This window comes from Triturus cristatus, chromosome 5_2, assembly GCF_964204655.1.
Source record: "Triturus cristatus chromosome 5_2, aTriCri1.1, whole genome shotgun sequence".
NCBI lineage: Eukaryota > Metazoa > Chordata > Amphibia > Caudata > Salamandridae > Triturus > Triturus cristatus.
Window position 1 is genome coordinate 146108447 of NC_140588.1, and position 72089 is coordinate 146180535.

The window sequence follows — 72089 nt, forward strand, 5'->3', positions numbered from 1 at the left end:
TGCAAAATGGAGGTGTGACCACGTTGCATTTTGCGCCGTTTCCTGTCGCGGGCACTAGGCGGACCTGCACAAGTGAGGTATCATTTTTCTCGTAGGACTTTGGGGAACGCGGGGTGGGTGGAAATTTGTGGATCCACGCAGATTCCAGAACTTTCCATCCCAGAAATGTGGGGAAAATGTGTTTTTTTGTCATTTTTTTACGTTTGCAAGGGATTCTGGGTAACAGACCATGGTGGGAGGCAGTCAAGTCACCCCATCCTGGATTCCCCTGGGTGCCTAGTTTTCAAAAATGTATAGGTTTGCTAGGTTTCCCTAGGTGCCGGCAGGGCTAGGGTTCAAAAACTACAGCTAGTCACTTTGCCAAAAAAGGGTCATTTTTCACTGCAAAATGGAGGTGTGACCACGTTGCGTTTTGCGCCGTTTCCTGTCGCGGGCACTAGGCCGACCCGCACAAGTGAGGTACCATTTTTCTCGTAGGACTTTGGGGAACGCGGGGTGTGTGGAAATTTGTGGATCCACGCAGATTCCAGAACTTTCCATCCCAGAAATGTGGGGAAAATGTGGTTTTTTTGTCATTTTTTTACGTTTGCAAGGGATTCTGGGTAACAGACCATGGTGGGAGGCAGTCAAGTCACCCCATCCTGGATTCCCCTGGGTGTCTAGTTTTCAAAAATGTATAGGTTTGCTAGGTTTCCCTAGGTGCCGGCAGGGCTAGGGTTCAAAAACTACAGCTAGTCACTTTGCCAAAAAGGGGTCATTTTTCACTGCAAAATTGAGGTGTGACCACGTTGCGTTTTGCACCGTTTCTTGTCGCGGGCACTAGGCCGACCCGCACAAGTGAGGTACCATTTTTCTCGTAGGACTTTGGGGAACGCGGGGTGGGTGGAAATTTGTGGATCTACGCAGATTCCAGAACTTTCCATCCCAGAAATGTGGGGAAAATTTGTTTTTTTTGTCATTTTTTTACGTTTGCAAGGGATTCTGGGTAACAGACCATGGTGGGAGGCAGTCAAGTCACCCCATCCTGGATTCCCCTGGGTGTCTAGTTTTCAAAAATGTATAGGTTTGCTAGGTTTCCCTAGGTTCTGGCAGGGCTAGGGTTCAAAAACTACAGCTAGTCACTTTGCCAAAAAGGGGTCATTTTTCATTGCAAAATTGAGGTGTGACCACCTTGCGTTTTGCACCGTTTCCTGTCGCGGGCACTAGGCCCACCCACACAAGTGAGGTACCATTTTTCTCGTAAGACTTTGGGGAACGCGGGGTGGGTGGAAATTTGTGGATCCACGCAGATTCCGGAACTTTCCACGACAGAAATGTGTGGAAAATGTGTTTTTTTTGACAATTTTTTAGGTTTGCAAGGGATTCTGGGTAACAGACCCTGGTGGGAGGCAGTCAAGTCACCCCATCCTGGATTCCCCTGGGTGTCTAGTTTTCAAAAATGTATAGGTTTGCTAGGTTTCCCAAGGTGCCCGCAGAGCTAGGGTTCAAAAACTAGAGCTAGGCACTTTGCAAAAAAAGGATAATTTTGCATTGTGAAAATGTGGTGTGACCACGTTGCGTTTTGCGCCGTTTCCTGTCGTGGGCACTATGCCTACCCACACAAGTGAGGTACCATTTTTATCGGGAGACTTAGGGTAATTCAGATTTGTAAAGGAACTGTTATTATCTATTGACTTTCCATGCATTTCTGCTTTCCAAATGAAAGATATTGTGTAAAAAATAAGTCATTCTAAAAAATGACTGATAATTCTCATGCTAGTATGAGTATTCCCAATTTCAGAAATGTGCAAATATCTACTGTTTCTAAACTCTATATTTTGTTCCCATTTCAGAAATACTTAGGTGTCTTTCATACCGATTTTTCCATGTACACTTTTTTACAGAATAATTACTATATACCCGGTACATAATAAAAAACCATTGCAAGTTACTACTCAGTTTTTGGCTTTGACATAAATGCACTCTCACCTGCAAGCACACACACAACATACACTAAAAGCAATTACTACTTACCTCAGCTGCCATGGATGGGCATATTCCAACTTATTGTTCTCCATTTTTATTACACTATTAGAGAATAATATATTTTATTTATTCACTATAAGGGTCCGATTCCGATTCCGGCTGCAAAACGTACCGACCGAGACGAACCCGGAACGGAGACTGGCCGACACGGACCGGCGCCGTATGACCCGCGCAGTACAATGCAACGTGTGTGAATTACAACCGACACGTACGGAATACAAGCCGTATGACCGAGCCGTAGGGAAAACAGTGATTCGCCCAGGAACTGGACGCGATTCGCACCGACCGACACGCACCAGGATTGAACCCGGCCGACACGTACCCGCGATGTCCGATCCGTGCAATACGATGCAATGCGTGTCCAACCAGACCAACTCGCACGGAGCCCAAGCCGCATGACCGACACGCACAGAAAACAGGGACCTGAAGCAATAGAGATCTCTGCGGACGACACGCATGAAACACAGAAGAAAGTCAGCGTGAAAGACCTGGAGAGGCACGCACGAGCCAACATCAGTGTCCGTCTTGGTCAGAAGAACGTCTCCTTCATGCATAGAAAACCCAAAGGAAAAAATACAAAAAAAGGACCAAACAAGCAATGACAAAGTCAATAAATATTCAAAAGAAAAACTTGGAACAAAGACACACCCACAACTCCACTTATATAAAGGACACCAATCCTACCATGATCCTTTGCAAATTCAAGACAACAGCCAGCAGAGAACACCATCAGACAGCAACCACAGACACACTCACAACTCACCCATCACACAACTTTCACACTATTAGCACCTCACCAAAAGCACTCACACATACACCTAGCAAAACTGACACTCACCCACCCTCACTTGCACCCTCACATACACATCACTCACCACCACCATCCATCACCATGCTCCCAAAGAAGAATCCAAAGTTCACAGATAGTGAGTTAGAAGTGCTGGTAGACGAGATCATCAGAGTAGAGCCACAATTGTTTGGTACATTGGTCCAAAGGACCCCCATGTCACAGAAAACAAAGATGTGGGCTAGAATCATGGACAAGGTGAATGCACAAGCACCAATCTTGCGCACAAAGGATGATATCCAGAACAGGTGGTATGACGTGCGCAGGAGGGTCAAGAAACTCATTGAGAAAGATCACGCACTGGTGGTGGCCCTTCTGCCAAACCAGTATACTTCAGGTCCTGGAAGGAGAAGGTGCAGGACATCCTACCACCAGAGAGCGTCCGTGGTTTATCAGACATACCAGAGCCTGGTGAGCACACAACCAATATACTCAATATTGTGTGGCAAGGGGACAGTGAAACCATGCACCGTTAGCAAAGCCACAGTAACCAATAGATAATAATTGTTAGACCTGGCACCTTGGCGTGAGTCTCCCTTCCCCTTTTTGTCACTGTGCCTCATGTGTTTTTAGGGTGTTGGCCGCTCAGCACGCTGTGCCACTGCCAACCAGTGTCGCGGTGCGAGTGCTCCCTATGTAAATTGTATATGTTGGTTGGATTCCATGATTGGATCGTTTGATTTACTGTCAGACCCCAGTAAAGTGCGCCAGGAGCGCCAGGGCATGTAAATGCAAACACTGCTGGTGGGCTTGCAGCACGGGTTGTGCCACCCACAGAAGCGGCCGGTAAAATATGTCTAAGGTCTGCCATCGCAGAACCTGCGTGCAGTCTGGTACTGACATGCTGACTGGCAAGTGCCCACACTTGCCGGTCCCTAAAACCTTCCCTTAACTTCATGTTAGTCACCCCTCTGGTAGGCCCACGGGAAGGGTGCGTTGCAAGCATAAGGTAGGACAAGCCTGGATGCGTGGCATGTCCTGGTAGTGAATGACCGCCATTTTGTTGTTCACTACTGTAAGGCTACCCTGTTCTCATAGGCCAGTATTGGCGGCTTGGATTGTTACACCCTATGATCCTAACCGACCCAGGGAACATGGTAGAAGATCGAGTTTAGTATGCCTGAACTCGGAATAATAAGGTACATCTTTTCGCAAGGTTTATTTTAATATTCCGGGTTTGCAAATGCCGCTTTTAGAAAGTTGGCCTTTGATTGCCTAAACATTTCAGCCCGCCTCTGCGTGATGTGTATCTGATGTCTGGCTGGTATGAGTGACAGGGCTGGGGGAACCCAGATGGGCAGGGCTAGGTAGCCTGGTGGTGAATAGGACGATCGACAGGTAGATGGGTGGGAGGAGTGCTCCTAGGCTCTGAATAGGACAGTGCTCTGCCACCTCAATGCCGGCTCCGCCCCCTGTGGAGCGACTGATGACTCTGCCCTGTACTCTGAAAGAAGAAACCTGCATCGCGTAAACAAAGTGCTCAGAAACCGGACTGGACTAGGCAAGGGCCTCCCTGGCCTGGGAGAACAAAAGATTTGCCGTATAAATGTAGGAGCCCAGCTCCTAAGAAACTAGATCCGCTTTTGACCAAGAAGAATCTCTGCCTGAGGAGGAGGCACCGGGAAAGCTGTAGGAGGAAGACTGTCCCTATCCTGGGGGATTGGCCTGCAGTGGTGACCTTGCTGCCCAAGGGGAGAAGTGAAACTGTTGCTGAAGACTTTGCTTTATTTTTACTTTCAAGACTTGTGCTTTTCCAAAACGATCTCCAAGGGCTTGGAACTGAGCTTGCCCCCTGAACTGAGCCCCAGGACCATTGGGCTCTACCTGATCTTCACTCGCCTGCCGCTGGACTGTGGTGTCCTTTCCCTCGCCGGAGCTGTGACCCTTGTGCCCCAGTCCCTCCTTGAGCCGTGACCAGGACTGCTTAGCCGCCCCCGCCTTGGGAAGAGCCTCGCTCGATCGGAGCCGCTCCCCCTACGCTGTGCTGGGCTGCCCCTGTCACCTCGCTCGCTGGAGGCTCGCTGTGCACCTTCACCCTCCCGCCGGAATCGGCGTTGTGAGCATCTCCAAGCCTCGGACGGCCCGGACATAATCTGCGTGCCCGGCTGCCCCGCTTTGTTCACCCGCCACCTGCCACACCCCGCTCTTGTCGTGAGCCTGAAGATCAGACACCCATCGTGAAGTGTGGGAGCCTCGGACGCCGCCTCGCCCTTCTATCGAAGAGCCGCTGAAATCCCGCACCCGCCTTCGCGTCAAGAAACAAGGTACTGTACTTACGAACTCGACCGCGAGCTCGCATCGGATCCAGGGTCCGCAACGTTCTGATTTCCCTGTCATCTGCCGCGTGCTTCCCGGACGCCGCCTCAGCACGAAGTACGCTGAGGCCCACAGTTACCTTGTGCCCGCCTAAAGAACTGTCTGTAACAAAGAGAACTTTACCGTATTCCTAAGAATTGTGGCCCCATCAGTTCATCGTTACTGGGCCTTGTATTTGAATCTGCTGAATCTACATAAAAGCTTATTTTTATATACTACCTGATTGGTGTCCGTTTGTGGTGCATGCAAGGGGTTTACTGTATGTGTAATTGCATTTGCTTAACCGTGTACGCCTGAGACTTAGCCTAGACTGCTCGCGCCACGCACCTAGAGGGTGAGCAGGGGTTATTCTGGGGAGTCATCCTTCGCCCTGACAAGAAGTAAAGGGTCCCTGCTTGTTGTGGGTTCACACCTGCGTCAACCAGAGCCCCCTCATTTCTAACATTGGTGGCAGCGGTGAGGATTTACGGATTTGCATTGGTGGTTTGCGTATAGTGAACCACTGATCACCACGTAGTGAGAGCAGACCAGTAACACAGCCACAAGACTAGAATTTGTTTTTGTTTTGCCAGGAATCTCCGTTGTTTTAGCCATGCCTGGTTCACTCCCCGCCGGAAGGGCAGCTTCTATAATCTCGGGATTTGAGGACATAGATTGGGAAGAAAGCGCACTTCAGGATCATACCAATGAAGAGTTGAGAGGTTTTTGCTCCAAGTTCAGAATTGCCCAAACTGGATTGAAAAAGAAGGACCAACTCGTGAAGGCGCTGAGGGCCTGGTATGAGTCAAAGGCACCAGAGAATCAGGTGGAAATGGTTCCACCAGAAAGTGTCCATGAGTTTGGCAGAGGCCTGTCGCCAGAAGAGTTGGCAGACAGGGCAGCAACCCGGGCACACGAGGTGGAGATGTCAAAACTTCATGGGCAAATGGATATGGAAAAACAAAGACTAGCCATGGAAGAAAAGAAACTACAATTAGAGCATGACATGAAGCTGAGGGAGCTGGAGCTGAAAGCAAAAAGTTTGGAGCTTAATCCCTCTGGTGGCAGCACACCGCCAGTAACGGCGGAACCAAGAGTTTATATTCCCAAGGATGTAGTGAAGGAGTTCTTCAAGAATGACGACATCGGGCAGTGGTTCAGAGCCTACGAGGTATCCATGTCTTCCCACCGGGTCCCTGAGAGAGATTGGGGAGCGGGGTTGTGGGGACGGTTCCTGAGTGAAGGGCGGGACACACTGTTAGATTTACCTGCTGATGTTCATAATTCTTACGCCCATATGAAGGAAGCATTGATGACTAGGTATGGGTTGACCCCTGAGTTATATAGACAGAGGTTCAGGGGTTGCACTAAGATTCCCAATAGTACGTATGTGGAGTATGTGACTTTCTTTTGCAGAGCGCTGGATGGTTGGGTAAAGGGTAGTAAGGTAAATGATTATCAAGGGCTTCTTGATTTAATGGCATGGGAGCACTTGTCCAGTAATTGTTTTCCTGAGCTACGCCAGCACCTGATAGATAGTAGGCTGACTAACCCTAGGAAGCTTGCTGAGGAGGCAGACCGCTGGGTCAGTACCAGGGTCCACAAGGGTACCGTGGGAGATTCCGCCAAAGGTGGGCAGGGTCCCCAGCAGAAGAGTGGGGGGGACAGGGGTAAACAGAAGCAGTTCCAAAAAGGGCCCCAAAATAGTCCCCAAGGGAACCAAGGGAAGGGTTCTCAGCCTCCCCCACCCCAGAAACCGACCGGGGCCCCAACAGGTCCTCCTGTTCAGAAGGGGCCCGTCAGATGTTACAGGTGTAACAATTTGGGGCATTTTGCCTCTGATGTAAAGTGTCCATTGTTTGGTAAACCAGCACCCACTGGTGCTCCACCACGGCAGGTGACTAGTGTAGCCTTGGGGGAGGAGAGGGATGTCCAAGGTGGGTGGGGTCCCGCAGAGATGCCCCTGGTCTCGCTAGGAGACCGTGAAGTGGTCCCTCCAACCCAGCTGCCTGAGAACACTAAGAAGTACAGGCAGTGGGTGACCATAAATGGCCATAGGGTGGAAGCTCTTAGAGATACAGGAGCCAGTGTGACAGCTGTCAGGTGTCACCTGGTGTCTCAGAAGCAGGTGGTCCCCAATGCATTCTATCCCGTTGTTGCCGCTGACAACACAGAGAGGCACTGCAAGGTGGCTCAGGTTCCCTTTGAGTGGGGGGGGTCTCTGGTACTCTTCAGGTAGCTGTGAGGCCCGCCATGCCTGTAAACTGTTTGTTAGGGAACGATTTGGAGAGCTCACCTTGGGCTAAGGTGGCGCGGAGTGCTCACCTGGAGATGTTGGGTATGCCGGATTGGGCGTGTGTCACCACACGGTCCATGGCAGCCAGTAGAGGTACTCAAGAGGTCCTGGAGCCTGAGAGGGAGGCCCAGGAACCGGCCTCAGAGAGAAGGAGCAAGGGGCGCGGGAAGCCGGCCCCTGAAGTTCCCACGGTCCAGGAGGAAGCAGACCTTGAGGGGGATGCCCTGGAGCCTACAGGGGAACAGATAGCTGAACTGGGAGACCTTCCGGAGCTGACCCATTGGCAGCAGGAAGGGGGTCCCACCAGGGAGGACTTTTGCAAGGCACAGAAGGAGTGCCCTTCTCTCGTGGGTATGCGGCAGCAGGCTGCAGACCAGGCCGCAGGTGATCAGTCAGGATCACATTTCGTTTACTGGGAGAACGACCTCCTATATACAGAGCCTAAGGTTGCTGAGCCTGGGTCAGCCCGTGCGCTGGTGGTACCCCAGGACTTCAGAGCCTTCCTACTGGGGCTTGCTCACGATGTGCCATTGGCAGGGCATTTGGGGCAGGACAAGACCTTTGAAAGGCTTGTCACCCACTTTTATTGGCCTCAAATGCGCAGGAGTTCAGATACTCACTGCAGGACATGCCAGACTTGCCAGGCAAGTGGAAAGAGTGGAAGGAAGCAGAAGGCTCCACTCCAGCCACTCCCTGTGGTCGGTACCCCATTCCAGCGAGTGGGTATTGACATTGTAGGGCCACTGGACCCCAGGACAGCGATGGGCAATAGGTTCATCCTGGTCCTGGTGGACCATGCCACCCGGTACCCGGAAGCCATTCCTCTGAGGACAGTGACGGCCCCCGTGGTGGGACGTGCACTGATGGGAATTTTCTCCCGAGTGGGATTCCCTCTAGAGGTAGTGTCTGACCGAGGTACCAATTTCATGTCCAAGTACATGAAATCTCTTTGGCAAGAGTGTGGTGTAACCTACAAGTTCACCACACCTTACCACCCCCAAGGAAACGGGTTGGTTGAGAGATTCAACCGAACCCTCAAAGGCATGATAATGGGCCTAGAAGGACCCATGAGGCGTAAGTGGGACGTCCTCTTACCATGCCTTCTCTTCGCTTACCGTGAGGTGCCACAGAAGTCTCTGGGGTTCAGTCCCTTTGAGCTTCTGTATGGTCACCCAGTCAGAGGACCTCTAAGTCTGGTCAAGGAAGGCTGGGAGCAATCTCCCAGGAAACCTCCCCAGAATGTATATAGTTACATGCTGGCCTTCCGGAATCAGACTAGGCGATTCAGGCAACTTGCTGAGGCAAATCTGGAAGCCAGCCAGGAGGAGATGAAGTGGTGGTACGACCAGAATGCCACTCTGGTAGAGCTTCAGCCTGGACAGAAGGTATGGGTCTTGGCCCCCGTGGAGCCGTGTGCGCTCCAGGATAAGTGGACCGGTCCCTTTGAGGTGGTGGAGCGCAAGAGTCCTGTTACCTACGTGGTGGACCTGAAGTCTCCTAGGAACCCCTTAAGGGTCCTACATGTCAACCGCCTCAAGCCCCACTTGGAGAGGTCCCAAGTGGGCATGCTCTTGGCAACAGATGCTGGGATGGAAGAGGAGACAGAACCTCTTCCTGACCTCCTGTCAGCCAAGGAGCAAGATGGGTCAGTGGATGGTGTCATCCTCTCTTCCACCCTGACCCCTGAGCAACAGAATGATTGTCGCCAGCTGCTGGGACATAGTTTCTGACCTGTTTTCCCTGGTCCCTGGTGTCACGGATTGGTGCGTCCATGATGTGGACACTGGGGATAGTCCGCCTGTGCGGCACAAGGCCTACAGGGTGACTGAGAGGGTGAGGACATGCATCAAGGAGGAGGTCTCCAAGATGTTTGCACTCGGGGTAATTGAGTCTTCTAGCAGTCCTTGGGCCAGCCCCGTGGTCTTGGTCCCAAAGGCTGCAGCGCCGGGAGCCACACCCGAACTCCGGTTCTGTGTGGACTACAGAGGACTCAATTCAGTCACTAGGACTGACGCACACCCCATCCCCAGAGCTGATGAGCTCATCGATCGGCTAGGGGCTGCCAACTACCTCTGCACGTTTGATTTAACGTCTGGGTATTGGCAGATCGCCTTGACCGAGGGGGCCAAAGAGAGGTCAGCATTTTCCACCCCAGATGGGCACTACCAGTTCCGGGTTATGCCATTTGGGATGAAGAATGCCCCTGCCACCTTCCAGAGATTGGTCAACCAGGTGTTGGCTGGGCTGGATTCGTTCAGTGCAGCCTACCTGGATGACATCGCGGTGTTCAGCTCCACTTGGGAAGAACACCTGCGACACCTCTGGGAAGTGTTGATGGCGCTGCGCAAGGCAGGCCTCACGATCAAGGCGAGTAAGTGCCAGATCGGGCAGGGTTCCGTGGTGTACTTGGGACACCAAGTTGGGAGTGGCCAGGTGGCACCCCTTCAGCCCAAGATAGAAACCATCCTGAATTGGGAGGCGCCCAAAACCCAGACAGAGGTGAGAGCCTTCCTAGGTCTCACCGGGTACTACAGGAGGTTTGTCAAGGGGTATGGCAACATGGTTGCCCCCTTGACAGCGCTGACTTCGAAGAAGCAGCCCAGGAAAGTGATCTGGACTGACACCTGTCAGAAAGCTTTTGAGGCCTTGAAAACTGCTATGTGCACGGCGCCCGTGCTCTTGGCTCCCAACTTCTCCAAAGAGTTTATCGTTCAGACAGACGCTTCAGAGCATGGTGTGGGGGCTGTTCTTTCACAGATTAATGAGGAGGGCCTAGATCAACCCGTAGCCTTTCTTAGCAGGAGGTTACTTCCACGGGAACAGAGGTGGAGTGCTATTGAGCGTGAGGCATTTGCTGTGGTCTGGGCACTGAAGAAGCTAAGACCCTACCTGTTTGGGTCTCACTTCCGGGTTCAGACGGACCACAGGCCCCTTAGATGGTTGATGCATATGAGGGGTGAGAATCCAAAGCTGTTGAGGTGGTCCATTTCCCTACAGGGTATGGATTTCACGGTGGAACATCGCCCTGGTACAGATCACGCCAATGCTGACGGTCTGTCCAGATTTTTCCGCCTTAGTGATGAGGAACTCCCTGGGGTAGGGTAGTTCTCCCCACTTTTCAGCTGGAGGGGACACGTGTTAGACCTGGCACCTTGGCGTGAGTATCCCTTCCCCTTTTTGTCGCTGTGCCTCATGTGTTTTTAGGGTGTTGGCCGCTCAGCGCGCTGTGCCACTGCCAACCAGTGTCGCGGTGCGAGTGCTCCCTATGTAAATTGTATATGTTGGTTGGATTCCATGATTGGATCGTTTGATTTACTGTCAGACCCCAGTAAAGTGCGCCAGGAGCGCCAGGGCATGTAAATGCAAACACCGCTGGTGGGCTTGCAGCACGGGTTGTGCCACCCATAGAAGCGGCCGGTAAAATATGTCTAAGGTCTGCCATCGCAGAACCTGCGTGCAGTCTGGTACTGACATGCTGACTGGCAAGTGCCCACACTTGCCGGTCCCTAAAACCTTCCCTTAACTTCATGTTAGTCACCCCTCTGGTAGGCCCACGGGCAGGGTGCGTTGCAAGCATAAGGTAGGACAAGCCTGGATGCGTGGCATGTCCTGGTAGTGAATGACCGCCATTTTGTTGTTCACTACTGTAAGGCTACCCTGTTCTCATAGGCCAGTATGGGCGGCTTGGATTGTTACACCCTATGATCCTAACCGACCCAGGGAACATGGTAGAAGATCAAGTTTAGTATGCCTGAACTCGGAATAATAAGGTACATCTTTTCGCAAGGTTTATTTTAATATTCCGGGTTTGCAAATGCCGCTTTTAGAAAGTTGGCCTTTGCTTGGCTAAACATTTCAGCCCGCCTCTGCGTGATGTGTATCTGATGTCTGGCTGGTATGAGTGTCAGGGCTTGGGGAACCCAGATGGGCAGGGCTAGGTAGCCTGGTGGTGAATAGGACGATCGACAGGTAGATGGGTGGGAGGAGTGCTCCTAGGCTCTGAATAGGACAGTGCTCTGCCACCTCAATGCCGGCTCCGCCCCCTGTGGAGCGTCTGATGACTCTGCCCTGTACTCTGAAAGAAGAAACCTGCATCGCGTAAACAAAGTGCTCAGAAACCGGACTGGACTAGGCAAGGGCCCCCCTGGCCTGGGAGAACAAAAGATTTGCCGTATAAATGTAGGAGCCCAGCTCCTAAGAAACTAGATCCGCTTTTGACCAAGAAGAATCTCTGCCTGAGGAGGAGGCACCGGGAAAGCTGTAGGAGGAAGACTGTCCCTATCCTGGGGGATTGGCTTGCAGTGGTGACCTTGCTGCCAAAGGGGAGAAGAGAAACTGTTGCTGAAGACTTTGCTTTATTTTTAATTTCAAGACTTGTGCTTTTCCAAAACGATCTCCAAGGGCTTGGAACTGAGCTTGCCCCCTGAACTGAGCCCCAGGACCATTGGGCTCTACCTGATCTTCACTCGCCTGCCGCTGGACTGTGGTGTCCTTTCCCTCGCCGGAGCTGTGACCCTTGTGCCCCAGTCCCTCCTTGAGCCGTGACCAGGACTGCTTAGCCGCAACCGCCTTGGGAAGAGCCTCGCTCGATCGGAGCCGCTCCCCCTACGCTGTGCTGGGCTGCCCCTGTCACCTCGCTCGCTGGAGGCTCGCTGTGCACCTTCACCCTCCCGCCGGAATCGGCGTTGTGAGCATCTCCAAGCCTCGGACGGCCCGGACGTAATCTGCGTGCCCGGCTGCCCCGCTTTGTTCACCCGCCACCTGCAACACCCCGCTCTTGTCGTGAGCCTGAAGATCAGACACCCATCGTGAAGTGTGGGAGCCTCGGACGCCGCCTCGCCCTTCTATCGAAGAGCCGCTGAAATCCCGCACCCGCCTTCGCGTCAAGAAACAAGGTACTGTACTTACGAACTCGACCGCGAGCTCGCATCGGATCCAGGGTCCGCAACGTTCTGATTTCCCTGTCATCTGCCGCGTGCTTCCCGGACGCCGCCTCAGCACGAAGTACGCTGAGGCCCACAGTTACCTTGTGCCCGCCTAAAGAACTGTCCGTAACAAAGAGAACTTTACCGTATTCCTAAGAATTGTGGCCCCATCAGTTCATCGTTACTGGGCCTTGTATTTGAATCTGCTGAATCTACATAAAAGCTTATTTTTATATACTACCTGATTGGTGTCCGTTTGTGGTGCATGCAAGGGGTTTACTGTATGTGTAATTGCATTTGCTTAACCGTGTACGCCTGAGACTTAGCCTAGACTGCTCGCGCCACGCACCTAGAGGGTGAGCAGGGGTTATTCTGGGGAGTCATCCTTCGCCCTGACAAGAAGTAAAGGGTCCCTGCTTGTTGTGGGTTCACACCTGCGTCAACCAGAGCCCCCTCATTTCTAACAATAATCACAAGATGTGTATGCTAGTCAGACAAACACAATACCTGCCATCTCATAGTGACTTGTAACTGTGTCATGACATGTACAAACCTACCAACAAATAGAGCAAGGCAGTGACACAAAGCTAAATAAACACTGTCAGACAGTTTGCCACCGCAAACACACTACCTCACAGTGAAGCTGACTGACAGGAAGGAATAGTGGGTATGCAGGTGAAGTGAGTGTATCAAAAAGCAGGATGGGGTTTGTAGTCACAGATAATGCTCCCCCTCCCAATTGGCCCATCAAGACCTCTTTGAACAATGCCCACATCACAGGGAGTGGAAAATGACTGACAAGATGGCTGACACTGGGTTCTGCTGTGGGGAGCACAAGGCCCTGACATCATTACTTGTATGAGATGGGAACTAGGACCACTGTTAAAAAACACTTTCTCCCAAGAGATCACAGGCATACCGGACTGTGACCATGTCGTACCAATACACCAATGTGACACACAAAGACTAGCAAGATCTGCTACCACACATGCCCCAATCTTACAACATATCCTCAGTGGAATTGCACGTATGTCCTTGTTAAAGGTCAAATGTGTACAGGGATGACACACCTGTGTCAGCAAAGTGATGGCCCTTGAGTAGTAATGGCCATGTACAGCCAAATCTATACATGAGCCGGGCATGCACACACTTCGACATGCACATTGAAATGTTTCATGTTGGCTGGGCAATGCGCCACAACAATATCAATCTCTGTCTGTGACAACTTTGGACAAAGCAGTGCACAGGCATGCATTCTGACGTACAGTAGAAAATGTCATGTATGTGAACCATTGATGCCTGTAGAAATATAACTTACATTGTGTGTCTCTTCCAAACACAGGTGGTGCTGGGGACACAGCAGCAAATGAAGAGGAGTCTCTGTCTCAGACTCTGGTGGACCCTCAGCTCTCTGGTGTGGATCCGTCTCTGTCCTCTTCGGATGACGAAGAACAACCTGGCACCTCCGGTGTGAGTCATCATGCAGCACCAGCAGTACAAACATCTGCACCCCCTGTACCCATGCCTCCAGCATCTGGCAACAGACAGGGCACCCCCGCCAACACGGACAGACCAAGGACACAGAATACCGACGGCACAGGGACACAGGACCCCCAGGAAGCTACGGACAACAGCACCAGTAACAACACCCAAGGGGGCCCAGTGTCACCTGTGCGTGCCGCCGCAGGTCCTGCCCGTGTGGCTAGGGGTGCTGGTAGGCGTGGCAGGCAGAGGGCGTGGCTTGCAGAGGGGTCTGGACTGCATGATGATCCCCAACTAGCACACATCATAGAAGCGTACCAGGATAGCACCGGAGGATTCGGCCAGGTAGTGGGGATCCTCAAGGACATTCAACGGGAGCAGGCAGCCCATCATGCCTGCATGGAGGCAAAGTGGGATGCACTTACTGCGGTGCATCGGGACATACTCACATGCCTCTGCCAGATAAGCACCAACATGTCCACACCTCCCTGTGTGGCCACAACATCTGTTGCCGCAAGATCTGCCAGTGGCACAGGGAGGGAGGATGACTCTGGCGGAGAGTCCCCTGCACCGCAGACGCCTGCACCTGAGTATCCCCCCCCGAAGAAGAAGAGGGGTCGTCCGAAGAAGGACAAGTGAGACGCAGATGTCCATGCACAACCCCCAGGGCCTCAAAACCTGTTCCGGAAAATGTTTGTTGTGCACAAATCATCCACCTTGTCATATCTAAGACAACTACCCTACATGACATGGAGGGTTCATGTTGGTCCAATGTAGCAGATGACTGTGGACTTTACTCTGGATATTTCAGCTACTAGCACTTCCAACTCTACTGAGAACTTTGGATTCAAAACCCAATGTACAGCACCCACCATCCTGTGCACTATCCTCACACATGTTTGTAAATAAACTCACCAGTACACTATACTTGCCTCTGTTGTGATTACAACTTGTTATGTGTCATGGAGATGTTGATCTGCTAAACAACACAGTGCATGCCAAATACTACAGCAATGTGATCACCGTTATGTGAGTCATAGTGATGTGACACATGTGAGGGAGACACACCACTATGGCACCACAACACATACTCACTATGGCCATGTAACGCATCCCACACAATGATGTTGACCTGAAATACATTGGAATGCACAGACACCACACCTATCCACAGTCAGTGGTAACAATCCCACAGGTGAGGTAAGCAAATGTCAGTCAGATGTGGGAAGACAGACAACGCACATAACAAAGCATAGCACAGGTTCATTACACATAAGCAACATGTTTATTCCACAACAGTTGCAAGGTAATTCTATGTTACAGTGGACACATGGTCACAAAGTGTCGGAGAATTGAAGTCTAGGGGTGTGTGGTACATCAATTGATGGAAATTGACAACTTCCACCCTGGTGTTGGATTCTGGGTGTTGAGGGTCAGTGTTGACCAAACAACAGGCAAAGTACCCTGGGAAGTACAGACACAAGACACAGTCAAAAGCACAGCAGAACAGGAGAGAAATGCAATACACATGCACAAAACATGTCAAAATAAACCTACACAGAAACAAGTTAGCAGTTCGACACTACTGTGGAGTACAGACCACCTGAAAGGACACATCACTGCACGCATCCAGTCAAGTAGCGCACAGACACACTCAAACAGCAACAGAGCAGCCCCAACACATTTCAGCCAAACTCAATACATTGACATAACCCTGTAAACTCACATTCAGGGGAAGAAGTTGTTGATGAACTGTGTGCGGACGTCACCCTCATCATCATCATCACTGGCATCGTGGCCCAGGCCTGGATCCTCCACAGGTGGCGGAGGTAGGTCATCGTCATCCTGGATGAGAGGTAACTTCTTCCGCACTGCCATGTTGTGTAGCATGCAGCATACAAGGATACTTTTGCACACCTTTGCAGGGTCATATGGGAGGGCCCCTCCGGTCTTGTCCAGGCAGCGGAAGCGGCTTTTCAGGAGGCTGAATGTCCGCTCAATCACACTCCTGCTCCGACCATGTGCCTCATTGTAGCACATCTCGGCTGGTGTCACAGGGTTCCTGAGGGGTGTCAGCAACCACGGCATGTTGGGGTATCCGGAGTCACCTACATACAAACAATTGAACAATTAGCTGAGTTTTGAAAGAGGGTGGAATACAACATTGCCAAACACACACAATGGTAAACAGTGAGTACACACCGACAAGCCAGGCACGCTGGTCTGGCATCTGTGACATCAGCGTTGCAATGCGACTACTCCTCATGATGTAGGCATTGTGTGCAGAACCGGGGATACGTGCACACACATGTGTGATACACATGTCTGCAAGACATACCACCAGAGCATTGATGGAGTGGAAATGTTTCCTGTTCCGGTATGCCTGCTCATGTGCCTGTGGTGGTACCAGGGCCACTTGTGTACCATCAATAGATCCAATGACGTTCGGCATCCTCCCCAGTGTATAAAAAGCATCCTTTATGTCAGTGAGTTGACCTGGGCTAGGAAACTTGATGCACAGGTCAAGGAAATGCTATATGCCCTCCAAGACATTGCGTAGCACACAACTGAACATAGTTTGCGACATACCACCTGCAGTAGCCACAGTGTACTTGAAGGTACCAGTAGCAAAGAAGTGCAGGGCTGCCATCACCTTCACCTCTGGGGTCAGTGCTGTAGGGTATGTCTGGCCAGGTAGCAGATGTGGCGCCAACTGCTCTACCAACTCCTCAATCACTGGCCTGGTGAAGCGGTACCGTCGAATGCAGTCGCGTTCCTGCATGGTTTCAAGGTCTCGGAATGGTCTATGGACAGCTGGTGCCCTGCAGTACAGAGATGAACAAAGGACGATTGTCGATTCATCCACCCATGTGGCTATGACCAAGCAAAATATCACATGATACATCATGACAATACACAATGTACTGAGGTGTGTGCTGTTGGGTATGGACACATATATCACCTACATGCACATCACCTCACATCTCAAGTCCACATGTCTACATAAGCTCCATGTAGTGAAATGGCCAATCATTGGGCTGTGTCACTGTACCTATGTACTGCTGTCACGTTACAAACACACACCACAGTGACAAGTGAGGCCTGATGTCTCCCAGGCATCACAGCTCTTTGACATACAGATACCCAGGGTCCCTGTATTGCCACATGGACACTGGCATGAGATGGCGTATCATGTACATGCCACAAAACAACCGTGAGTCCCACAGGTAGTGGCCACTGTTGTCTCTGCAGGCCATACATGGATGTCTCGTAGACACACACACAACATCAATGTTGATGCACAAACCACATGGATGTGGAGACTGTCTCCCATTGGGCACATTTGATCAGCCACATCATGCACACAGACTGTGGGTGTACATCAGAATTGTGGCTATAGGTCTCACTGTGACGTACATCCAATCACACCCAGGACTCAGGGTGTATGTGACATGTCCTAAACATATCCAACCTGCAACTGTGTCCATGACTCATGACCATAACTGTACAGTTGCACATCACATTGGTAATGTGCACAACACACAAAGGATTCTGTCCCCATGAACACGTGCACAGCCTGGGAGCGGCTGCACAAAAGTGCCACACAACAAACCAAATGTAGCCCCCCCCAAGCACACAGGTAATGCAGCCTTACTTGCCATGGGACACAGTGTGGCACATGCTGTAGTGTGGTAGGTGTGCACCTGAGTCCCTGGCAAGTAATTGTGTGTGGAAGCAGTCAAAAAGTCACACCAATGTCAACCGACTCGGGTGACTTCTACAGAGACGCATTGCACAGTTCTGGACCGAGCCGTGCGTACGCATAGCCATTGACTGCAATGAGAACCGATGCGGGTGACTAACATGCATACGCATTGCACAGTTCAGGACTGAGCCGTGCGTACGCTTAACCATTGACTGCAATGAGAACCGATGTTGGTGACTATCATGCATACGCATTGCACAGTTCAGACCGAGCCGTGTGTACGCTTAGCCATTGCCTGCAATGAGAACCGATGCAGGTGACTAACATGCGTACGCGTTGCATTTCAGGACCGAGCCGTGTGTACGCTTAGACATTGACTGCAATGAGAACCGATGCGGCTGACTAACATGGGTACCCATTGCACAGTTCAGGACCGAGCCGTGCGTACGCTTAGAAACTGACTGTAATGAGAACCGATGCGGGTGACTATCATGCATAAGTATCGTGCAGGCCTGGACCGAGCCCTGCGCACGTTGGCCATTGAATCATATGGTGACGGGTGCGTGTGGATTTGCAAACTACGCGTTGTACAGTCAGTTGACCGAGCCGTGCGCATCCATTGGCTCTGGACTGTCATGGAGACGGATGCGGATTCAAAACTTGTACGAGTTGTGCGCTGGAAATTCAGTTGGATGCCTACAACAATGTTGCAATTTCTAGGGTTCTATGAAGGTGAAGATTTGAACAATGCGGAAAACGTGTACGAGTTGTACAATTCCATGGATTGACCAGATTCATAGAATGCAACCATGTTGGACCTATCACTTGGGACACATGGCACAGATTCTGCCTCTGCAGCACAGATATAAGGCTGGCTGGCCCCCAGGGAGCTCACTTGCCTGCACTACATGCTACTGGACCACATCTCTGCTAACACTGCTGCTGTCTCTGCATTCTCTGGCTACTGCTATGGCATGTACTCTGGAGAGGGCCCCAGCCTTCACTGAGGAGGAGAACCAGGCCCTGCTGGACGGGCTCCTTCCACAGTACAGCAAGCTGTATGGGAAACCAGGGGAGCAGGTGAGTGTGCAGTCCACTGCCTTCCTAATTGTGCATGTTGTCTGACTAGCAGTACTAGCAGTGTGTACACCATTGGCAAGTGTACTCACTGAGTACTTTCATCCCCTAAAGTGTGTAGGTACATGTAATAAACAGGTGTTCTGAAGCAAAAGTGCATTTGTGAAAGCTTCAACTTCCCAGGCAATGTTAACATGTCAGACATGCAGGGCATTTGTCCATTTCCATGGGTGAACTACCTGCGTAACTCATTTTCCTTTGCGGTGACGACATGTATATCCAACTGTGTGTAGCACAAATATGGGGCATGTGTGTTAATGGACTTTTAACTTTGCCATCCTCACAGGTTAATGCCCACCAGAAGCAGGAGATCTGGCTGACCATCGCATGGGCAGTTCGATCAGTGGGGTCTACAAGCGCCAGATCCACAACTGCCAGAAGAGGTGGCAGGACCTTCGGGCTGGACCCGGAGGATCGCAAGGGTCCAGCTGAAGCTGTCAGCTCCTGGCAGGAGGGGCGGACACCGGACCGTGACCCCCCACATGCTCAGGATTCTGGTGGTGGTCTTCCTGGACCTGGATGGGCAGTTGAAGGCCAGACAGCAGCAAGGAGGGGGTAAGTCCATGCCTAATCTGTGTACTATGTCTGACATGCTATTTGCAGTCTTTTGGCCTGGTCACAATTCCACATTACGTAGGTCTTGTAGTCCAGGACTCATGTCCCTCAATTGTGTGATGCACCCTCATCTGATCCACAGGTGTGGACTCTACAGTATGTGGCTTGTGTCACTACAGCACTGTGTCCCTGCAGTCAGCTATGCTTCAGGTTCCGAACAGCATCTGTTACCGTGACTCTGTTGTGTGTTTCATGGGTGGGTCAATTGTTTACACAATGCCTGGGATCTGACATGTGATCTGTGTGTGCCCTTGATATGTGTTCCAATTGCTGGTCTGACTCGCCACATGTGCCTGGGGTATTTCAAACACACCCATGCAGCAGGGGACTCCAAATTGTGGGCCTCAGGAGCATGTATATCAAGTGTGTCACACTTGCTTAGCCACCTGACTACTGTCCAGGGATATACACTGTTTCACGTAGACCTGGGCAGTCATGCCTACTCAAGGGCATTTAGAAACACTCTGTAATCCCACTCCTGTGTATCAACTTACAGGTTGTGCTTAGTGACATGTGCCTTCAGGTGTCTGCCTATGTGTCATTGTGGTGTGGCTTCCTTTTCAGGACAACTGGGGTGTGCATGAGTTTGAGGGTCAGCAGGACATCTGAGATGTGACTATAAGAGACAAGACCTGTGTGACATATAGGTGTGTGATCACTTGACAGTGCACAATGGTGTATGCAACTGTGAACTTCAGGCAGCTGTGTTTCATGCACAGCGGACTGTGATGTGCTCATGTACAGGGAGTTGTGTTTGCAGAGACTCATATGTCTGTTTTGTATGATGTGGGGTCATCTGGGTCCAGGATATTTTGTTTGCAGGGGATGGACATGTGCACTTGTCAGCTGCAGAGTTTGCTTTACCCTTGACCTATGATTGTGACACAGTGCATGCTCTTGTTGTCTGGATGCCCTGCTCCTGTGACAGGAGACAGTGATGACTGACTTTCCAGGCATGCCAGTGCCATGGCATTTAACTTGCTATGAGTGATCCTTTATTGGGGTCAAATGTGCTCCATGCACCCCATTGTGGCATTGACTATCAGGACATGAGAACATCATAGTGTGTGTTGCTGGTATGCATCACAATCATGTGAAATGAGACTCTGGCCATCCCTTCATCCTGACACCTGTAATGAGTCAGTGGCAAGAGATGTGATGTGTGTATAGTGATATACTCCTACATGTTCACTTGCATGTCCAACAAATGCATAGGTGGTGCATGTCTGCACATTGGGGTATTAGCATCCACATGCAACAGACATATGGGTGCAAGTCCAGGAGGGATATGAGTGCCATGGTTGATGGTGAGACTGACAATTGGCTTATTCTAAACAGTGTGAGCACTTTGAGCAGTGTTCAGCTGATGATGCCAGGGCTTGCCCTGTGATGTGCTGTACTCACTGTGGTGTGTGTGGTCAGTGCAGGTGACTGATGTTGTTCGTTTTTTCCTAATTCTATCCAGATACCTCCATGGCCACAGGAGGGGACAGCTCCACGGACCAGGAGGAGCCACAGAGCCTGACGGGGACAGAAGGCGAGGAGCTGGAGGGACCCAGTGGCATGGAGGGTGAGTGTAGCCACACCGAGGAGTCCTCAGCACCATTCACCCCAGCTGAGGGCCACAGCAGTTCGGAGGATGACTCCCTTGTGGAGGCGGTTGTCAGCAGCCACTAAACCCCAGCTAGTGAGGCTGACCCCGCCACTGCCACCACCATCACCACCCTCCCATCGGCTCCCATCCCAGAGGTCTGTGGAGGCACCTGTGTTCGGGAGCATTTCTCCTTTGTGCCAGGCACCGCACCCCCTGCCCCTGTGTCCCCTGCTGCCCTGAGTGTGGAGTCTGTGGACTTGCTTCAACAGATCCATGTAGGGCAGGCATCAATGCTGAGTGTCCTCCATGCACACACCAGTCTGTTGACACAACTGGTGTCGTTCATGGAGGGCATTTCATCAGGCATGTCTGCCCTACAGAGGATCGATCAGTCCGTGGCCTCCTCCCTGACGGCAGCAGTGTCCCTCCTCCAACAGTCCCTTACCCCTCCTACCCCTGCCCCATCCACGATTCCTAGCACCATACCTGTCCCAAGCACACACACACCAGCACATTCACCCAAACCCACAGACACGGGCAGCACAGAAACACCCAAACCAAGGTCTAGACGTGCACACAAGCAACCTCAGGGGACTGATACCACACTCACAGGGGATGGTTTGCAAACACACACACAGACATCCACAACCACTCCGCAGTCCTCCGATACCTCTCCCTCCAAGACCCCTCCCCGTGCTTCACCTGCAACCCCATCTCCCAAGAAGCTCTTCCTCTGTGACCTTGGCCTCTTCCCCACTGATCCAGCAGATCCAGCTTACAAGGGGAAGAGGAAGTCCCCACACACAGAGGGGAGTGCCCCCCACACCCGGACACCCTCCCCCAGGCGCAGTCAGACTGAAGCCCCCACCCGCAAGTCCCCCCAGAGCTGGAAGAGCAAGACCCCACCCCCTGCCCTGCAGCTCTACGACACAGTCTCCATCCTCCATCCCCCAGGCCACCACTCCAGAGGTTCCACCACCACACCCTGCCCCAGGTTCCCCCACCCACAGATACATCATCCCCAAAATGCTCAGGCCCTCCCTCCCCACCACTTGCTCTTCCACCCCCACCCCCCTGGTCAGACTGTTTGTGCCACTGATGTGGGGACCGTGGCCCCCCACTATGTGTCCTGCTGACCTCACCTGAACCCCATTCTGCTCCCATGGAGTTGGGTACTGCAGTGGAGTCCACGGCCACCCCATCTGACTTGGGCACTGCAGTGGGGACCCAGTCCACTCCATTTGACCTGCCCACTGCAGTTGTGCCAGCACCCACCCTATCTGGCACCCACTATGTCAGACACCTCCACTGCAGTTGCCAGTGACTCTCCTGCATCCACCACCCCTTCACTACCTCCTTCTGCTGAGCCCTGATCCTGTCCCTGCGGTGCCTGGCCTGCCCTCATGTATGCCCCTTCGAGTGTATGTCCCCTGTCCTTACCAGTGCAGGCAAGCAACGTGTGACAGTTGTCACTCAAATCACATGGTTGACATTTGGATATGGACTGGTTATTGGCCTTTATTTTGAAAGGACTTTGCATTTGCATTGAAATTTGGCTGAATAAAGCATTTGTATTTATCCTTGTGAATTTGATTTATCTGTACATTATGTTGATGATGTTTACCATGACCTTGCAGTTATAATGCTGGATTTCCAATGTTGAATACTGAGGTGTTGATGTGAGGTACTCCATGTGGTCCATGAGATATGTATCCTATTCTGGTCGGTATCCATGTCATCCTTTGCAGCTAACTGGGTGTGTCATGATTAACAATTTGGGAAGATCTCTGTAAACATTTCATTTGCATGGTCACATTTGTGGCTTGCACACATGCACATATGATGTGCCTCCCATTGTCCAATTTGTCTATTTCCCTGACTGTGGGCGCATCTCCACTGGACCTGCTGGTGTGGGCATCATTGGTGTAGGAGCAACTGGGTCCGCTGTGCAAATGACTTAAGGGACACTCCTGTACCCAGGCTGTTGTGACCAGAGCCTTCATTGGGTGGCAACTGATGGCTGACTGACCAAGTGTTCTGCTGACATGACTGAGACCTGCTGGGACTATGTTTGGCACAGCTGAGCTTCCATAGGAGTTGAGTCCCCTTAAGTAAGTGTGTTGTTCCGTGACATTGCCTGGGCCCATGGTGTGTGTTGTGTAAGCATGTGTGTGTGTGTCCACATCCCTTTTCATACACAGGCAGTGTTCCCTTGATATATTCCTGTTGTTGATGCTTGCTGAGTTGTACCGTGTTCATCCCACATCTTTGTCCTGGGCTACCAGATGTGTGGGTGCGTGACACACTACTGTTAATTGGTGTTTCATCATTGGGATTTGTCAGTTCTGAGTGGTGATGATGTGGTCAGATGCAGATGGGACACAGTCAGCGGTCCCCAAGACACTTCTTTGTTCTCAATATCATGTAGTTGTCCCTAGGTGGTACCTTTCAGCGATTGAGACATGTGTATGTGTGTGTGACTGCTCCCACTCGTCAGGTTCAGGGCTGCAATTTTGGCAGGTGTCAGCATGTGTGACTTGTGGTTCTCCTTGGCTTCTGCATTGTCCTGGGACTGTGGCAGGGATTCTGAAGGTTACGGGAGCTTTGACATCATGGCCATGTACCGCATACTGTGCAGTATGTCTGTCATTCACCGAGGTTGTAGACTGTCCTTGTGTGATTAGTCTGTGCACCTTAGTTCCTGGTGCATGTGCAATGTCACCTGTCCATGTGCGATTCACAGATGCACATTGGTGCAGTTCAGGGTGTGTGGTGTTGAGGGTGGACAGATGTGAATGTTTGCATGGATGGGCCCCTACCTCCCGCTTGTCCATAGATGACGGGCCATGCTGAGTGATTTGTGTTTGTGTAGGTGTGATGTACGTTTGTGGCACAGGACACATGTCTGGGTTTCACAGTTTGTACGACATCTACCTTTGTCATCACAGGGGACGTATCATGCATTCTTGTGTCACCCCAATGTATGGTCCCTGGGGGTAGTGCTGTTGTGTGTCAATCTCTTGCTGTGTTAGTTGCTGTTCATCCCAGCTTGTGTAACATGTCACATGTGCCCACTAAGGGGGGTCCAAGGATGGGTTACTTTAGTATGGCACTGTGTCCACATCTGTCTCACTGTGGTTCAGCCCCCTCATGTGTTGTGTAGTTGCCTGGGGATACTGAGACACACACACACAAGTTGTGTCAGATGTGCAGTGTGAGGCTGCCTGTTTGTGTTTGTGCATCTGCACCAGTGCATTGGTATTGCTGTTGTGGGCCATTGTCTGGATGTTGTTTTTGTGATTTTCCCTGCTGTCCCTGTGAGTCATATCACATCATTCTGCACATTCATCTTGGTTGCTAGGTCCCATTGCTGCCATGGAATGGGAGTTTGTGACCTGACACCTACAGTCTACAGAGGATGTTTTGATTTGTGTGTCTATTTTCGAGATGTGTGTATGTTTTGTGATGGTCACTTCTGCTTTTGTGTCATTGTACACTGTATGCAATGTCAGCCCCCATGGGTGGTGCTTGTCTGCACATGGCCGAGAGTATGTTAGGTTTTCATAGCACTGTTAGCCTCACCACATCTCTGTGGGTATGGGACACAACCACTACTTTGCCACAAAAGTGTTTCATGTGTTGGGACCAGGAATCATGCATGCTGTTTGGCATTTGCAGCTTTGACCATGATGACACTTACCTTTTGGTCACTGTGATGAGGGGGGTTCTAGACCCCATCACCACAATGCTCAATATTTGCTGCAGTTTGGAACCCCACACTTAAGTTTTGTTCTACACAGGGAGGGGGTGTTAGTGCACATTGACACAGTGCTATTGTGATGATTGCCTTGTGTAGGCCACACTCAGTTTTTGGTCACACATGTGATGGTAGTTACATTGTATGTTTGAAATCATATTCACTGTTGTGGGCATTTGTCACAGACTACACACTGTTGCCATGATGTTAGGGGGGATGTATTTTGCTGACATACCTAATGTTGGTGTATGATGGATGTGTGGCGTATCACCCATCCTATGGGTGGGGTTGGCAGGAGTGCTGGGCAACATACGCCCTTTGGGTGGGGGTGGCAGTAGGGATGGGCAACAGGTCCCCTATGGGTGGGGGTTGCAGGAGTGATGGGCAACATAGTCCCTATGGGTGGGGTGGCAGTAGTGATGGGCAACATAAGCCCTATGGGTGGGGGTGGCAGTAGTGATGGGCAACAGGTCTCCTCTGAGTGGGTGTGGCAGGAGTGCTGGGCAACATAAGCCCTATGAGTCGGGGTTGCAGGAGTGATGGGCAACAGGTCCCCTATGAGTGGGGGTGGCAGGAGTGAGGAGCAACATAGTCCCTATGGGTGGGGGTGGCAGTAGTGATGGGCAACATAAGCCCTATGGGTGTGGGTGGCAGAAAAGATGGGCAACATAAGCCTTATGGGTGGGGGTGGCAGTAGTGATGGGCAACAGGTCCCCTATGGGTGGAGGTGGCAGTAGTGATTGGCAACATAGTCCCTATGAGTGGGGGTGGTAGGAGTGATGGGCAACAGGTCCCCTATGGGTGGGGGTGGCAAGAGTGATGGGCAACATAGTCTCTATGGGTGGGGGTGGTAGGAGTGATGGGCAACATAAGCCATATGGGTGGGGGTGGCAGTCGTGATGGGCAACAGATCCCCTATGGGTGGGGGTGGCAGTAGTGATGGGCAACATAGTTTCTATGGGTGGGGGTGGCAGGAGTGATGGGCAACGTAAGCCCTATGGGTGGGGGTGGCAATAGTGATTGGCAACATACCCCCTATGAGTGAGGGTGGTAGTGGTGATGGCCATGCAAACCCTATGGTGGCCTGTTGCTAGTAGCCAGAATATGGATCCCCTGGGTGTGTGTGACCTTTTGCGGGTACGTGTCATTTGTTTGTGTGGTGGGTGTCTGACTTACCGTCTGCGCCGTCCACGTCTGTTCCTGATCCGGTCATAGATGTACAGTACTGGTATGACCTGCGCGATGGGATTCATGATGTGTTTGTCTCATACACGCTGCTTGCTGCTCCATCTCGTAACCGTTGCTAGCTGGTCCATCTCGTAGCCGTGGATTGTGTTCTGGCGCGAATCGTACCTGATATGCTTCTTTTCCGGATGCTGTGATGTGCTGTACGTGGCGACCTGTCCGGCGCGTATGATTTGCGCATTGTACTTGTCCGGCCGGAAACTGCTGTGTGTACTGCTTCCGGATGTCTCGGTTCGGCGTTCGGCGGTACAGCTCGTACGGAAAATGAAGCTTGAATCCCAGCCTATGTGTCGGTCGGATTTGTGTCAGTTATGAGCATCGTACTTCATCTCCCGGACGGACCGGCTCCGGGTTCGAGTCGGTCGCAAGGTAAGGCTACGAACAGCTCTCGGAGAGCTGTCCGACCTGGATCGGAATCGACCCCTTAGTGTAATAAAAAAATGACAGAAAAAAAGAGAGTAGAGCCTCAGCTGGCCCAGTCTTTCTGGCACTGAATTTTCCACCTCTGAGGTCACGGGTCGCAAAGGCAGTGCTTGGGGTAGCAGAGGGCAAGCCGAGGTCCCAGCTGTGACCCCTGGCGACCCATAAATGATGTCCATGTAAGCAGCTATTCCACACATTCTGGCATGAGAGGCTTGTCTGTCAACAATTCTAGATTGAACGCCATAGTGATGTTCAGTCTTTTCTTCGAATCCGGTGACCATGCACTTGTCGATGATTACACCATATAGGATGTATATGTATGCCTTGCTCATGGAAACTCTACCTTATGTGGCGGCAGTATATCACCCTCACCAAACATGAAGTTGTCCATTATCCTGTGTATTTTCATGCATTGCACAAGTGAGGCATGGCCTTTCAGTGTTTGTCCTTTATATAGTGCTACCTTGCTCAGACACTATATTTTGCCTGTGTTAAACCCTTCTGAAGCCAGATATCCATATAAGTTTTACACAAGTGTGGCCTGGACCAATCTTCAGTACCATATACATTTACAAAATGTTCTCATACACTTCATCTGCTATTTCTCATATTTGTTCCCATGAGTCTGGTCTTGAGTAACGCTTGCTCTTCTGTTATGCTTTTTTAATGTTTGCAGTGTTGTTCAGGGGGTTGTGTAAATCGTAGGGGCATATTTACAAGAAAGTGGTAGAGCGTGGGTTAGCTTCAAAATTGTTAATGCCACGCTCCGTCACTTTAGAAGCGCAGGGATGCGCTGTATTTACAATAATACGGCACACCCCTGTGTTTCTCCCTGTGCTGGTTCAGCTGCCTAGTGCCAACGCAGGTACCCTTGCACTACAGAGCAAGGGTGCCTGCGTTGATGGAATGATTGTTTATGTGCAGGAAGTTGTTTCTTCCTGTACATAAAGAATCATTAATGGCAATTTGCTTCTTATATGTGTGCTGCACAATGCAGCACACATAGAAACAGCAAAAACGAGGACAAATAAAGCATTTCTCCTCATTTCGCCATGTTAAGACCAGTTTTTCCATGATATTGATTTTGGTGCTGCCTCCTATGTATGCCACCCTTGTAAAGAGGGGCAGCGTCAAAATCAATGGGTGTCGTGGCAGAACGCCGACCACAACATCTATTGCCCACCCCTTTAACGCTAAGTCTAGCATGACAGGGGACCTTATTTACAAGGCTTAACGGTGCCTTTTAAATAAGGCGGAGCCCCTATCGCCACAGGAACGTCCCAACAATTGACGTTCCTGTAGCAATAAGGGCTTGTAAATATGCCCTGCAGTTTCTCTGCTTGATTGGACGTCTCATTTGTCCTTATTTGTCCTTGAGTTGTTTCACCATCATACTTACAGAACTAGTAGTCGATGCAATCATAGGCTGTTTTTTGCAAGTCTTTCTTTCCATGCTTTGACTGAAGAATAAGGAGAGTAACTTTGCCTGACAGTATTTTTAGGATGAGTGTTTGATCTGTAGAGAAATCTGGTATCTTGGGAAGGTAGAAGTAAAGCTCAACAGTAATGTTTTCAGTGTATAAAGACAAAGCTGGTAGTAACATGGTATATCTATATACATTATTGTCATTTCAGGCATAACAGTCCCTAGGTGGTATTTACGAACCAAAATAATCACATCGCTGTATTGAAGTGTGTGTGTGTGGGTTCCTGGTGTGCACCACCATGCAGTTATTTTGCTTTACAGGGAATCATGTATGTGTAAGCTATATACCTGTGTGTAGAGAGAAGAACAGAGAGAAGGGAAGAGAGATACCTGGTGAACTCATTGGTGCATATTCTCAAGGAGCTATCGCTGATTTAACAGCACTTTATCGCAGCCAAAGTTGCGATAAATGTATCACCCCATTCACAAGCTGGTGTTAACAGCCCACAGCACCAGTTTACCCACGATAGCAGCCACAAAAACCATCGCCACAGAAGACGCCCGCATCTATCGCTAATGAGATGCAGAGTAGGAGTTCCCGTGCCAAAAGCCGCGACAATACCAATCCACAACATTCACAACAACCATCCAGAACTGCGATAAGAACACAAAACAGGCGATAAGGCGCGTTAGCAGCAGGAAAATAACACCTGCTCTGACCTGGTGCAAAGTCAGACCACAGCCTGCACCACAAAATGGAGCACAGCCCACAGCCACATCGGAAGGGCAACAGATGCCATGGAGCTACTGGTCATGTGGCCCGGACACCCAAGAGGGCTACAACACACACCGCCACCAACCCAGGACCCCAACCCCCACCCGGAATACCCCATCCCAGGACCACCACAGAGGCAGCCCAGACAAAGACAGCGGACCCCCAGGAAACGCACCAGCCACACAGACCCAACACCTGACAATGTCACTGCTCACTACAGGCTCAAAAGGTAATTCTGCCTTTTGGGCCACCACCACAGGTGTACTGTGGGCTGATGATCTTGGTCCCTGGCACCTCTGTTACTGTTAATGTTGTCTGTGGAGCTGGATTCTTGCTGAAAGTCTAGTTTCCCAGCTGCCTCTGGAATCCTATTCTGTGGCCCCACGTTATATGTTAACCAGTGCTGCAGGATGGTGGATGCTGGTGTAGGTGGTGGCAATTTCTGTGCGAGCCACTCTGTTTTTATTCTTTTGGTGTCTGTACTTTTCTTTGATTGTGTCATAGACTCATTTAATTTGTGTGATGTCTTCTTCTTTGAATTTTTTTCTATTGAGCATTTGGCATCTCTTACACTCTCTTTTTAAGGGGTGTTATAGGAGGTGTTCTGTGTGACTTAATCTTTCAAGGTGGCAGATATGGGCTGAGTGCTCTGCCAGTCATTCAACATTATATAACAGAGTCAATCATAATCTATGTCTTTCATGGGTAACTGGTCCTCTCCTTCTTTAGGTTGAGCATTCGAGATCTCTTATATATACTTTAGTATATACTTATCTGTGTATGTACTTTGTGGGCTCTGGAGATCAGCCCTAGGACTTGTATGCTTCCGCTTAGGAACTTTTTTTCTGTTCAACTGCCTCTATTTAACTGTCTTGATAGAAAACGACCAGTAGAGGTCAATAAAATACCAGAATTGCTTTCTGTTTGTTCAACTGCCTCTATTTAACAGTCTTGATAGAAAACGACCAGTAGAAGTCAGTAAGATACCAGAATTTCTTTATGCTCAGGGAATTTCTTTTTTTTTTTTTTTGACAACTGCCTCTATTTAAATTTCTTGATAGAAAACGACCAGCAGTGGTCAGTAAAACACCAGAATCACTTTAGCATTATCTAGATTCCAGTCCATAGATTTGTCTTCCTAGAGCACCCGTAGAAAATAATATTTTTTTTCAAATCTTGTATTTTCAGTGATATGACCACCGAAGGCCCTGATTTTATAATAAAAACAGAGCTTTGGGCTATACCATTTCCCACTGAAAGGCAATATTTCTATTCATGTGTTCACATACCTGGTGTGTCACACAGTTTGGTGCTTACGTTCCCTCCATGTTAAAGAATAGTAGATGTTTCAGCACCCAGGCTAATGTGCTGCATAGCTAAATACATATAAGGTCCCAAAGGTGAGACTGATTGCATTGCAAATGCTTGTTTAAGAGAGGGAATTAATGATGGGTGGAAATCTTAAATTCATCTCAGGCACTGCTATTTACTCACAGATGCATTGCAGTCCATCATTATTTTCTGAAACATTTCTTTCAGACTGCTTGGGTTGCAAGAAGAGGGTGACACATGGCTTGGTGTGTTTTTTAATAGAATTAGTTAAACTGTATTTATTAGAATTGCTTTCACCTGTCATAGGTATATATGTGGTGGTATGCTCTGAAGCTCTTGTCTTCTGAATTAAGGTTCAAGTGTGGTGTCAGTTTCGGCTGCTTCTTTGTACTATGACGAAATGGGCATGTTGTACTCTCTGGGCCATGCATTGTTGTCCTGGGGCATCTTAAAGATAGACTCTATGATGTTATGCTTGGGCATTCGTGTTGGTAACTAACCAATAGTCCTCTTTCTTTGTATGTGAAATTTCTGTCTGCCTCTTGCCTTTTCTACTGGGATCTTGACTTGGGCCCTTAAGCTCTTTAACACATTAATATTGAGAACTGGATTCACTGTGTGTGCACTGCTCTCTAGTGTATTTTGTGGCAAGGTGCTGCTTGTGCTTCAGGTTATTCATTATATTCTGCCCATTTCAGTTAACGCTTTTCATACTTCAGATGTTGCCATGCTGACAGCACTATGACCATATTTGGTAAAGTGTGCATGGTTTTGTCCCATTTTGATGAACTCATGAAGATCTCTTTGTGGTTGTGTCGTAGGGTAATAATGGCAGACTGCTTGCAGTTCCGGTGTTTTCGTTGCCAGCCCATTGTATGGTTTTTGTAACTCAATTGTGGCAGATCCAAAGTTTTGGCAGTGCTCATTTTTGCAAATACATCTCTATTCGAGCAATAATTACACATCATGATTAATAAATCCCATTAATTCTAAAATAACAAGAATGTAGATTGGTAATGCGCCTAAAAAGACAGAACTAATGATCAATCTTCTAGTAAATGCAGGGGCCTGTTTACAAGCCCATTGTGTCGCCGGTGCAGCACTTTTTTGGATGCACCGGTAGTGCAGTGTGCCTCCCCATATTTACAAGGCCTTGTACAGCCACTCTGCATGACTTTTCATGGCCTTGTGAATATGGCCCCCTTTCACACATTACTCTGTGTGAAAGGGGCATTCCAGGGGTGTTGCTGTGGGTGTTTCTATGCACCATTCATGGAACCTGATGCCTTCCCAGAGTCACATGTTCTGTAAACCTGGGAATGCATCAGATTTCTACACCTGGGAGGCACAACGAGGAGAAATACCTTTATTACTCCTTGTTTTTCCTTTTTCTTTGTGTGCTGTATTCTGCAGCACACGTAGAAAGAAAAACACCTCTTGTGATTGTTTTTGTGCAGGAAGGTGTCCTTTCCTGCCAAAGATGATCAACACTACAGCGCAGACACTGTTGCACCATGGCGCAAGGGTCCCTGTGTTGGTGCATGGCAGCCCAATCTACGCCAGCACAGGCGAAATAGACATGAATGCACTGTATCTTGTAGATACACCATGTCCTGCCCTTTTCTTTGGACGCACGGTAGCTCAGCAGGAAGGCTTGCTGAAATGCTGTGCGTCAAAATATTGTAAATGAGGCCCTAAGCTTCCTTACACTAACACAAGCTGAAGCAAATGTTAATGTAACATTGTTCTTGATAAAACTATAGACATTAATAAAGCGTGATAGCATAATATAGAATATGTTGTTACTCATTGAGAAATACAATTTGCACTTTCCACCATCATCCACAATCTTTTAGCAGCCACTCCAGTAAGTAAAGAGGGCACCATCTTTAATTGATATTTGATATTTAAATACAGAGAGTAAACCAATGAATTCAGAATGGGTTACATTTCATAGGGAGACCAGCAGCTCAACAGTAGAGATAGTGTGATTTCTAAGAGATCGACACAGAGAACATTAACATCAGGATAACACAGAATGTATGTTGTCGAGTTTCCTATTGGTGCTTGCCATTACTCTATGTTGAACTGCCGATATTGTGCCTTTTTCACCTTACTGTTTGTTATGCAATCATTGAATTTCCACTTGAAAGGACGGATCACAAAACATTTTGACTGGCGCTATTTCATGTCCTTGGTAGTAAGGTAAGGTAGTGCTTCATGCAAACACCCCTTACCGCCATTTTATGAAAAAAGGATTCCGGAGATTGTAATGCAAGTGTTTGTGCATATAGTGTGGTATTTTGTTGTTGTGACGTTTTCTGATGTTTATGTGCCATTTTGTTTTTGTGCTGCATTATTAGAATGGGATGTCACACTTTGGTTGTGTTTCATTCTTTTTTAACAGTTTTGTTGTCTTGTGCCCTGTTAAGTTGTGATTGTGTGATTATGTGACATTGTGTATGTTATTGTAATATGTTCTGTTGTTTACTTTAGATAATTAAACTAATGCTGCTACAATTTGGGCCAAACACAGCATATGCATTTTAAGGTTCTTTGGCTAGCAACCATTTACCAGTGTGTCGTGTGGTAAAATAGCACTGTTTCAGCTACTCAACAATTTTAAGACGCCAGTCTCTCTCTTGCGTAATCGGGGCACTGTCCCTAGTTGTGCCACAGTGCACATTCTGTCAGGTCCGCCGGCCACAAACAGGGATAGTGCACCCTATTACAAGTAATCTGTTGTCCCTATGGCAGGTACAAACTCTCACTGCCACTTGGGTAGCTTATTAGTGAAATACTGACCAACTCACTCAAGTACTGCTCTGTCTTTCTCTGTACAGGCGCCACAGCCTGCACTTTAAAGATGGGAAAGATATCCCACTGTAGGCAGGTGCAGAGTGACTGCAGCCACCTGGAGAAGAATGTGTGGGGTGGTCCATTAAACCTCCTTTAGCCCGTTGCAGGGGTCGCTCTCAGGGGATGCACTGACTGTACAACACTGTTTTGTGGTGCACAGTGAGTACAACTCCTGGCTGCCTCTTTTCCTCAGTTCCCACGTTCATAATTGGGTGCCAGTACAGAGGCAAAGTGTTCCCCTCATTAGCGTGTGACCAAATGAATCCCCCTGAAGGTAACGCCTGAGCTCTATGTGCACCTGTGCTATCTGTATTACAGAAGAGGGTGCACAAGAGCTGGAACCTTCTTCCATAACACTACAGTGCCCTGGGGGTGCCAAAAATAGGGGCATACACCTGTTGTGCCCTGGGGCACTGTTTATAAGACATCCCTAGTCAACCTAAATTGGCAAAAGACACTGGGTCTTATATTAGCACATCCAGTGCTCATTGTATGTGATACACTCTTGAGTGTATGTGTTTATGTGTATTTGTGTACATCACTCTCTTTGAAACTTCTTATGCACTCCACTATTCCCTTGTAAACAACCACATGCAAATATTTTTACTATGCAAAATTTGAAAGCATCCCATCTAATGTTTGTTCCTTGCTGGGTGTACTGTGTTTCTATACATGCAGCTTTGAGGTCACTGAAGCTAAGCACTAAACCTTTACCTCACTAACGAAGCTCAAAGACTCAAAAGTGTGTCTGGGGTTGTGTTTGCATTGTGTGGAGATTATGTGAGCTACTCTTGGTGTGGAGATGAATGATTTCCATATGATAGACATTCCCTATAAGGGCACAGAGAAGCACAGAAAAGATAACAGACACTGGTCTGAGGATATATCACTGGCTACATACAATGAAAAGTTGCCAAGATTCCCAACACAACTATTGTTTTTCATTCATTGTGAAATTGTCTGAATGTCTTCAGAGAGTTATATTTTTCCTACAGCTGCAACATAATGCTTATTGTGTGATATTACTTTTTGACACATAGCTGTTCATTTGCAACTTCAACTAGTATTCTAATGTCACATGCTTACTTTTGTGAATAACATGCTCTATGGCTTGTTTTGAGACTGAAACGTCCCCTGCTTGGTGTACAGTTGTGTTCCCCTGCCCTCAGTGACCAACCTTAAGTATTTTGTATCCTGATTTTTTACTTTTGGCCCTGGTGTTACACTACTCTGGCATGTATGCCGATGCCTAAGCCTGTCATTTGACCTGAGTAAGTCCCGCAACCCATATTGTGATGTGAAGGGTTGCAATGAGCATGCCCTAATTGACAGATAGTGAACTGCTGTCCCTGTTGCGGGTTTAGTTCATAGAGCAATAGTTGCAGTGTACTATGCTTTTTGAACACATATTTGTAACCGGACCTTTTTATCTGTGTCACTGGAATGAAGGCTTGTGTAAAGTTTCACTTCTATGCACAAATCTGACTCCTAGTGCTAACCTAGTGTTTATTGTGCATGTATGTGTATATAGCCTGTGTAATACATGCATTGTGCATGTGAGTGAGCCGGTGGAATGGAGGTCTGTGGTATCTATTTTGGAAACCCCAGGCCTGACCTTTTGAGCAAGATGTAGGTGCTGCTGTTTCTAAAGACAGTGAAAGTGTACTTATTTAGAGGGAGTAGAGCTAGACACTGAAGTGAGAGAAGAGGAGGATAAAAAAAGAAATTCAATTAGGCCTTTTGCTGAGACACAAGAAGCTGATTAGTCCTCCTGAACACTGCCATTTGGCAAACTGTAGGTGGAAGGGTGGGACTGCAGACTTTGTTGTACAGGGAGAAGGGGATCCTTTATGTGAGGCCAATGTTTTTGTCTTTCCATGACCATACTTTCCGTGAGCTGATAGAAGGCATGTACAGAAATCTCATACCTCTTTGTGTCTCTGTTGTAGGTGCTCCAAACAAGAGACACCTCAGCTGTGAGAAGTATCATTCTTCACAAAGGTTGTGTCTGGTGAGCAGCCTGGAAAGGACACTTGAAAAGACAACCACCCCAAGTGCTTTCTGAAAGTGCAGATAGTGGATACACATCTCCTGTTTGCTTTTACTGAATAAAAGTGGGGTCATGAGCAATCTGTGCAAGCCATGTTGCTCAGAAAATAATTGGCCTGTGTGTGACTATATTACCCAGAAGAAGATCAGCTGTGCTTTGTCATATTGCAGAAAAGATCAGCCTGCGTGTGTCCGTATCAACCATAGGAATATTGACCTGTGCATGGCTTCCCACAGAAGGAGATTGCTCTGTGCATGGATACACCGCAGGAAAGAGATTGGATGCTTGCGTAGCCTCACTGCAGGAAGCAGATTGGTGTGTGTGGTCTCACCATTCCTGGAAAGTTTGCCCATACAGGGCGACTTGTTTTGCCTGGGATCAGGCCTCCCATGGGGATCACAGCAGGATGCTGAAGCAATGTCCACAGGCAGCGCCAGCTAGGAGACCCTGAAGGACCTGCCAGTTAGTACACCTTCTACCAGAAGCCGAAAAGAGTGATTATGCTAAGACGAAGCCAGTAATAGCTTAAAGGAAGGCTCCACTGGAGGTAGTAAGAACTGTGCAAACTAAATCGTTAGAGATGGAGCACTAGTACATTACAGGAGAGATTTGCATTTTAGCCGATATCACGCTATTACTCTAATCCCAAAAGAGAGGAGGTCCGCCTAAACCAGAGGGGGGACTGAGTTAAGATAGTAATGATAGGTGCAGCTCTGCCTAACAGCATTCAGGACACTTAGCGGGTCATTATCATAGCAGGCGGATTTCCGCTACCCGTATGGGGGTGGCGATCAGCCCGCAAATTCCTACCACCCGCCTACCATTTCCCACCGCCATATTACGATGGCGGGGGGACCCCGGCGGATGGAAAGACCGTCCACCGGTTTTCCACCAGTAGGCAATCAGCCCGATTGCCTACTGGGCGGAAAAGGCCAGCAATATGGTGGCGGTGCCTTGCAGGCACCACCATCCATATTAGGATGATGGCAGTGAATTGCCTTTCCATGGCGGAGACTCCACCATGGAAAGGCATGCAGTCTTTTCTTTGGGGGCCCGTTGCGGGCCCCCAGGGTGTTCGGGGGGTGGGGGTGCACTCGGGGGGTACCCATGGTACCACCCTACATTTTAATGCACAAGGTGGCAGGTACCGCGCGGTGCCTGTCACGTTGTGCATTCAAATGCACAACATGCATTTTTCACATTGCGGCGAGTGCTGCTTGCAGCACTGCCTGCCACAATGTAAAAAATGCGGGATGCGCCCACCAGTGTGGCGGGATTATCTTAATGCCACTAGCGGGACCGCCGCAACAATGGTGGGCAGTCCCGTTTCCTAGGACGTCCGCCCGCCATTGTAATAGGCCCCTAAATGTTGCTTTGCCTATTCTGGTGTGCATAAAAGTATTTTTCTTTCTTGAAAGTCAAGCACTGGATCGGACATTACACTATTGTGCAATGATTGTTAAGTTCTGAGGTCGAGCACTACCTTCTTGAGAAGCCTGTGACTGCTACCCATTGCTGCTACTGAGAGTCAATTTCTGAAGGGGTTGCACTTGGCCCAGGATGGCAGCGTCATAGGGGCATATTTACAAGGCGGCGATAGAAAATTATCGCCGCTTTTGCGGCCGTTTTCGGCCGAAAAGCAGCGATAATTTTATCGCCTAATTAGCAAGGTCACGCAAACGCGTGAAACCTTGCATTAGCGCACAAAATCTTAACGCCCAGCTTTGCATCTCTAATGAGATGCAAAGTGGGCGTTCCTGACCTGACATGACAGGAGAAATGTCGCTTAGCGACATTTCTCCTATCATCAAGCCCCACGCTATGAAGCATAGCGGCAAGAAAAGTAGCAATAACCCCTGTTATCGCTACTTTCCTTACGCCTGCTTCAGGACTGACTTAGCCATGATATCCTATGGAAGGTGGATATCATGGCTATGTTTGTGGGGCCCTATCAACAAGCTAACGCCACATTTCGTGAGATTATCGCTGGGTTTCCAGCGATAATCTCACATTAGGCAGTTAGCGCTAGGATTTCTATCGCTTTTGAGATAAGCGTTGCTAATAGCACGCTATCTCAGCGATAAAAATCCACGCTAGCCGGCGATAATTATCCTAGCGCTAAGTGCTCTAAGCGATAATTATCGCCGGTTGTTGCTGATATGCCCCATAGTATGGCATACTCCGGGATATCAGAGTCAAACAACCTCAACCCTCATGGTTGAGGCTTAGTAGTTTGCCCCATGACATCCTAAATGGATTCTGACCACTTCATTAAAAAAATCAAAGGTCGCAGTGTTTAAATGGCTAGAGTGTCAAAGCAGTCCACTGGGGATGGAAGCAGCAACATAGGTATCAATTGAAACTGCTAACCACCGTCATAGGACATTGGAGCTTGTAGTTGAAGTGGATAACAAGAAGAATCAAAAAATTAGCAGGTCGTTTCCTGGCATAGTAGTTATTCCCGCCCATTGGCTGTGGTAAATAATGAACAACACTTTAACAGATGCAAACATAACAGTATCCCAAGCAAACCTACATCCAACAAAACTAGAAATCAATATCATATTAATTAAATTAACTAAAAACTGAAAAATATGTTCCAGTTTATGTTTTACTTATTTCTTAATATAATAACATGTCACCAAAACTGCTTATAGTTCTCTTTCCAGTGTTTGGTGCCTTGTAGTGCTAGTGAAAATACCCTTAAATTACCCAAACTTAGGGGCAGATTTACAAGCCCCTTGTGCCACTTTTGCGTCACTTTTCCCATGTTAAAAGTGACGCAAAGGTGGCGCAAGGGGCTTGTAAATCTGCCCCTTAGTATGCAATGTGGACTGCAAACATAGTCAGATCCGTGTGCAAAAAAAACCGATCAGCCCCTAACAATAAATCTTGCTGGGTTCACACAAGTAGCCATTCATCTATCTGCGTGTTTATAAAGTCCATGCAAAGTTACATGTAAACGATGAATTGTGGTCACCAGATTAGGTGTTCATTTGCTTCTCGGGCCTGCCACACAGGGTGCATTCAGCCTAGGACGATGATTTACCTACTTTTTTACAAGGCAGGAGGTCATTGCCGAAAATGGCCGCCATTACAAGGCTGTAATGGAGAATGATGACCCCTGAGCGCATTTGTAGCATCAATCTTACCCTTGGTAGTTAAACCAACAAGTAAAAGTAATCAGGAAAATACTGCGCTCTCTTCCTTAACATTCATCACGCGTAGAAATATGATAAAAAAAGAGTTGAGGACAGATGTTGCTGTCACGGAGGTGCACGCCGCTGAATTTCTATGTTCTGGCTGCGGTGTGTTTGTTAAGTTTGATATCTAAAAAATGATAGGTTGCGTAAGTCTTGTCTGCCGTTAGCTGACGCCTTGCATACTGACAGCTAAACGCAACAGCGTTTGGCAATGCGGCCATCCGAAAGAGCTGCTTGGCGGATTCCTCGAGGGCATGGCATGTAAGCAGCAGATGGACACCTCTTATTTCAACCCACTCGCGCACGGCTGCCAAGTCCTTCAAATATTTTCTCTCGCCGTCCTGATAGCTGACATAGCAAGGGCGCCCTGGGCTCCAGTGCGAGCAAGGAAAATTGCCACCCACAATCCGGCAGCTGGGTGGTTAGTAAAATATCGCAGTCACCAGTTTAGTGGTCTCCTGGGACCTCTGTGTCTCGCTGCCACTGCACCTTGATGCCATGCCAGTGGAAGGCCTCCTGAAGCATATGTGCAGCGGTGCCACTGCACCTGCTGCACAATTGATGGTCTATGCCTCTGGTTCCAATCCCATGCCAGTGGTAGGCCTGCTGAAAAACGTGTGCCCCGGTGCCACTGCACCTGCTGCACCTTTGAAGGTCTATGCCTCTGTTTCCGATCCCATGCCAGTGGAAGGCCTTCCTAACTATCTGTGCCCCGGTGCCACTGCACCTGTAGCACCATTGATGGTCTATGTCTCTGGTTCTGATGCCATGCCAGTGGAAGGCCTCCTGAAGCATATGTGCAGCGGTGCCACTGCACCTGCTGCACAGTTGATGGTCTAAGCCTCTGGTTCCAATCCCATGCCAGTGGTAGGCCTGCTGAAAGACGGGTTCCCCGGTGCCACTGCACCTGCTGCACCTTTGAAGGTCTATGCCTCTGTTTCCGATCCCATGCCAGTGGAAGGCCTTCTTAAATATCTGTGCCCCGGTGCCACTGCACCTGTTGCACCATTGATGGTCTATGTCTCTGGTTCTGATGCCATGCCAGTGGAAGGACTCCTGAAACATATGTGCAGCGGTGCCACTGCACCTGCTGCACAATTGATGGTCTATGCCTCTGGTTCCAATCCCATGCCAGTGGTAGGCCTGCTGAAACACGTGTGCCCGGTGCCGCTGCACCTGATGCACCTTTGAAGGTCTATGCCTCTGTTTCCGATCCCATGCCAGTGGAAGGCCTTCTTAAATATCTGTGCCCCGGTGCCACTGCACCTGTTGCACCATTCATGGTCTATGTCTCTGGTTCTGATGCCATGCCAGTGGAAGGACTCCTGAAACATATGTGCAGCGGTGCCACTGCACCTGCTGCACAATTGAGGGTCTATGCCTCTGGTTCCAATCCCATGCCAGTGGTAGGCCTGCTGAAACACGTGTGCCCCGGTGCCACTGCACATGATGTACCTTTGAAGGTCTATGCCTCTGTTTCCGATCCCATGCCAGTGGAAGGCCTCCTGAAATATATGTGTCCTGGTGCCACTGCACCTGTTGCACCATTGATGGTCTATGCCTCTGGTTCTGATGCCATGCCAGGTCTTAGCAAGCTTCAGAAAAGGTCATATAAACTACTGGCATTCACTTAAACCATGTGGAAATGTCCCTGTTTTTACTTTACATGCTTCAACTGGCATAGCTGTGCTGAAGGCATGGTGTATTGATGCACAAGGGAGATAAAAACTAAGCATGCAAGATGGGCTTTATTTTATTGGCTAGTTCTGTGTAAGACTTTTATCATGTCTACATATTCTTTAGTACGTTCCAATGATTGGACAACACGTAGTTCACAGTTTCCTGCATCTGTGTCATCTATGCTCTGCCATAGTTTTTCCAAGCACACTCAGAATATTTCCTTGAAAGTGCTAGTTGATTTTTGGACACGTCAGAAGGCAAGATGGCGGTCGCTTGAGGCTGCAGTGCCCGGTAACAGAGCAGTGCCGGCATGGGAAGGCTGAGACAGATGCTGTGCAGTGCTGACTGATTGAATGGCTCCGATCCCTTCTGGAGGATATCCCACAGAGGGCAAATATGCAATACTAAGGTTGGCAACGCTCATAGGACTCTCCGTTCTACGCTACTGGGGTAGAACGCAAGAAGCACCAGTAACCCACCTGGAAGCTGGTCCGAGCGCCCGGATGGCACCGAAGATGTCGGCCGCGGCTGCTGCAGCGAAGGCGAGAGCGGCAAGATTCGCACAGCGGGAGACTGCTGAGGTGGGAGGAAAGACGGCGAGATCCCCCGACGAGGTGCGCGATGCCCCTACAGCTCCCAAGGCAGCAGGACGCGGAAACGCTACTAAACCTAGGGAAGGCAATGCAAGGAATGGTCCTACGGTGGCCGAGCTGTTCCGGAGAGCTCCGCTTCCGGATCAGGAAAGGAAGATTGGTGAATGCGGAAAAGCAGCTCCGGCCGCAGCTGATTCACCTGTAATGGTGTTGGCGTTGGTGACAGAGACGGAAGCCGAAAATGGGGGTGAGCCGGCAGCTTCATCCCCGCTTTCCGTGTCAGGTGGGAGGTGTGAGGCTGCCACTACTCGTGATGCTCCTGATGCTCCTGATGCTCCCAGTGTGGCTGCGGCTCTTGGTAGGTCAGGGGCAGAGGAAGATATGACTGTCTCGGTTCTTTCCTCCTTTGGGAAGGGTGTCAATGGTGGGTGTTTAGAGGCGGAGGCCCAACGCGACTTGATAGCTAGAATTGTTTCGGATGGCCCGCTGAATCTCACACACGCTCATGAAAAAGAGAATATAGAGAGCGTAGAGAGCGGTGCTGAGCTAGATACCGAGCTAGATCCCAGCGATTTTTTTTCCCTCTCGGATGGGGGAGGGCAGTCAGATGAATCCGCCTCATGCACCACTGACGAAAGCGGGTCTGAGGAAAGGGACAGAGATACTGAGGTTAACTCAAAAACGATTTTGAAAAAGAAAAAAACTCACTCAGGTTTGAAAGATCTAGCATGGGATTACTCACCTACTAGCCAATTAATCGCCCTTTGCCCTGCTCCCACTTCTCAACAACAATCCGACTCCACAATCCATATAGACCCTGCACCTTCGGCCCTCGATACCATCCTACAAGCTATTGCCGCGCATCGGGAAGAAACATCTCAGGACTGGCGTAAGGCACAGACTGCTTTGCGCAAAGTCCAGGGAGTAGTGCGCAGACTAACAAAGACATATAGCTCTTTTGGTGAGCGCTTGACTGAGATTGAGTCAAGGATTGTTTCTAATGAGACCGAAACTGCAGCAGTTGTAGTTAGGGTGAGCTCTCACGAAGCAGAATTGACAGATGTCAAATGGAAATTGGAAGAGTTCGAAAATTACCAGCGAAGGAATAACCTAAGACTGCTGGGGGTTCCCGAGGGGGCCGAAAGCGGGGATGTTCGCTCTTTTGTAATAGATCTGTTTTGTGATACTATGCCTGAGCTTGCTAGCTGGGATTGGGCCAAAGAAATTCAACGGGCTCACCGTATGCCATTTACCTTGAGACAACCGCAGAAACCTGGGGCTTACCCTCGTGCAATCCTTATCTTTTTTGGCAATTTGCTGCTTCGTCAGGCTGTTTTTGAAAAGGCCAGGCCGGAGTCTAGGCGAACGAGGAATGAAATTTCGTTCTTCGTTCGCCCAGATTTTTGCCACTCGACTGTTGAAAGGCGCTGGAGGCTGCGCCAGCTAATTAAACCTTTTCAGGATAAAAAAGCTCAAGCCTACCTAAATAATCCTGCACGGCTAAAGGTGATCTGGGGAGGAGAAGTTAAGTTCTTTACCTCAGAAATAAAAGCAAAGGAGTATTTAGAAGAGTTGAAGTAGATATAATAGGGAAGGGGAGGTAGGAAAGAAGGGAAAGGGGGAAAGGAGAAAGAAAAAAAAAGAATAAAAGAACAGAAAGGGATAGAATGGAATAGAAAACGGAATTCTTTATTTAAAAAAGGGAGAGGAAGGAGAGAGGGAAGGAGAAGGAAAGGAGGGAAGGGAGTGGAAGAAGGGGGAAGGGAGGGAGATAAAAGGAAGGGGGAAAAGAAAGGGAAAAGAAAGGGAGAAGAAGGGGAAAGGACAAGGAGGGAATTATAATTATAATTATAATTGTAAAACTAGGATCCAACCGTTAGAGAGTAGCTTGTGCTTCCGTTTGTTTTCTTGTTTTTCTTCTTTTTTTTCTTTTTCTTTTGATGAGATGGTTTACTCTTCCGCTGATGTTATTGTTATTGCTTTAATAATACAAGGGATCAATTGAACTTTGCACAGTTGTCAAGAATTCCTGTCATACGAGGGGAGGAAAACGGTAACCAGCGAAAACGGACTACATCTCCCAGGATGCTTAGCGGTTGAGAGGTTATGTAAACAGGAGAGCTGTTACATAACTCAAGGGAAACACGCCCTTATGTAAACAGGAGAGCTGTTACATAACTCAAGGGAAACACGCCCTTATGTAAACAGGAGAGCTGTTACATAACTCAAGGGAAACACGCCCTTATGTAAACAGAAGAGCTGTTACATAACTCAAGGGAAACACGCCCTTATGTAAACAGGAGAGCTGTTACATAACTCAAGGAAAACACGCCCTATAAAGGGAGGAACCGGGAGGTACAAGGCTGTCGGATATTGTGTTTACACCGACATACCTGCTTCGTGAAGAGCAGTGTTCCGGAGTGGTGCTCCAGTAAGGCAAGAACGGAGGTAGGTCGAGTCGTTACTCCCTGGGCCGTGTCTTGCCCCATCGTCACCTGTGAAGGACCCGGAAGCTCTACCGGTCAACCATTGAGCTTCGCTTTTTGACTCGGCTGAGTCCAAGCGCAGTGGCGCTTTTGCTGGTTGGAGTCGTAACTCCCAGCCCGACCAGAGACACAGGGACTGCCAGCTGTAACGCACACCAGGAGGTGTTTGCCGCGTTACAGACTCGGAAGTCCACAGGATCGATCGAGCGGCTGCTCTCGGTTCAGTCTTCTTGCTTGTGATTGGGGTATCGGTGACGCATCACCAGGAGGTGACTCCGCGTCCCGGTGCAGTCTGAGGAAGAGGTTGAGCGGCTGCTCCCTTCAGGTAGAGACCCCGGCTGGGTGTTTCCCTGACTCCTCGATTCTCCCCAACACTCTTCGTGCCCCTCACAGCCTACCGATTGGCATTGTCGGCCATTTCATTTCTGCCCTCTGTTGGCATACGCCGGGATCGGCGTATATGCAGAGGACGGTTAGGACCATCCGTGCTGTGGGCTGGTAACGTACTTAGCCTGGAGGATTCCAGTGACTATAACTTTTGTTTGTTCTTTGTATTTTATTTGCCTTCATTAAAAGAACTAACCCTTCACAAGTGGTTGCGTCCTCATTGTCGTGTCTGTTAAACGATCCTGAGACGTTCAGGGCGTTACAAAATATCCGACCTTAATAACACTAACTGTCTCCCGGTCGATAACAGACATGGCAACACTTGATGATGTGCTGGCTGCTTTAGCGGCCATGCAAGTTGAAGTGGCTGCCTCTAGGCAAGAAACAGCCGATGTAAAAGCCAGACTGGATGCTATCCAATTGGACCCGCTCACGCCCAGCACCTCCCTCACGAACCAGACCCCTGCGGTAGTAGTGGAAATGCCGGTAGCCATCCCCTTGGCAACACCAGAGAGGTACAGTGGGGATCCTAACACAGTGCAGGTATTCCTCACACAAGTGGCGCTACATTTATCGTGCAAACCAAAGGCGTTCCCCACGAGTCAGGCTCGTGTGGCTTTCCTTATATCCTATTTGGCTGGAAACGCGGCACAATGGGCCGTACCTCTGGTGAGCAGGGACGACCCCCTCTTATGTGATTGGGGTGCTTTTCGCGAGGAATTCCTGAAGGTATTCGACAGAAGGGCTGACTCGTACACGGCGGACCGTGAAATGCTTGAGTTGAGACAGGGATCCAACGACCTGGTGCAGTATCTCAACGCGTTCCGAAGGCTGGTTGCGGAAACCAAGTGGCCTGTTGCTAAACAGACGGCGCTCTTCCATCAAGGGCTGTGCGATGAGCTCAAGGACGCCGTGGCTCATATTGACCCTCAACCCAAGACATGTGAGGGCCTTATCAACCTGGTATTACGGCTGGAACATAGGCTAAGTGAAAGAAAGGGGGATCATGGGAGAAAAGGAAAATCCCTTCCATCCTATGTGACGGTGGGAAGTCCTGAAACTTCCACCGCATCCAAGGGAGAACCCATGGACATCAGCGCAATACGAGCGAGCCTCACAGCCACGGAGAAAGAGTCACGCCGTAAACAAGGATTGTGCCTATATTGTGGCAAAAAAGGCCACTACGTACGTGAATGCCCTGCCAAACCGAAGACGTCACGTTATCGGGCCAACCGGTCGGTAACAGCCGTGGTGGACATACCGGCGGAAAACTAGAGGACTCCAAGACCAGAGAAGGGGCATCTCGGAGTCACTCATCCATCCCTTCACTTTCCAACTCGGTCACTAAGGGACAACGACACCTGTTTATCACGGTGCACGTGGGAGTGCATGACCAGTGGATACCCGTTGTGGCCATGGTGGATTCAGGGGCCACTGGCATGTTTATGGACCACAACGAGGCATGCAGGCTAGGGCTAGTGCTTCTTCCCAAAGCAGTACCCGAAGACGTCTATGCGGTAGACGGAAGGCGATTGGTGACGGGGCCCATCGGACAGCACACGGGGGTCCTTCCGATGAGATATGGGAGGAACCATTTGGAACAAATCGATTTTAACATCATCCGAGCGCCCCAATATGGCGTCATATTGGGATTGCCGTGGCTACAGAAACACAACCCCTTTGTGGATTGGCCAACACATCGCATCGAAATGACGTCACCGTATTGCATCCTGCATTGTGGAATAAGAACGGAATCCCTTGACGCAGATGAGAGCGGGAGTCAGACGGTGGCTACAGCGGCAGAAAAAGATGTGGCTCTCCCCCAGGCTTATCACAGTTTTGAGGATGTATTTGATGAGGTGAAGGCGGAAGTGCTACCACCACATAGACAGTTTGACTGCCAGATCGACCTGGTGCCAGGGGCCAGCGTTCCCAGCGGCAGGCTGTATGCCCTGACGGAGCCTGAAAACGTGCATCTCCGGGGGTACCTGGATAAACTCCTCAAGCTAGGATTCATCCGCCCGTCCAAGTCTCCGGCCGCCTCGCCACTCTTCTTCATCCCGAAGGCTAATGGGGAGCTGAGAGCCTGTGTGGACTTTAGGGCATTGAATGCGATAACCATAAAAAATCGGTACCCCTTGCCTCTCATCAGTGTACTTCTGGAACAGGTCAAGAAAGCTCGTATCTACACCAAGTTGGATTTGAAAGGGGCATACCATCTGGTGCGCATGAGGGACGGAGACGAGTGGAAGACCGCCTTTAAGACCAGGTTCGGCCTTTTTGAGTACCTCGTCATGCCGTTCGGTCTGTGCAACGCCCCGGCAGCCTTTCAGTACTTTTTGAATGAGGTATTCAGAGAGGAGTTGGATATCTACGTGGTCGTATATATCGACGACATCCTCATCTATTCGTCCAGTGTGGAGGAGCACGTACACCACGTCAAAGCTGTGCTCCAAAAGCTGAGGGAAAACATGCTGTTTTGTAAACTCAGCAAGTGTGACTTCCACGTCACATCCGTGGAATTCCTCGGAGTGATGCTGAGTCCAGAGGGACAGGAGATGGCAGAACGAAAGATCAAGGCGGTGAAAGAATGGCCGGTGCCCCAAAGCGTGAAGGACGTCCAAAGTTTCATTGGCTTCGCCAACTTTTACAGGCGGTTTATAGATGGATTTTCAGGAGTGGTGGCCCCAATCACACAGCTACTGAGGAAGTCCAAGGAGTTTGTCTGGTCCCCTGAAGCGAACAAAGCCTTTGAGGCCCTGAAAAGCGCCTTTGGTAAGGCGCCGGTGTTGGCTCACCCCGATCCGGATCTCCCCTACGTGGTGGAAGCGGACGCGTCGGATGTGGCGCTGGGGGCTATCTTGTCCCAACGCAACCACGACACAGGGGTGCTTCATCCCGTTGCGTACATGTCCCGCAAACTCAACGATGCCGAACGCAACTACCATATTGCGGAGAAGGAGCTTCTCGCAATCAAGGACGCCTTCACCGAATGGAGGCATTGGTTGATGGGGGCAAGACATGTGGTATCGGTGTACACGGACCATCGGAACCTACAGTTCATGACGGCCACTAGACACCTTTCTCCCAGGCAGCTGCGGTGGATGATCTTCTTTGCGGGGTTCAACTTCCGCATCACATATCGGCCGGGGACGGAAAACCGGAAGGCGGACGCCCTGTCCCGTCAATCTGCAGTTAAGGAACCATTGCCTGCAACCGAGCGTTCCATCATTTCCCCGAGGATGGTATTGGGGGTTATCCAACCGGATACTTTCCTGAGGGGAATAAAGAGAGGGATCAGGTCATTTGCATGGCGGAGGTGGCTCCTCAGTCACAGAGAATGGCAGCTGAAGGACGGGATACCCCTGAAGGGCAGGTGCCTATTGATACCCACGCCTAGGCTAAGGAAACAAGCATTCATCTGGTGCCATGACTCTCCATGCGCAGGTCATTTGGGCTTTGAAAAAACGGTGGCTAGCATGGGACGGCATTTCTGGTGGCCAACCATGAGAGTGGATGTCAGGAGGTGGGGACAGGAGTGTCCTACGTGTGCTACCATGAAGGCCGACCATGGCCGAACCCAAGGGCTCTTACATCCACTTCCGACCCCGGATAGACCATGGGATAGCATATCACTGGACTTCGTGGTGGGCCTACCGGTAGACCAGGGGATGACGGCAATACTGGTGGTGGTGGATTACTTGACGAAAATGGGGCACTTCATCCCCTGCAAGAGAGTCCCTACGGCCGGGGAATTGGCGTCACTACTCCTAAAGAATGTGGTACGACTGCATGGATTACCTGGGGTGATCGTGTCGGACCGGGGGTCGCAGTTTACTGCGCAATTCTGGAAGACTTGGTGCACTGCGCTGCATGTTAAGACCGCCCTGTCCACCAGCTACCACCCTCAAACGGACGGCCAAACCGAGCGCCTGAACCAAACGCTCAAACAGTATCTGAGATGTTTTGTGGACCAGGGCAGGGAAGAATGGGTCGACTTGCTATGGGTTGCAGAGATAGCCTATAACAACGCCACTCACAGCTCCACACAGTCATCTCCGTTCTATAGCAACTATGGCCAACATCCCAGGTTCTTGCCATTTCTACATCCGTTCAGAGAGGACAGGATTCCCGCCACAGCGGACAGGGTGGCACACATAAAAGACACGTTGATGCGCTCAAGGGCTGTCCTAATAGAGGCCAAGAGAAGATACAAGGCTGCGGCAGATAGGAAGAGAAGGCCCGGGCCACTGTACCGCACTGGAGACTACGTCTGGATATCCACAAGAAACATGAGGTTTCGAAAGAACAGTGTGTTCCATCCCAAGTACATGGGCCCCTATCGAATTACCAAGTGTATGGGTCCCGTGAACGTGAAGGTGTGCTTGCCCCAGTCATTGCCGATACACCCTGTCTTTCATGTATCATTGCTCAAACCAGCACCCTCCAAGCCGTCTGGGACACCTAGGCCGGTATGCGTGGAGTCGGAGGTGGAGTATGAAGTGTCGGGCATACGGGCGTCCAAATGGCGCAGGGGGAAGCTGTGGTACCTGGTTGCGTGGAAAGGCTATGGCCCGGAGGAGCATTCATGGGAACCGGCTGAAGGGGTTCATGCTCCGCGCTTGGTCTCCTTGTTCCATCGGCGTTTTCCTGCCAGCGTTGGACCCGTGGGGAGCCGCTGAGAGGGAGGATGTACTGTCAAGAATTCCTGTCATACGAGGGGAGGAAAACGGTAACCAGCGAAAACGGACTACATCTCCCAGGATGCTTAGCGGTTGAGAGGTTATTTAAACAGGAGAGCTGTTACATAACTCAAGGGAAACACGCCCTTATGTAAACAGGAGAGCTGTTACATAACTCAAGGGAAACACGCCCTTATGTAAACAGGAGAGCTGTTACATAACTCAAGGGAAACACGCCCTTATGTAAACAGAAGAGCTGTTACATAACTCAAGGGAAACACGCCCTTATGTAAACAGGAGAGCTGTTACATAACTCAAGGAAAACACGCCCTATAAAGGGAGGAACCGGGAGGTACAAGGCTGTCGGATATTGTGTTTACACCGACATACCTGCTTCGTGAAGAGCAGTGTTCCGGAGTGGTGCTCCAGTAAGGCAAGAACGGAGGTAGGTCGAGTCGTTACTCCCTGGGCCGTGTCTTGCCCCATCGTCACCTGTGAAGGACCCGGAAGCTCTACCGGTCAACCATTGAGCTTCGCTTTTTGACTCGGCTGAGTCCAAGCGCAGTGGCGCTTTTGCTGGTTGGAGTCGTAACTCCCAGCCCGACCAGAGACACAGGGACTGCCAGCTGTAACGCACACCAGGAGGTGTTTGCCGCGTTACAGACTCGGAAGTCCACAGGATCGATCGAGCGGCTGCTCTCGGTTCAGTCTTCTTGCTTGTGATTGGGGTATCGGTGACGCATCACCAGGAGGTGACTCCGCGTCCCGGTGCAGTCTGAGGAAGAGGTTGAGCGGCTGCTCCCTTCAGGTAGAGACCCCGGCTGGGTGTTTCCCTGACTCCTCGATTCTCCCCAACACTCTTCGTGCCCCTCACAGCCTACCGATTGGCATTGTCGGCCATTTCATTTCTGCCCTCTGTTGGCATACGCCGGGATCGGCGTATATGCAGAGGACGGTTAGGACCATCCGTGCTGTGGGCTGGTAACGTACTTAGCCTGGAGGATTCCAGTGACTATAACTTTTGTTTGTTCTTTGTATTTTATTTGCCTTCATTAAAAGAACTAACCCTTCACAAGTGGTTGCGTCCTCATTGTCGTGTCTGTTAAACGATCCTGAGAAGTTCAGGGCGTTACAACAGTGAAACTTAATCGGCACACGCTCTGGTTGTACCGAGCACGACCATCACAACAGACCTTGGTGTCTGTATGCCTCACTTTGGGTGTTGGGTGGGAGGGGGGGCCTGTCATGTACAGGAAGGGTGTGTGGGTGGGTGTGGGTGGAAAAATGGGGAAAAAAGCAATTCCAATAAATAACTCGAAAACAGTGGCAAAACAAATAACTATGAGGATAGTTCTGGTTCATTTTTTGATGAGCAATGTAAGATGTACATATAGGCTCTTTTACTCATTTGGTATATCTAAGATGATAAGCTCTGGGAGATTAATTAATATCTCAAAATGGGTAGACTAACAATTTGTTCTTGGAATGTGGCGGGGCTGAACGACAGAAATAAAAGAAATCGACTAGGACAAATAATTAAGCAAGAATCTTTCGACATAGTTTGTTTACAGGAGACGCATCTACCCTGGGAAAAAAAAAGATCTGCTTAAATTTGGAGGATATGATATCGCTGTTAGTACAACACAAACATCTAACACTCGGGGTGTAACTATACTAGTAAAATCATCTATTCAAATAACATCGCGCAAAAAAGCTGATGCCCTTGGGAGATGGGCAATTATAGAACTAACCTCCGGCGTAACTATCTGCTCAGTTTATGGCTCGAACCTAGATGACCCTCAAATATTTAAAGATCTTGAATCAGAACTTGTGTTCTGGCCTAAATCGATGGTTTTTTGTGGAGATTTTAATATATCTAGGAGATTACCAGATAAAAGTTTAAACTGTTTAGGGTATGTGGGAAGAAAACCGAAAGTATATAAAGCAATTTGTCAACTTATGGATATCCATTGCTTAGTTTGACATATGGGTAAAAAAAAACATTCAGATCCTGGGTATACCTATTTCTCGCACCCCCGCAATAAATACGTAAGAATAGATTATATACTAACAACAACGGACCTGGCTGATTATGCTGAGATCACTAAACTTCCGAAACTATTATCCGACCACAATCCCTTGACTTTGTCGCTTCAACTAGATAATTTCACTAGACCTCGCACTACCTGGACATTCGATAGGAAATTATTAACTAATCAGGACTACATTATATATATTAAAAACTGGACACAACAATTTTTTGATATGAATCGCTATAGTGCACCGAGGGGAACGGTATGGGACTGTTTTAAAGCTGCCCTCAGAGGCGAAACGATTAGCTATGTGGCAAGGCATCGGAAAAAACAAAATAGTGAACAGCAAGTACTGATGCAGGAACTTATAACAGCTGAAGAGAAACATACGTCGTTAATTTCAAATGGTGGGGAGGCGGGGCCCAGTATGTGTCGTATACTTGTTCTCAAAACAGAACTTAACAGCTGGCTGAATCAGAAAGCTGCAGAGACGTTTCAAGCACATCGAGCTAAGCTATATGAGAATGGAGATAGAGTGGGGAAGCAATTGGCGATGCGTACTAGACAGAAATCACTATAACTACAATTAAAGCTAACAGCCAGGAATATACGAACTCTGAGGATATCGTTGAAATTTTCCAACAGTATTACCAAAAGCTATATCAAAACGATATCCCAGAGGGTTCAGATGTTGTGGATAAATCTGATAACTCAGATGAAATAGAAACTTTTATTAGGGAATTTATGACAGATACGGAAGGATTCAAAATAATTGATAATGACACTAGGGAGGATCTGGATAGAGAAATTGACATTGCAGAGCTTCAATTAGCTCTATCAGGCTTAGCTTCAGGGAAAGCAGCTGGCCCCGACAAGATCCCTCTCGAGCTTTATAAAGTTTTAGGTACTCAAATTTTACCATGTTTAGTTGACCTGTTTATCGGTATACAATCAAGCGGGAACCCCCCTGAATCCTGGAGAGATACTAACATAATCGTCTTCCCAAAGAAAGGCAAGCCAGCAGATTTACCTACATCGTACAGGCCGATCTCCCTGATTAATTCGGACTCTAAATTATATGCAAAAATTATGGCTAATCGACTCGGGAGGGTTATTGAACATCTGGTATCCCCGTGGCAACATGGATTTGTCCCGGGCAAAGGTACAACAGATCATACCCGTAGGGCTATTACCTTGTTTGATGTTATGTCAAAAACGGGGGACCCGATGTCAATGATCCTCCTCGATGCTGAAAAAGCGTTTGATCGTGTGTCTTGGAGATTTCTGTGGGGAGTTTTAGAAAAATGGAATCTTGGGCCGGGACTTATTAATTCCATTAGGGCCATGTATCAACAACCCAGGGCCAAGTTACAAATGATGGGATGTGAATAGAGACCTATTAATATCTCAAGAGGTACCAGACAGGGGTGTCCTTGCTCCCCGATATTGTTTGCGCTATATATAAACCCCCTGATCATCAGACTATTATACAGCCAGAAAATAAAGCCAGTTATCGTTGGGGAATACGAGACTAAAATTCTTGCATACGCCGATGATGTGGCAGTTTTAACATCAGACCCCGCTGAGGCTATAGTTGAAATTGAAAGAATTACACGTCAATTTGGACAATATTCGGGATATTCTCTAAATAGAGACAAGACGGTTATTCTCTGTATGGAAAATATTATATTTACTGACCCCCGGACTGCAATAAATGCGACCTATCTAGGAGTGTGCATCACTCCAAAAATAGAAAACATTAACAACCTGAATTATGATCCTCTAATTAAGAGTATTACTAAAGATCTTCTAAGGGTAAATAACTTACATCTATCCATTAGTGGTAGATGTAACTATTTAAAAATGAATACTCTCCCTAAAATACTGTATTTATTTCGGGCTATTCCCCTATTTTTAGAGGAAAAAATCATGAAAGTGCTTGAGTCCCAAATGTCTAGTTTTATGTGGCAGTATGGGAAAATCAGGAGTTCAATGAAATATCTATCTCTTTCTCAAAATAGAGGAGGGCTGGCTGCTCCGAATCTGAGGCTATACCATTGGGCAGCCCTTCTTCAACAAATGGCACCCCTCCTTGTGATGAATGTAGATAATCAAGATACTGTGATTCCCTCTATCTATGAAATGGCATTGGGGAAAGAAGCTCATGGACTTCTTTTAAGACAAACCGAAGTAAGATATTATAAAAAAAACAAGCTGAGGATCATTATTAGTGCATGGAAGTGTTGGACAGGCCACACGAAGGGCTTGCTCCCTCCCCGCATGACAGGGCCCAAGCCCCGGCCCCCCAGGCGCGACCCACGAGAATCACCCGCACCCCGTCTCCCGACGGAACTCCTGCCCTCGGACCTCCCTGTATCACGGGCCCAAGCCACCACCAGCTCCCTCGGCCGGGTCAAGCCGCCATCTTGGGCCCTGCGCCACGAGGCCGCGTAGCCTCCCCCCGACCCTAACCCTGGGCCTGGCCGGCCCCGACATCCCGGCACCACCATCCACCCAGGAGGTGAGCGGACCACTTGGCAGGTCAATGGGAGACCGAAGCGCCAAGGACTCTCCCCCGCCAGGTGACGATCGCCTCCAGCTCCCCCAGGCACCGGCTCCACCCCCCCGCTGGGTGTCTGGACACCTTCATCCCGGACCCTCCGACCCCCAAGTGCGAGGGTCCGGACATCAAAGGGCACCTGCCCTATAACTGGAGCAGCTCCGGAGCAGGAAGGCAGTTGTATCCTGGAGTCGAGAGACACCGAGAGAACTCAGCCTTGACGGACTACTGGCGCTGCCGTAGCCCTATCTTGTGAACTATCGACCTGCCTGCTGGCGCTGCCGCGGCCTTCTGCAACATCCATCCTCGTCGGGACCTGCTGGCGCTGCCGCGGCCCGTTGTAACGACCATCTTCACCGGGACCTGCTGGCTTGCTCGGACCGTACATCGACCATCTTCACTGGGACCTGCTGGCGCTGCCGCGGACCGTGTATCGACCATCTTCACTGGGACCTGCTGGCGCTGCCGCGGCCCGTACCAGCTAGACCACCAAGCTCGAGGATTGTGAGCTACCCACCATACCACCTCAACTACCAGACTGGTAACCAGACTATCCCGCTACTCCCTTTTCCCATCTTGAGAGACTTGAATCGAGGGGACCCCTGAGTCCAGACCTCCTTGTACCTTTTCATCATACCTTAAGAAGTGCTTATAAAGAACGCTAACTCATCTCCTGGTGTGGTATCTGTCTGTGGGGGGGAAGTTATTGGTCTGTACGATCGCTGGAGACGGCTCTCCCCGCAGACCTCTCCCCTTGTCCTCGGCCGACCCTCCCGGTCCGTCTAACAGGAAGGTTTGGTAGCAGGCCGCTAAGCTGATGGAAATCCCGAAACTTAATAGATACACACCTCTTTGGCAATCCTCGATACTACCATCACATGTTAATGATGTAACTGCAAAAAAATGGGATAGAGCAGGGATACATACAGTTGGTGACTTCTTGGGGGCTGGGACAGGCCATAGATTTTTAAATTTACAAAGCACTTTTGGAATTTCGAATAATGATTACTTTAAGTTTATTCAAATTAATTCTATTTTAGGGTCCAATACGATTTCAATTGAAACTATACCATTTATGGATGTCATTGTTAGAGATTCTATTCGGATAGGAACTATATATAATACTCTCCAGGAGAAGCTTCCAAGCGATCTAGATAGTGTCGAAGCCTCATGGGTCGAAAAACTACGTAACCCCGATATCGATATTGACATGAGCCTGGTTTTAATATCTCAACTATTCCTATCCTCAAATCTGAAGGCACAATTATACAAGACAATTTTTAATCTGTATTTTACCCCTGCCAAGCTGTTTTTATGGGGAAAAAGAACAGACGACTCCTGCCCAAGATGCGGATTAGGACCGGCTACCCTCCCTCACATGTTCTCGGACTGCCTTGCACTAATACCAATTAAAAATATGGTGTTAAGATTCTGGGAGGAGGTTTTTGGTCATAAGATGGTGTTTTCTAGCACACTTTATATTCTCGGATATGATAATACCCTAGGTTTTAGTCGTGAAGAAGAGGCATGTCTTTTTACAGGGACGGCTGTTTTTAGAATCATACTAGCAGCACAATGGAAAGATCCGCATCCGCCCAGCTTTCAGATGTGGTTAGCCAGATTTTTGGGGGTGTATAATCAAGAGAAAGCCATATTTGCTACTAGAGCATTGCGGTATAGAATTTTGGGGGAAAAAATCTGGGCACCGATTACAGCTTGGGTGAATGGTGTTCGGCAATATTAAGTAGGCTATGTATCTTTGCCAACTCGAACTGTTCCATCCATACTGCTTTGTATTCTTCCGCTATGTATTTTTATTGTCATCATAGAGTGTGTATTAATGTGTTTACATTGCTGCTATATTTATTGAACGATCGATTTGCTCATCTGTATTTATTGGAATTGCTAATAAAAATATAATTTAAAAAATAAAAAAAAAAGAAAGTGCTAGTTGATGCTGAAAATAGACGTGCCGTTTTCGAAAGAGGTCACTTTAGAACTCTCTTCTGTGGAACTTTGAAACTGGCAACTACTAAACAACGAGAAAACCTATAAACAAGAGAAAAATGTTCCAATGTTGCACATCCTCTTCATAAAGACATTCATAAGAAGGTGTTCTCACTAAGGACGGAAAAAGATAAATGGCTGAGTTACCTGCATGGCGATGGTGAAAGAGCTATCTTGCACTGATGGTCAGTCAATTTTGCTCCAGCATTTACACCAAATGAAAGGTACATTTGCACTGATTAAAAAAAACATTTGGGCAGGTCAGTGGAAGTGCTGGTGTAAAACTGCTCAATCACTATTCCAAAATTGCTGACTCACCAGTGCAATGCATGATATCCGGCAGAGAGTGCCTGATTTAGATGATGGTGGAAAGGGTACGCTCCCCTGATATTTTATGTATTACCTTATCCCTGAATGATTTCCCCAAAGTAGCTATTATTAACATTTACTCTCGTCCTGTAAGGTATGGGCAGACTTCAGAGACGTTAGATTGTCTGTCAGCCTTTCTGGCGTCGCTACCTGAACAAGTTCTACCTATTATCGGTGAAGATTTTAATTGCCACTTTGAACCCTTAAACGGGTTGTCCCACCCCATAACGGGTGATGAGGATTGGACATGGGGAATTCCAACGTGTAATCCTTATCCATTGAGGGGCTGGACTCCCCTAGCCTTGCAGTTGACCTCACTCGCTCTTAATCATTCACTGAGGGCATGTAATGGTTGAATATATGCAGACAACCCTGGGAAACACACCTTATAAAGAAATGGCCAGGCTTCCACAATTGATTATATTCTGGTGAAGGTGGATATCTGGCATAGGATAGTGAATTTCCTGGTACAGCCCCATCCTGAAAGCGATCACAATCCACTGGTTGTTACTCTGGATTGGTGTCAATTGGGAGCAGGGCTACCTGAGTCCACAGCACCCCCCTCTAATTTGTATGTAGCAGAGGGAGGTAGAAGAATCCGATGGGGAACTTTTTTACAAACACCGGAGGCAAAGGCTGTACTGTACAAATCCATATTACCCTTCTTGGTGAAGGCTAGCTCTATTACAGACAGATGTGGTGGTACTGATTCTTTAGTGGAGTTGGGGGACAACCACCAGGACTTGGTTGAAATCCTGGCAGAGTTCTTCTATACTACCTCAACCCAAAAAAGAGAGGAACAAAGAGGTGTTAGTCCCTGGTATAATAGGGCCTGCAGAGACGCAAGGAAAGCTCTGTTGACTCAATTACGTGAGGGTGACATCTCACGTATTAGGGAGGCAAGTGCTATCTTTAAAAAACTCATACTAGAAGCAAAATCTGAATGGGAAATTGATAGGTGGCAGGCCATCAAGAAAGCATTGGACGTTAGGGACCCTAGAGGGTTCTGGAATTTGGTGAAGACAGGCAACCCCAATGGTAAGAATGCAATTGAGCCAAACCTCGGGGAGGAAATCTGGCGAGACCATTTCCAAGTGTTATACTCTAAGTCCCAAATAGGAACAGCTGTAACTGGGCTGGCAGTAATTTATTCTACTCATGTTCCACCTACAGACATTCCCCTCTGTTCCTTGGCTGAGGTAAGAATGGCTTGGGCCAAAGTCTTGCCCAACAAGGCACCTGGATTGGATAGGGTCCCAGGAGATTTATTCAGAACTGACCAGGTAGTCTGGGTTCCGTACCTGTGGTCTCTTTTTAATGCAATTCTTCTTGGTCTGTCACCTCCCAAAACGTGGGTGGGTGCTGAGATTATTCCCATCTACAAGAAAGGTTCTCCAATAGATCCGGCAAACTATAGGCCTATTAGCCTAATTGATGTATCGTAAAAGATCTTTGCACGTGTTCTCTTGGGAAGACTCCAGTTATGGATGGAAGACCATAACATACTTACCCCTCTCCAAGCTGGTTTTAGATCCAAAACTTCAACTATAGACCAGTTGTTCAGATTACAATTAATCTATTGGAAAACCATCAGGTTGGAGGGTGGTTCCCTCTACCTTACTTTCGTGGATCTCAAATCAGCTTTTGATTTGGTAGACCGAGATCAGCTGTGGGACCTGCTGTTAGAGATGGGGGCTCCAGTTTATCTCTGTCTACAGATAAAACGCCTCCACGAAGGCAATTTCACTGGAATTAGATTTGGAAAAAGAGGGGAACTCTCTGCGCCGATTCCTATAGAGAAGGGCGTGAGACAAGGTTGCGTTCTCGCACCAACTCTCTTCTCCCTTTTTCTAAATGGGCTTATTGAAGATCTCTTATCAGTTAAGCATACAGACTCCCCTAAACTTGCCAATCATAAAATTCCTGCTCTAATGTTTGCAGATGACACGCTGCTCCTATCTAAAACACCTATGGGGATGCAACGTGTCCTAGAGAAGTTTGGCTCGTTTTGTAAGAAAAGGAATCTTGAGGTAAACATAAAGAAAACAAAGTACATGGGGGCATATTATCAAGCAAGGCGATAAAATTATCGCCGCTTTAGCGGCAGAAAACTGCCGCTAAAACGGCGATAATGGGCTTGATAATATGCTCTATGGAATTCCAACTGAAGCTCAGGTTAGATGTCCTTCACATCTGACATGGGCTTTAGTCCCTCTAAGGATGGATCTGAGTATTCTCCCTATCACTGAAGTGATAGCCTCTCGCCCATTATTGTATTGGCGAAGGCTATGGAGTACCCCTGAGCTGGTTATATACAGAGAGGAACTAGAATCAGTTATGCACATCCGGGGGCGGAAAAATTCCCTTGGCTGTCCTATATTGGGGATACCTTTCGTCAAATTGGGAGGAGTGATTTGTGTTCTTCTGCCGAGGAATCTTGTCTTGACACTTCTAAACAGTCACTAACCTCTGCTTTAAAAGAATACCGACTGATGTGTACCAGTAGGGTGATAGAGACATCTAGTCTAACCTCTAGGTTTTTAGATGTTAAAATAGACTACAAATTGGAGCCAGCTCTTGATCTCATTCAACCCTTTTTAGCCAAGAAACTCTTTCTTCAATTCCTACACAGGACACTCTCTATGCATTTACTAACAACTGGGCGGGGGCCAGCAAACAATTATGTCCCGGGTGTAACGTGACAGATGAGACTGAGACCCATGTGATCTTTTTTTGTCCCGCATATATGGCCGCTAGATCTAAATGGGTCTTTCAGCTCTGTAGGAATTTGGGAATTAGAAATTTTAGAGAGGTTTTTAGGCTACTGAAATATGATACACATCCGGTCCTTGGTGCTGCTATTTCCAAATTTCTTTTTGCTGTGTGGTGTAAACGCAGATGCCTAGTGAAAAGTTAGGGCTGAGATTTGGGTGGTGATATTTAAATCGATTTTGTTAGCGTGATTTTAAAATGTTATTACTGATGTTCAAATTTCAAATCATGTCTACCAGCTTATTTATATTGTTTTTTAAAAGGTATGGTGCAAGAGGATGATACTTTTCCTTATATGGTCAAAAACTGCTCCATCTAATATACCGCTCCTAGTCTAAAGACTTTAATGATCTATTATCTCTGTGGGAGTGAGAATTGTTTTTATTGTTATCTTCCTGTTAACAGGGTCTTAAATCTAAACAGCACCTTTACCTGTTATTTGTTTCTATCTTTTATTTTCTTCTTTTTAATCTTTAATATTTAAATTCTATTACGATGCTGTATTTTTAATCCTATCTTATTGTGCTTTTATGGCAGTAATTGCAGAAATAAAGCTTTTGACTGACTGACTGGCTATCTTGCACTGATGGTCAGTCAATTTTGCTCCAGCATTTACACCAAATGAAAGGTGCATTTGCACTGACTAAAAAAACATTTTGGGCAGGTCAGTGGAAGTGCTGGTGTAAAACTGCTCAATCACTAGTCCAAAATTGCTGACTCACCAGTGCAATGCATGATATCCGGCAGAGAGTGCCTGATTTAGATGATGGTGGAATGGGTACGCTGTCGCAAAGGCAATGGGGTGTTCTTTCTGATAACCTGAAGATCTGCCCACCTGATTTACAGAAAGGCAGACCTTCAGTATGTATACGGGGGAGACTACTCCATCTCTGCTGCTACTTACCCCTCCAGCGGTTCAAAAAGTAAGAGCTGTCACAGGTCTGGTTATGATTCCGGCCACCTGATTTAGGGGCAGATTTTACAAGCCACTTGCGAAACTTTTACGCCGCCGTTGCGACTTATTTACAACGTGACGCATCTAGGCAGATGCGTCACTTTGTAAAGCACTGCGCCACATGAAACCTGCGTCAGGTTTCATGTGGGCGTTCCTTCGCAGTGTGGGCGTTCCGTCGAAGGAAAGCCTCGGAAAACTGACGCAGTGAAATCTACAAGATTTCACTCAGTCACTTTTCTGACGCCGCTGCGTCTAAACCTTACGCCTGCTTGAAGCAGGCGTAAGGTGTGACGCAGCATGTTGGAGATAGGCCAGGTTGGAACAGTGCTGGAGTTGGATCGCGCCCACGACACAAATCTCGCACTACGCCAACCTTACGCCGGCAGATACGTCACACATCTGCCTATCCGTGTGCCACGGCGCACCACATTGTAAATGCGGCGCATCCATGGTGGTTCACGGGTAGTTTTGCGTGACGCATCTTTCTCGGCACATCCCTGCTGATTTGCAGGGATGCGCCAGAAGTTGTAAATCTGCCCCTTAGAGTGGGCGGTCACACAGGGCCTGATTTCATGGCGAAGTACTTTACTCCTGCCATGGCGAGGGCACTACACCTGCCAGATTTAGAGATGTTTGCCAGCCCAGCGGGTATCTCTTCTATGTATAGGAACTGCCGTAATGGCAGCTCCTGTAAATGCAATGAAAGTTTGCCTTGGTGCTCTGTCAACATGACAGCGCTGCACGGCACACTATCATTTTCTTTTTTTTATTGTCAAAAACAAAATCTCAAATTGGAATTTTGGTTTTGAAAATAAAAAAGCAATGACTCTCCTCACCATGGGAGTGCTCTCCAATGATGTGGGGATCATTGATAGGTTTTTACTTTTACATACCACCATGTTTTAAGTGGCGGTTTGTAAAAATAAAAACTGTCTCTGTATCCACCCACACTGAATCGGGTGAGCGGGCACATGCCAAGACCTTTGACGGCTGTTACTCAGTCGGACCATTAGAGGGGTGTGTAGGAGGTGTATATAGAGTAGTCTCTGCCGTATACATAGTGGAGATCTGTCCGTTTGTAAAATAGGTGGGCAAACCTTCAGGTTGGCAGAAAGGGTACTCTGTCGCTGGAGTATCCTTTCCACCAACATCTAAATAAGGCTGGTAGGAGTTTTTCACTGCCAGAGCAATAAAGGTAAACACACATGTCCTACTTTTTAAATACCATGCACCCTGCCATATGTGCCTTTAAATCATACTGTGGGGTGATTTATAAGTGTTCAAAAGCAAAGTTTAGGCCTTGCAAAAGATTTATTTTTCCAGGTTACAATGTCAGTCTAAATCTGTACTAAAGGCCACAGTGGCAGGTCTGAGGCGTGTTTTGCAGTGCTACTTTATGGTTTAAATCTTTTATTGAGTTTTCAAACATGTACATCACTGATCTCCCAAAATATTTAAGACAACATGGGGAGTGAAGCCCCGGAAGAAGTGGAGTGCCACGCTAGGGGGACCAAGTGAATGAACGTTATATAGAACACACTTGCTGTGCTACTTTAGAGGGTGGCACAGTGACTGCGTTTATTTACAGTCCCTGGGTGTGTGTAGTATCATTTAATAGAGACATATAGGTAAATTAAATGTACCTATTGGGCATAGGCCTTTTTTTAAGTTTAAAGGTGAGAGCACAAGCACTTTACCACTGGTTAGCAGGAAAAATTCATTTAGTCCAAAATCCAACAAATATAAGTTCAGCAAGGGAAGGCAAGAAAAGGCAAACATCTGGGGTTACCCTGCAGAGAGGGTTAGGTCCAACGGTACTTGTTTTGTTTTTGAAGAATTCATAAGATCCCAGAACAGTTATGTTATGTTATGTTATGTTAAATGAACTTCTAGAGCGCACGTACACCCAAAGGTTTCATGGCGCTATTGCAATATCGTACTAGATCGAGAGGTTACTGGTAGGCTTGAACGAATAAGAGAGTTTTGAGGAGGGATCTAAAGTGAGGATAGGATATTTCAAGTCTGAGTTCAGTAGGAAGGGAATTCCATGTGTGTGGTGCTAAGTAAGAGAAACTAAGCCCGCCGTGTTTTTTCCGGTTAAAGCGGGAGGGGGTGAGGAGGTTGGCCTGTGACGAGCGGAGAGCACGCGAGGGGAGGTAGCGAGTGATTAGAGAAGAAATGAAAACAGGCCCGCTACCAGTTAGGGCTTTAAAGATGGTACAGCCCAATTTGAACAAGCAGCGTTTGGCAACTGGGAGCCAATGAAGAAGTTTCAACAAGGGGCGGACGTGTTGAGTGCGAGATTGGTGAGTAATAAGACGTGCAGCCTGATTCTGGACTAACTGAAGACGGTGAAGTTGATAGATAGGAATGCCAACATAAAGAGAGTTGGCATAGTCAATCCGGGAGATGACTAAGGCCATAAGTATCACAGTAAGGGCCTCGGTGGTAAAAAATCTAGCAATCTTCCGGATTCTACGCAGATGGAAAAAACAAGAGGAAGTAACTGCACCAATCTGGGGCTTCAAAGACAGATCACTACTGATCACTACCCCAAGGCTCTTAACCGATTTGGAGGGTGTAGGAGAGGTTCCTAACGAAGGGGGCCAAAAGTTGTCATTCCAGGGATTCGAGGGGCCGGTCAACACCAGCTCGGTCTTATCAGGGTTGAGTTTTAGTTGGCTGGTGTTCATCCAATCCCTGATAAAACACAAAGTGGCCTGGAAGCTGGAAACAGACGCAGTGGTAGGGTTGATGTTAAACACGAGTTGAAGGTCGTCTGCATAATTGAAGCAGACTACTTCAAAATTACGAAGTGAATAGATTAAGGGAGCCATATATAGATTAAATAATAAAGGAGATAAAGAAGAGCCCTGTGGGACGCCACAGGTAAGAGTGGTTTTTTTGGCTGAGAAGGTAGCAAGGCGAACGGCCTGCGAGCGGTCCCCCAAAAATGAGGAGATCCATTTTAGAGCAGTGCCCTGAATGCCAGCATCTCTGACACGGTCGATCAAAAGTTTGTGATCGACCGTGTCAAAGGCTGCCGAGAGGTCCAAAAGGACGAGGGCCTGGGAGAGATTGTTATCAGCTCCCCTGCGAAGTTCATCCATCACAGCGAGGATGACCAACTCTGTAGAGTGCGCAGGCCTAAAACCGGCCTGGTGAGGGTCAAGAAAAGAGGAATATTCAATAAAAGAACTGAGGCATTGTGTCACATGGGCTTCCAAGATTTTGCTCAGGTAGGGAAGGAGAGAGATGGGGCGGTAGTTAGTGAGATTGGTAGGATCAGCTCGGGGTTTCTTCAGGATGGGAATAATTTCAGCAGCTTTAAAGGAAGTGGGGACAACTCCTGTTTGTAATGAGTTATTAAGAAACGCAAGCGGGGGATCGGGATAAGAGAGAAAGGCATCTTGGAGGAAGGGGGGAGGGCAAGGATCTGAAGGGGAGCCCGAGCTGACCTTTTTAAGAAGTGTAAAGAACTCTTCTTTGGAGATCAGGGGAATAGAATCAAGGAACTGAGTATTTTTGGGTGAGGTCCCCAGAACTGATTGGGGGATGGACGGAGGGATACTCTTCTTGATAGTAGAGATTTTCTGGATGAAAAAGTTATTAAGAGCATCACAGAAATCCTGGGTCGGTGCTGATTTAATAGTGACTCTATCAGGAAGAGATAATTCGTTAACAATGGAAAAAATATCTTTGGTCGTAGTAGATGAATTAGTGATTTTTTGTGAAAAGTACGAGGATTTGGCTGTTAGAATGGCTTTTTTGTAGGCAGTTAGCAGTTTAGTGAAGGTATCTTTTGTGTTAGTAGAGTAACTACGTCTCCACCTACGCTCTGCTTGTCTGAGGAGAAGCTTTTTTTGTTTAAGATCCTCTGTAAACCACCTCTGGGCGTCGTGAGGCCGCCTAACGATGGAGAATTTGCAGGGGGCAACGGTATTACTGGCCGCACATAGCCAGTTATGGATAGCCGTTTCTTGGGTGTTAAGGCAACTAGTATCCATGGGCAAGGAGGCGGAGAGTAAGGAGCAAAACTCCTCTTTACTTGCTCGGCTCCAGTTTCTGGTTAACAGTTTTTCCAAGATTGGGAGTTTAACTGGTCGAGGTAGATCCAAGGAGAATTGGATAGAGTAGTGGTCAGACCAGGAGCAGGGGGAAATAGATAAGGAGGAGATGGACAGATTAGCTGTCCATAACTGATCAAGGATGTGTCCTTTAATATGAGTAGCAGTGCAAACATGTTGGGTACAATTGAGACCCAAAAGAAGATCTGTAAATTCACGGGAGAGAGGAGATTCATTGGGATCAGAAGGCCAGAAGTTAAAGTCGCCAATTATCATTAATCTAGGATTATTTATTATAAGTTGAGAGATAAGATCACCAGCTAACTGAGGAAAAGAGGGCATAGAGTATGGAGGCCGATAAAACAAAGCACAAGTAAAAGAGGTTAGAGAAGACTCAAGCTTGATAATAAGGGTCTCAACAGAGGGAATGGTAGTGGCAGTAAGAACGGAAAACTGTAGCTGACAATGGATTATGGCTGCTACACCGCCTCCTACTTGCCCAGCGGGTCGATTGGTTTGTAAGATGTAATATCCTGTGGGAATGGCGGCCAGGATGTCTGGGAGGGAGTCATCCGTAAGCCAGGTTTCGGAGAGGAAAAGAACATCGGGTTTGAGGGTGTCAAGGAGGTAAAAAATTTCTAGTTGATGTTTTGAGAGTGACCGTGTGTTCAAATAATAAAAATCCAGTGATTTTTTGGAGGGGTAAGGAAGATTGGAAGAATTTGGAGGGGGAACAGATAGGTCTTTCCTAATCAATGGAGTGGGAGGGACACAAGGAAGAGGATCGAGGGACAATCTACCACAAGGGGAAAGAATTCCACAAGAGGAAAGTTTCTGTTTAAGTCGGGGCATGATGGGCCAAGAGTAGCGGAGAGAGCATAACTCGCTGGAGGAATATTTTAACTGTTGGGCTGCGCGACCTGCCCCTTGTCCCGGTCGGTCACGGACGGGCGCAGACGGGCTTGCCTTTAGCGCGCCTTCGGCGCGCTGCCGGCGCGCCCGCTGCGCGCGTCCGCTGCGCGCTTGCGCTGGCATGCTCAATTTGTAGCCAGAAGGTCGCGGTGACTAGAGCGCCTCTTAACCCCTCACCCAAGATGGCGGCCCCGCTGGTGACTGTCAAGTCCTCCGGCCGCGAAAACGCGGCGATTAGGAACACAGAAGGCAGAAACGATAGCGAGGCGGGCCCTAGGATGCAGGTAAGGAGCTGGCGGAGCGGATGTATTTAAAATCAAGGCAAACAAAATATAAACTAAACAAGATGCGTGGTCACAGAATATTTTAAAATAATACACCTCCCGGCTTCCGCCTCAGGAAGTACGAATTATGCTGCGCGCTTGCGCTGGCATGCTCAATTTGTAGCCAGAAGGTCGCGGTGACTAGAGCGCCTCTTAACCCCTCACCCAAGATGGCGGCCCCGCTGGTGACTGTCAAGTCCTCCGGCCGCGAAAACGCGGCGATTAGGAACACAGAAGGCAGAAACGATAGCGAGGCGGGCCCTAGGATGCAGGTAAGGAGCTGGCAGAGCGGATGTATTTAAAATCAAGGCAAACAAAATATAAACTAAACAAGATGCGTGGTCACAGAATATTTTAAAATAATACACCTCCCGGCTTCCGCCTCAGGAAGTACGAATTATGCTGCGCGCTTGCGCTGGCATGCTCAATTTGTAGCCAGAAGGTCGCGGTGACTAGAGCGCCTCTTAACCCCTCACCCAAGATGGCGGTCATTTAACAGTCGATTACCTTTAATGGGATAAGATTTGTATTTTTTATGACTGGTACTTTTTGATGATTTGTAAAGTGCTTAGTGTGTCTGTTACACATGTATTACAGTAGGACTGTATATCTCAAAGAGCACATCTTCTTTAATGAGGAAGAGTTTCAGCGCTTCTCATGAGAGGTTATACCAATATTGTTATAATTCCCAACCTTCTCATCAGAGCAGCTACTTTTTCATTGAAAAGCTATTAGAAGTGCTTCGCTTTTAGTGGCACAGTACAGGAACTTCTTATTACATATGCAATATACTTAACGTCACAGTGCTGCCACTTCTCAGTAAATATGCCCGGAATTAGAAGAGGAATTCATATTATCAGGATATATACTTTACATTATTGTGAGGAGATTATATCTTCAATACAGAGCTGCTAATGAGAGTTTAAGATCACTTCTCCGTAGGTAACAGATATTTCAAGTCAGTGTGTAATCAGCGAGCTCAGGTTGTGTTTTCTTCTTGTGCCCTACTGATCAAAAGACTGTGATGCGCATTGCACTTTGCACTTCGTGTAAATCGTGCATCTCAATTAAAGTCAGTCGAGGCACATTTCCTGCCTCTCACCCTTTCATCTAGTCTAACTATTGCTGCTGCAGGCTGATCGGCTCTCTGGATTCCCGTTGTTATTTTGTGATAAGTGCAATAACTGAAGTTGTCACTGAACATCAGCTGGCCTGACCCTCCCTGGGCATTTCTTTCTTTCCAAGTACATTTGCTCTTTATTTTTATAATGTATATCTATGAAAATATTTGCTAAGCCAATAAGTCAAAACAAATGCATAAAAAGAAAAAATGCATAATGGGGTAAAGCAAAACTGCAAAGCACAGTCCAACATAAACCCATAGACATACAGAAATGTAAATATACACAGGCACACAATAGTACTGCTCACCTTGCAAGATTTGTTTGTTCGGGCTTGACAGCACACCTGCCTGCAAAACATAGACCCAGATTTTCAAAGACTTCACACCACTGCAAAGTGATGCAAAGTGACAGAAGTCTTCTTGCAAGAGCATTTACCTTGTAGTGCAAAAGGTATTTGTCTACCATGCTTTACATCAAAAACTAATGCCTATTTGAGGCAGGTGCTAACAAGGAGATATGTTTTCATTTCTTCAAACATTCCACACATTGCATGTGTGCTGCACTGCATAGTACACGTGCTATGGGGGAATAATTCAGAATTTATCAAGGCACAGGATTTTGTACTGAAAGAGTATGTTTCCAGTACAGAGAGACAGCATGCACACACCTCTGCACCATGGTGCAAAAATTGCAAATGGCTCCTAGTGTTTGGCTGTACGTAGCCCTAATAGTGTGCTGGTGCAGTGGAAGAAGGTAGCAGTAAAATATGTCTCTTTGCTGCCTTCTTCCTCTGTGTTTGTGGAACTAAAAAATAATAAAATAGCCCTTTATTGTTACCAGTTCTTAAAAATATAAATAAAGTGGGCTTTCGCTCTGCCCTGAGGGTTATTTCCTTCCCATATCATGCTTTTAGCTGATTAGTGTGCTTTATGTTTCAATGGAGGGCTTGCACTGCAATTCCTGGGGGGCTAATTTATGTCTCAGGGATGCTCATCACAACGTCTTTATCACCTAGGTGATATGTATCCAGAAAGCAATCATTTTTATCACAGCAGATGGATGTTTCTAATGTTTTAGGTAGAATTAAAATGCATGCCAGACCTATTGGCTTTACCATTGCTTGATTTTTAATGATGGGGCAAAAATCATTAATTTTACAGCACAATATTCCAAACATATTTGATTTTTTAAAAACTGAGTTTTACAGGTATTTCTGCAGTGAAGCTCATTAATTATGCCAATTCATCGGTGTCTGAAAAAGGAAAGACAGAAAATGCACCAGGAGAAATCCCATAAACCCAGTTGAGACCCGAATACATGTGGCAACAAGCAGCAATGTCTCAACAGGTAATATTTTGAAGACAATCTCTTGAATGTATAATAAATTACAGGAAGGAAGCAAGAAAGGGAAAAACACCAGAGTTGGATATCGCGTTCAGTATTAGAATTTTTAAGAAAGGCATTCCTTTCAGACAGAGGAGCAGTGTTCGTCTGGTCAGACCATCAGCCTGCCAGCAGCACTCATTCCCCAATGTGAGGCTTCTGATTCAGGTACGCACACTCATACTTGAGGTGAGGCTTGTCATACATACACGTAAAACAATTTGGGACTGATTGATTCCACAAGTGTCGCGCAGCACATAACAACCCAAATTTTGGACATCATAATTTTACCTTGGTTGCTCAACAATCCATAATCGTCCTTCGATTTATTAAGCACATGCACGATAACAAAATTGCAGGAGTCCTCTCTGCAGGTGCAGCTTTTGTACATCCCACCAGACACTCCTCAGCTTGGTGCAGTATTGTGCACCCTACTGGACTCTCAATTCACAGGTGGCTGAGCGAAGTGATCCCCCATGATACCCTGCTCTCCTGCATGGGTCCAGCTATGGTTCATCAATATGTGTAATCCTCTCCTGAAGATGACCTGAAACAACACAGGATGAAATGCGTGGACAAAACTCAGTGTAATTATAGATTCCATGGGCCTAAACATGTTTATAATAAATTGTGATCACAGTTTTCATGTTAAGTACCAATTTTAATTTTGCTCTGTCTCGCTGTTTTCTTCACTGTATCACGTGTCTCACTTTGAGCCATTCACGTTGTCACAAGCACTTTATGTGCACCCATGTTTTGGATTACACTTGCACATAATGAAATGTAATATTGCTGTCTGAAATTAATGACTTTCCTAAAAATTCCATTACAATCCATCATATCTTACTCTGGTGTTTTTCCCTTTCTTGCCTCCTTCTTGTAATTTATTTTACATTCTAGTAATTGTCTTTGAAATATTACCTGTTGAGACATTGTTTCTTGTTACCAGATTTACCGGGGACTCAACTGGTTTATGGAATTGATCCTGTTGCATTTTCTGGAAAAGGAAAGTAGTCATTATTTTCCTACACTAACAAATACATTAGTTGGATAAATAAAAAATGTGTGCTGCTTGCTTAGGGCCTTGTTTGTGAGTGGAAAGCCAACCGATCCTGATAATTGATAGCAGCCTGCTGTCCTCCATCCTAATGAGAACTTTCCACGGGTTCCATTAGTGTTCTGTATAAAGTTCCCCAATTAGGCATCATCTTGTATAGCACCACTGCTTGAAACTTCTTTCCCGACAGAGGGCATATCCTGATGGGGTTTGCTGGCTAAGCGCATTGCTGAAAACCTGTTTTTATGTGCCTGTCGTTAGTAAAATGAATTCATTTGACCGGATAATTCTCAGAGTTAGATCTTGATTTTCAGACATTGAGTTTCAGAAACAGAAATCATTTTTGCCTCTTTCTGTTTGTGAACCACACTATTTTATTTATTTTATTTTATTTGTATGTTTTATAGAGGGCAAAATTGACCCGTGAGGGTATCAGAGTGCTTTAAATGCAGAGATATACAAAATCAAACCAATCAAAAGGATGGTGAGGGGCCGGGGTGCTGAGAGCATAGGGAAAAAGGGGATACAGGTGTATGGTTACAATCAAAGTTAGAGTCAGTAGAAGCAAAACAATGGTCCCATATATTCTCGGCGGGGAGAATAGGTGATCTGGGGAAGGAGCGATAGTCTTAGATTCATCTGGCACTGCCCAATAAATGCACTAATCATTAAATGAATTCCCTTTACACACTGCAGGAGCATAAAAAGAAGCATTCGGCTTTGCACTGAACCAGCGGAGCCCATTGTGATGCAGCCCCTAATTGAAAGGACATTGGCTCACTAATTGCAAGCCTTTCTGAAAACAATGTACATTCTAAACATCTTGCAGATTTCTTACCTATCACTGAATGCAAATTACTCTGCTAAAAAGTAGGCAAAGATATGTAGAAGGGTCCAACACATTTTTGCCAGCACTCGTCTATCTGCTCTGTTTGCACTTTCATTGGGTGCATACAGTTCTTGTTTTCTTGGCTTTGATTTATTGCCAGTGTCTTGGAATCTGAACTTGATTGGTAGTGGACCTTTCTCAAGTCCATCAGCAGAAGTAATATCTACTGATGGGCTTGATGATTAAGATGGCATTATCTCAAATTATGCTAATTGATTGATTTCAAATCATTATTAAAAAAAACATGTGCTCTAAACTTCAAATACTAAATGCTTCCCCTAACACTATGTGTAATGACATTAAAACTATTTATGTTTATGTCACGATTACTGGCTTTTTTCGTGATCTTTCAAAACATATCTGAGACCTTCTCACAGTAAAATGTTACCTACATTCTAATCCCCTGCTTAAAAAAGCTTAAAAATTCTCAGAATTCCACACTAAGCTCCTGGAGAAGGAGCATGAGAAACTTGTTTTGCAAATGAAGACTCCTAAGTCAATTCTTTTTGTTTCATCTTTCTGTGTTGTTCTAAAAAGTGTCTCTTAAATACATAACATCAACACAAAATATAAAAGCTCTATTGTCCTTCTTAACAATGTGATTCCCAAATAGAGTGACATCCCTATCCTCTATCCTTGTAAACATTTTGCTGCACTACAGATTAAACCACATCAATTTCCACAGAGCAACTTCAGTATTGGTCTCATCTCTACTCATGTCCATGCTGACTATTCATAGGTACTTGGCAGTATTTCATGTGCTCATTATTAATCATTCAATCAATCATAGAGTGGTGCAAGTAAAACAGCCAAGCCTTTTGTTCTTTCCTGAATTGCTGAATTGATAGGGTGGTCCTGAGTTGCTGGGGGAGTGTGTCCCATGCCTTGCCTGCCAGGTGTCAGAAGGAGTGTCCTCCACTGTTGGTTTGGCGTATCCGTGGGGTGTCAGCAAGGGAGAGAGAGGCGGATCGAAGATGGCTGGTCAGTTGGGGGAAGATCAAGCGTTTGTTGATGTATGCTGATCCTTTGTCGTGCCAGGCCTTTTGGGTATGTGTTAGCATCTTAAACTAGCATCTCTTCTGAATCAGGAGCCAGTGTAGCTTCTTAAGATGGGGTGTGATGTGGGTCCTTCTGAGGAGGTCGAGGATGAGTCTTGCTGCTGAGTATTGTACTGTTTGGAGTCTCTTCAGGAGGAGTGCAGTGATTCCTACATACGGTGTGTTACCGTAGTCCAGTCTGCTGGTGAAGAGCACCTGTGTGACGGTCCTTCTTTTGTTGACTAGGAGCCATCTGAGGATCTTGCGGAGCATGCAAAGGTTGTGTAAACAGGCTGGTGAGACTGCATTGACTTGTTTCTTCATGAATAGCTTTCTATTGGTGGGGGTAGGCCGAGTCCCACGGGCCACCATTCATTGTTCCATGGCGAGGTGTTAATTCCAAAGATGTGGACTTCCGTCTTCTCTGTGTTGAGTTTGAAACAGTTGTCCTTCATCCAGTCTGTGACATTCAACATGCATCTGTGGAAGTTGGCTTTGGTGTGGGGGGGTATTTGGACAGTGATATGATGAGCTGGGCGTCATCGGCATGGGAGATGATATTGAGTCCATGCGATATGACAGCCTCAGACAGGGGGGGTCATATAGGTGTTTAAGAGGGTGGGGCTGATGGATGATCCTTGAGGGGCTCTGCAGATGATCTTCTTGGGCTCCAAGGTGGACGGTGAGAGATGAACCCTTTGGGTTCTACCGTTAAGGAACAAGGCAATCCAGTTGAGGGCGTCTCCCTGGATCCCGATGTGGTGGAGCCTGTTGACCAGGATGTGGTGAGAGATGGTGTCAAACGCAGTAGACAGGTCCATGGTCATGAGGCCTGTCTTTTCTCTGTGGTCGAGGAGGGCTCTGATGTCATCATTGGAGGCAATCAGGGCTGTCTCGATGCTGTGGTCATCTTGAAATCTAGATTGGGAGGGGTCCAGGAAGTTGTGGTCTTCTAGGTGTTGGGTGAGTTGCTTGTTGATTGCTGTCTCAAGAACTTTAGCTGCATAGGGGAGCAGAGAGATGGGCCGGTAATATTTCAGTTTGGCTTGGTCAGCGAATGTTCTATCAAGGAGGGCCTCACTTTGGCATGTTTCCAGTCATTAGGGAAGGAGGCAGCGGTTATTAAGGTGTTCTGGATCTTCCTGAGCTCATTACTGATTGTCTTGCTTCCGAGGTTGAAGATATGGTGGGGGCAGAGGTCCTTGGGTGCTCCTGAGTGCATGGAGTTCATGTTAGAGATAGGGTCTTGTATGGTGAGGAGGTCCCAGTGAGTGAGCAGGAGTTCGGGGTATGTGTTCGTGGGTGCGAGCTTGTTGATGCTGTCAATGGCAGAGGGTTGGCATTGAAAGTTTTCATAGATGGCAGAGATCTTGTCATGGAAGACATCAGCAAGGTTGTCACCCATTTCTTGGGACGGTGTAATGTTGTTCTCGGTGGCTGCTGGAATGGAGAACTCCTTCACAATGATGAAGAGTTCCCTACTGTGGTATGGACTGCCTTCAATGCAGTCTGCTAGGGAGGTCTTCTAGGTTTCTTTCAAGAGGCAGTGGTGCTGGTTGAGAGTGGTCCTGAAGGCAGTGAGGTCTTCTGGCATTTTGCTGATGTGCCACTTCCTTTCTAGTTGCCAGCAGTTGCATTTGGCGGAGTGGAGTTTCTGGGTGAACCAGCTTGCTGTTTTGATTGGTCATTTGGCCTTGGCTATCTTGGCTGGGGCAATGATGTTGGTGTATTCTGTGATCCACTGGGAGAATCTCAGAGTATCTTTCTACACTTTGCTTCCTCCCACTTAGTGTCCCAAGTAGACCAGCAAACCATGCCCAATCTGACACTTAACTGGCCATGAAATTCAGACCTGCTCTCCACAGTGCTTGAAGCACATTCCTGAGGTGGCACAGGTGGTCCTCCCAGCAAGAAACAAAGACTGCAATTTCTAGATAGGTGCAGTAAAATTCTCCAACTTAGCTAGGACCTGGTTAACCAACTTCTGGAAGGTGACAGGGGCGTTCTTCAAACCAAAGTGCGCACCTGGAATTGCAAGTGCCCTTCTGGGGTAGAGAACGCAGACCTCTTTTTACTCGGTTACGGCAATCTGCCAGTACCCAGATGTTAAGTCGAACATGCTTGGGATCTTGGCAGCTCCCAGCCAATCTACGATCGCCTCAGCTCTAGGGATGGGTTGTGCATCTGTCTTGGTGACTGCATTGAGCCCCCATTAATCCACACAGAAGCTAAGTTTTAGGGTGGCACCTGAAGGAGCAGCCTTGGGGACCAGCACCGCTGTGTTGCATCAAGGGCTGTTTGAGGGCTCAATGACTCCTAACTTCAGCATTTTGGGGACATTCTCCTTCATGCTGGGTCTCACATTGTCAGACAGCCTGTAGAATTTACTCTTCACAGGCATGTTGGCCCCAGTATCAATATAATGTAGTAAGTCCTGGAGTAAGGGAAAAGAGAGAGACAAACTGCCCCAACAACTGACTATAGTTTCTCTGTTGTTCTAGGGTCGAGATAGCAGAGAGGCTGACACCCTCCACTAACTCATCCTGCTCCTTGGAAGAAAGGAGGTCGGGGAGAGATCCAGGGTGTCACCCTCAGTCTCACCATCCTCCCAACCTGTGGGAGTTTCAGGAGAGGGCTTCCTGCATCCCTTACCCTTATGCCTTTTGGCAGGAATCTGGGCCATTCTTCCATGTTACAGGTCCTTGTTACAACCCTCTCGGGTGGCCATCGACAGCATGGTCAGGAACACCCACTGAGGCAAGCCTAACAACTCCAAGTGCG